The sequence below is a fragment of the Polyodon spathula genome, chromosome 10 (assembly GCF_017654505.1).
Source record: "Polyodon spathula isolate WHYD16114869_AA chromosome 10, ASM1765450v1, whole genome shotgun sequence".
Taxonomy (NCBI): Eukaryota; Metazoa; Chordata; class Actinopteri; order Acipenseriformes; family Polyodontidae; genus Polyodon; species Polyodon spathula.
In genome coordinates this window covers 13574547-13646635 of record NC_054543.1, presented here as the reverse complement: position 1 = coordinate 13646635, position 72089 = coordinate 13574547, and the positions used below count along the sequence as shown (strand labels likewise).

At 35.2% G+C, this 72089-nt stretch overlaps 3 protein-coding genes across 4 annotated transcripts; 1 reads left to right on the top strand and 2 right to left on the bottom strand.

The window, feature by feature from the left end:
• Positions 1-24606: 24606 nt before the first annotated feature.
• On the bottom strand, positions 24607-53138 carry LOC121321463 (kinesin-like protein KIF20B). Of its 2 annotated transcripts, XM_041260426.1 has the most exons (34): positions 53087-53138; positions 48510-48627; positions 47100-47186; positions 46874-46993; positions 45500-45638; positions 45039-45223; positions 44713-44767; positions 44184-44405; positions 43835-43946; positions 43673-43744; positions 43053-43199; positions 42496-42658; positions 41440-41763; positions 40998-41137; positions 40450-40576; positions 40118-40319; positions 39859-39923; positions 39648-39767; positions 38979-39147; positions 36506-37736; positions 34649-34787; positions 32888-33010; positions 32738-32798; positions 32416-32541; positions 32207-32337; positions 31618-31773; positions 31234-31410; positions 30491-30637; positions 30194-30364; positions 28916-29122; positions 27002-27091; positions 25683-25827; positions 25205-25347; positions 24607-24982 (listed from the first exon to the last, which is right to left on the bottom strand). In XM_041260426.1, coding segments are annotated over exons 1-34 (5700 nt in total). In that variant the 5' UTR covers positions 53089-53138; the 3' UTR covers positions 24607-24898. The 2 variants fall into 2 exon arrangements, with proteins under 2 accessions (XP_041116360.1, XP_041116361.1); XM_041260427.1 differs by lacking the exon at positions 39648-39767.
• Positions 53139-53575: 437 nt separating this feature from the next.
• Positions 53576-63442, top strand: rpp30 (ribonuclease P/MRP 30 subunit). Its single transcript, XM_041260482.1, has 11 exons — positions 53576-53698; positions 54266-54321; positions 54925-54981; positions 55289-55363; positions 55470-55541; positions 55768-55857; positions 57806-57922; positions 58193-58222; positions 61681-61718; positions 62246-62325; positions 62678-63442. The coding sequence occupies exons 1-11, from the start codon at positions 53617-53619 to the stop codon at positions 62785-62787; spliced, it is 807 nt and encodes a 268-aa protein (XP_041116416.1). The 5' UTR covers positions 53576-53616; the 3' UTR covers positions 62788-63442.
• A 232-nt stretch (positions 63443-63674) lies between these two features.
• On the bottom strand, positions 63675-69128 carry LOC121321429 (ankyrin repeat domain-containing protein 1-like). Its single transcript, XM_041260372.1, has 9 exons — positions 69027-69128; positions 67358-67525; positions 67060-67188; positions 66486-66593; positions 66283-66381; positions 65788-65886; positions 65529-65627; positions 65128-65226; positions 63675-64659 (listed from the first exon to the last, which is right to left on the bottom strand). The coding sequence occupies exons 1-9, from the start codon at positions 69051-69053 to the stop codon at positions 64561-64563; spliced, it is 927 nt and encodes a 308-aa protein (XP_041116306.1). The 5' UTR covers positions 69054-69128; the 3' UTR covers positions 63675-64560.
• Between the last annotated feature and the right edge of the window lie 2961 nt (positions 69129-72089).

Sequence of the window (72089 nt, the reverse complement as noted above, 5' to 3'; positions counted from 1 at the left end):
CTTAATAATGCGGTACTTGCGGTACCTGGAATCTTGGCACAGGTAGGAGAACATTATTACATGGTAATAAAACACTCTGTGTTGGTAATAGAACATGCTTGCATTCTTCGTGTTCATACATAGGTACAGTACAAGCAAAAATGTATTTCTGTAAAAGATGCCTTCCTACGTCAGAACACATTCCTAAAGCTTTTATTAAGCATGAACATTTTTTTTTTTTTTTGTCTGTGGAATTACATGGAAGTGCAACCATGAATACCATGAATAGAAGAGTTCAGTGAAAAATAAAGCACAAGACAACAAAGTGCTGACATAAACCTTACAAAGCATGTGCTAGTTTGTTAATGCTGTATCTGCCCATGTCATGAATATCATGTGTCATGGTTTTTCATGACATACCCTCTCTTTTTGTTTAGTGGAAGAAACAATGTGAGGAGACTGCTGTTTGTCCAGTTTAAGAAACTTAGAATATATAAAATGACATATGGGTTAAAAATATTATCACCACAATAATACATTAATACCTTATTCTGCACAATGTATATTATTTCACATAGTTATTGTGATAATAATATATTTTTTTATTAGATCAGAGATCTATGTAACCAGAATAAGGCAGTCTTTTATTAAAAACTCCATAAATACTTTGAGATATCACTTATTTTTAAAGAAAAAGAAAACCCTGCCTTATATACTCTTTAGAAACACATTATACACTAAAAGAAACTAAATACTGTATAAATATTATGATCGTTAAATATCCCCATATTATTTGTGATAAGAATCTGGATAATTGAAATCAGATTACAATGTTCCAGTAACTTTGCCAGTAACAGCATAGAAGTAAATAATCTGCAAAAAGTGGCAAGACTGTGATCTAAATAAGTATACAACCTTGAAGGTCTGCTTTTTTTCAAGGGGAAGTGTAGGGGGGAAATAGCCTTATATAAGAACTTGCAAGTGATTTTTACAGAGGGAAGAAAATGTATTAATTTAGTAATTTATTTTACCTTGTTTGGCAGTTAGCATATGATTGAACAAAATCTCTGAAGAAATTGTTATTAAAAAATAAATTAAATAGACCTACCGCCACAGGGTAACCTTCAGTAATGCTGCTGAAACTGAAAGATTAGTAGATTATTTCCGTGTTTGAAAAGGGCATTTGTATTGAAAATGGGGAAAATAAAAACATAAGTACTGTATTAATCCTTCATTCTGATCTGTATACTTTGCATCTCTAGTCTCATATAGCATTAGTGTATTATTATATAGTTAATTGATGGACTTTTACATGTCAGTTTTTGGCTTTTTTAACATCTTTGTTGTGTTTTATAAAAGCAGCAACATTGACATAACTGCACAATTAAGTGGAAGCTAAAGACCTACTGTATGTCTTTATGATAAATTATGTTTTTGATTTCCCTGCATTAACTTTAATAATGGAGAAGTAACCGGCGTCTGGCAGATGACATTGACTGCAGTTTAAATAACTTTGGTCTGGCTTTTTGTGAACCTATTTAATGACTTGTGTACTAGAAACACTGAATCAGTTTTAAGGAGACGTCTAATTAAATGTGTCACAGGTATCAAATAAAGATGATGGAAGAGAGGAGCCATTTATAGCAGATGGGGCAAGCTTTTATAAATGTAATATTTGTCAGAAGTAATTAATTTGATAAAATACAATTAACCGCTTTGATGCATTCAATTATATTATTGTACAAGTTATGCTGAACCATAACATACATTATACATAATTAAAATAAAAATGTAAAATCAAATAGTTTACCCTCCTAATTTTTGCGGCTTTGTAGAACGCTAAGCTTAGTGTGTTATTAATCTTAATAATTACATTAATAATCCTTTACTTGCACCCTATCCTGCATAGACAGCTTTCTACATACAGCATATTTAAGGACTGCATTTTTCTCTCACACAAATACTAAAGATTGAATACATCTAACGTGAGAATACTTTTTTTGTATAAAATGAATATGTTTACATAAAAACTCTCTCTAATCTGAACCAGTTTCACCTGTGCCCAGTTCACACTAGTGATTTGTTAGAGGTACTGATTGTAATATGTATTATGTGTTATAGGGTCGGAGGCTGTGAGCAACTTAACCACTATACAAGAGAGCCAGGCTCCTCTCCTCTCCTCTTACACAACACTGTTACACACATACTAATAACAACAGTTTGCAAAACTAGAAGCAGTCATTTTCAGACTTCAGCCTTGTTATTGAATATTATATTATTGATCTTTCTGCAGCACGATGCAAAAAACGTGTACACTGTTTTAGTAATATCTTGTTTTAAGAAAAATTACAGGTGCAGGAATTCAATATTGATTGCTGGATAGGATTGCAGAAAAAGTAGGAGATGGCTAGTTTTGCTTTCAGTTTCAGAAACAGCACTGTCAATATTATATACAGTAACAAATTGTAGAAAAGATTTGTCTTTAAAGACCACACTACTTTTTTGGTGTCAACACAATGAACCATGTTGACTGATTCTAAGCAAACAGGATACATTTAACATTGAAGCCAAAATAAAACTATTTCAAATGCTATATACTATGTTTGAAAGTGTATGAAACCAGCAAAAAAGCAGACCTGCCAGATTGTGATAGTAACAGTTTTTGATTCTATGAGCCTTTTGTATATTTTGTATATGTAACAACCCTGCAGAGAATCCAACGACGATAGCAAAGTTCCAAAAGTGTCACAATAGGATTGTTGAATCACTGGCCTTTTCTTGAAGAAACTCATACACACACATACACATAAATCAAACTTAAAAGTCTGAAAGTATTCCAAGTTTATTATCTTCTTTGATTGATTATTGCTTTGCAAAGTCTCAAACAGTTTTATCAGTTTCTTTATCCACACATTCAGAAAGGCAGTTAATTATTCCATCCTGCAAGCACACAGAATTACTTGGAATTAAATCCAGCAGGAACCAAACATAACTCAGGTATCACACAACATTCCTGATTGGCAAAGATTTCTCCTTCTATGAAGTAGATGGCATTTTCAGGAAAACAATAAAACAGTAGGTTTGAACAACAGATCTCAAGTCAAAAAGATATCTCTCCCTCTCTCCAATTCAGCCTCACCTTTCTCCAACACACTTCTGTGTTTTTTTCCTTTGTTCCACTGCCCCACCCCAAACACAAATTCTAAATCCCAATTAGCCAGTTACTACAAGGGATAATAGTTGAATTTTCCAATTAACACATACCTCGCATTACTCATACAATTACTGACGTACTCCATTTGGAATCATTGTGTGGAACTAAAACAAAATAATTAATTTCCCTTTATTTATACCCTTATAAAACACATGGGCTACCTATATTTTAACCCCCACTTTTCCCAAAGGACCAAGCAGTAATGATTGACAAATGGTCACTTTCCCACCAGAAAAAATTACCTTGCATTAGACAGTAAACACAAATCAGGTCAACTTGAAAGTGGGACCTTGAACACAATGTTCCAGCTCTTTGTATTGTTCAAGTACCTGTGGCAGATTAAAGCATACAGTACCCATGCAGGGGACTTTCATCTTTACAGGTGGAAACATTTCTATTTCTGTAAGCCTGCTCATTGATTCATACCACATACCATCTGATATTGTGAGCAAAGTGTGTGTATCCATCACTTTCAGGTGGCTAATTTAATATTCTCCATTTTGGTAGCAGTACAGATTGTCAAAGAGAGGGTCTTGCTCTATTCTCCTTGATCTGAACCGAAGCTGATATTGGTAGTGATACATTTTACATTTGGATGAGCACAAAGTGCATTTATCAGATTTTTACAGAGCATTACCCAAATTGTTACAACAAATGGATTTGCCCTTATTTAATACCTGGCAAGTCCCCAAATGTAATAATGTTAATGGATTTAACTTAATTAAAAAAATGATATGAATATATTTTACCAGCACCTCCAATGGGCTATGTGTTTTATTGCAATGCTGTGTTCTCTTGTGTTCCCCAAAGATAAGCCACAGCAAGTGTGGATATATCCTTTACCAACAGTACACAGGATTCTTCAGCATGGTAGGGTATGACAGGATGACATCACTGGCCTGGCTGTTGTAATCAGGAAGAGAAACTCAGCAGGCAGAGAATGCAGGTATGTGTTGAAAACGCTGTTGAACATGTTAAATTATAAACAAACAAAAATAACATGGACAGAAACTCTAAACAAAACACATTCAATAAAATAAATGGCATAAGGGCCAAAACAAATGATTATTCAAAGCACGCACAAACATAAGCAAACACGGAAATAAGTACAGCACAGCAGAGCACATCACAGCACAACCCAACCCAACCATACCTACCTACCTTCACCAACATTAACACTCACCATCATTAATCCTTTCTTAACCATAATCACCCTATCTATAGACATGTGGCTGGAGCCTTAATTAATCATTTAATTACTTCTTCAATTCACTGCTCCAGCCACATTCCCACCTGTTTTTACAAGGAGGATTTTAACTGCCTCCTTGTCACCACTACTACACACAAACAAACCCACATGCCCGTGCTCACATACCAATATACATTAACTCCCCTGTGATACATAACCCAACCGATACAAAATAAAGCAAAAAATACACCCAGGGGCAGGGGTACTCCATTACATAGGGTAGACAGGCACCTACAATTTACAGTTTTTTTCAGATTGACTGTAATACACAATCATGTTAATGTACAATGTATTGTAATGTTAATGTATCTATTTATTGTGTTTAAAACAGCATGTCAATGATATGCCTTACGGTTGTACTTTAAAGACAATATTGAAGTAAAGGACATGTTTTGACAAATATAGTAATATATCTTTTTTTCTATTTTAAGCAGTACTTTATACCTCTGTGCCAATTACATTTACGAGCTACAGTATATTATGCATGTTTTGTTTCTAGCTATATTGTTTTTTGTTCCCCCTTTCTAAATTGGTTTTGCGTTCCCTTGATATAATGTTTATATAAAGAAAATCCAATTTTGCAGGAAAAAGCATCAATCATTAGTGCACTCTATTCCCAGATTCCCTTTGCAGAAGCAAGATAAAAAAATTTAAAAAAGCAGTGCAATAGAAAATCACATATCAGACAAAATGTAAACAAAAGTTGAGAATCAGCAAATTAGCATGGTTATTTTCAGTAAATAATGGTCTTTTCATGTATAAAGGATCATTGCTCTGAAGTAGATATGTGTAGCAACCAAATTTAAAATCAATTAAACTGATATATTCACAAACTTTATTTAAAGACTTAAGATAAATGAAGGGTACTCCAATAAAGATCATGGGGTTCTGTAGCTATCACACAAGTGAGAGCAGATCTAACGGGTTGTTAACGGATATCCTCATGAGTGAAATAAACACAGCACTCATGTTTAATCCCAAATTAAAATCAAGAGCCACATATGCAACACAGATTTATCTGGAGCAGTGTGATCTCAATGAATGCAAGATTCCCAAACGTTATCTGGTTAAAAAAAGTTTTCACTCTCTAGTATTGAATTCAAAACAAATCAACTTGCTTAATAAACGTTCATGGAGTACCACAGATATTCCACGAATGAGCCTAATAACCCACGAACCTCGATCCGGAGTGGGTGAGGTTCTTATTCTTGGCCATCCTCATGAGTGAAATAAACACAGCACTCCATGAATGTATATTTATACCTAAATAAAACAGCTAAATTTAGAGAATTACTTTCTTTGGATCTGCTTTGCAACACATTATCATTTGAAACAGTTCAAATTGCCCAGTCATTCTCTTTATGGATTTGATGAAGGCAAGATCAATTCTAAAGCAAGATCCATAAACTCTTTTAAACACCACATAAGCAAGTAGAGCCCAGTGTTTTACTTTGAGGAGAATTCACTATTCAGTATAAACATTTCAGCTGTATTAGTTATAAACAGGAAAGACACCTACATAAGTGTATTCATTTTACAGATTAATTGAACTGGGTGTAATAAAGAGCAATTTAACAGTTTGCTTTGTTATAGCTACACTTGAGTGTGAAGAGGTTTTGCTGCTGCAGGTTCCTAGTTTACCTCAACAATAGTGCGAGTAAGCTTCCTTTCAAACTAGAAAGGCAAAATATCTGTACACATTAAGAATGCATTTCTGTGTAATCCAGGGAATCTGTTTTATAGAATTGAACATGAATGTGTGAAACAGTTAAAAATGTAATGTTATGTACCTTACATACAGTGCCAAGAAAAAGTTTGTGAACCCCTTAGGATTTTCACATATTTCAAACCTAAAATGTTATTAGATCTTAACCTAAGTCCTAATAATAGATAAAGATAACCTGATTAAACAAATGACACAAAAACATGATACTTTTTCAACATTTATTTATCCACAAATGATTCAACATTCAATATCCATGCGTGAAAAAGTATGTGAACCTTTAGATTCAGTAACTGATGGCAACCCTTTGAGTAGCAATGACTTCAACTAAGCATTTCCTATAACTGTTGGTCAGTAACTCACATCGGTTTTGAGGAATTTTGGCCCATTCCTCATTACAGAACTGCTTCAGAACTGTGACATTTGAGGGCTTCCTTGCGTGGAGAGCTCGCTTCAGGTCCTGCCACAACATTTCAATGGGGTTTAGGTCCGGACTTTAACTAGGCAATTCTAAAATGCAAAATTTCTTCTTCTGCAGCCATTCTTTTGTAGATCTGCTTGTATGTTTAGGATCATTGTCTTGCTGCATGACCCACTTTCGGTTCAGCTTCAGCTCACAGACTGATCGCCTGACATTCTCTAGAATCTTCTGATACAATGCAGAATTCATGCTTGTGTCAATGATGGCAAGCCGTCGAGGTCCTGAGGCAGCAAAGCAGCCCAAAACCATCACACTCCCACCACCATGCTTAACAGTTGGGATGAAGTTCTTCTGTTCGAATGCAGTGTTTGGTTTTCGCCAAACATAATGTTTCTCATTGAGGCCAAAAAGTTCTACCTTTGACTCGTCTGTCCAAAGAACACTGTTTCAGAAGTCTGTGGATCATCTATGTGTTCTTTGGCAAACTTCAGATGGGCAGCAATGTTCTTTTTAGAGAGCAGTGGTTTCCTCCTGGCTATCCTTCCATGAACACCATTCTTGTTCAGTCTTTTTCTGATAGTTGAGTCATGAACACTCACATTAGCCAAGACGAGAGTTGCCTGTAGATCCTAAGATGTTACTCTCGGGTTCTTTGTGACTTCCTTGATGATTTTCCAGTTTGTTCTTGGATTGATTTTGGTCTGACAACCGCTCCTGGGTAGAGTGACTGTGGTCTTAAACTTTCTCCATCTGCCTGACAGTGGATTGGTGGAGCCCCAAATCCTTAGAAATGGTTTTGTAACCCTTTCTAGACTGATGAGCATCAATAACTGTTTTTTTTTCTGAGGTCCTCAGAGATTTCTTTTGATCGTTACATGAAGTGTTTCCACACACCTGTATGGTGAAGACCAAACTCACAAAGTTTCTGATCTTTATATAGGGTGGAGCCTCCCAAACTCACCCCTGAAGATGTACCTAAATATTTAAACACCTGATTCTATTAATGCCCTTAACTGAGCTGATAAAACCAGGGGTTCACTTACTTTTTCACATACCCTGAATCCTAATTACTCATTGTTTGTCTAATTTATGCATCATTTTGTTTCAAAAGACATGGAATTGGTTAACATAAACCCTATTGGATATTTAAGAAAAGACTGGTTTTGATTCAAGAAGTCTATTCTGGTAACAACATGGAATTTCCATAATTATCATTGGGGTTCACAAACTTTTTCTCAGCACTGTACCACTGCTGCCTTTAAGAAGAGCAATGGCTATATACATAAGTGTGTCATAGCTGTGCAACTGGTGAGGGACATAGGAAATAGTGTTATCAATTATCAAAAGACATTATTGAGGTCTGTAAGAACGAACCAGCATTAGGGTATATAAAGATATAAATGGGGACGATTACACCAGTGGGATTAATAAACAGTATAGTATAGTTTAAGAACCACGACTGTCCAAATAATTAAAATTGCTGTCAGTGAGGTTTGAGTGAATCAGCATTTTCTGTAATGAGTTCTAATTTGAAGTAGATGTACAGGTTTTTTTTCAGAAAAACAAAAACAATTTTAAAGCTAGAAATAACAAGAAACCTACCCAGAAGAATAATTTAATCCACCTACTATTTCTTGCTAATTGTATGCTATACTGCATGATTAATAATAATAATAAAAAATACCAACCAGTATTGTATTCTAGCTTATTTTATTAAATCATGTTTTTGACACAATAATAAAGCTGAATGGAAAGAAATAAAAAAGAAGGCAAATAATCCATAATTATGAACTTCACACTTTATTTAGGTCTTTTCATTCCCCTCTGACCTCTCCTCACACTCTGTTAACACCTTTGAATTTCACACTGTCCAACTAACCTCTCCTTGTCAACTGCCAATTGTACTGTACCATCCCCCTGGACCTCTCACACACTTTCTCAATGAACTCGACTCCCGATCACCACGCGCATCCAGTTCAAGACTCTTGTACTTGTCTATCGATGCCTTTACCAGACTGCACCCAACTACCTCCAGACCCTCATCTCTCCCTACACTCCAACCCACCCTCTCCACTCCACCTGCACTAGAAGACTGGCTGTATCTCCTCTACGCTCCGCTGCCTCTGGAGCCTGCTCCTTCTCCACCCTCGCCCTGCAGTGGTGGAATGACCTTCCCACGGATGTCAGGACTGCCGTCCCCCACCACCTTCTGGCGCCTCATCAAGACACACCTCTTCAGACAACACCTGTAAAATTCAACTTTCTTCAACCTTCTGGACAATATAGCACTCTGCCTTTAATGCAAACTTTAACTTGCACTTATCTGTTCTCTATTTTACTGTATTTAATCCTGCACTTAAACCAATCTGTAGTATTTTGTATTTCACCTGCACTCATATCTAACCCTGATGTAACTACTAACACTGTTATCTGCTCTTGAACTGCCCTGATACTGTGTTTTGTATTTGCTCTTATTAGGATTGAAGTAAATGTATTTTGTATCTTGCTCTTAATTGTACTGTAATTCTTGATATGTATTTTTTGTATACACTGTAAGTTGCCCTAAGTGAGGGCGCCTGCTAAGAAATAAATAAATAAATAAATAAATAAATAATAATAGGTTGTTCTGGCCATTTTTCTCTTTCCAGCCACTTCAATGGTACTCTGGTAGGGAAAAACTGTAATAAATGAGTGATCTCATGAAACTGTGCACCTTGCAGTGTACCAGCTGTTTGTGAAATGCATGATTAAGCGCATAATTTTTTCACTTAACCTAGCTCTTGTGACCTTGATTCAATCTACAAAATGATTACTTTTTGCAGTGATCATGCAGAACACTGTAGTGGAGCTAGAGGAGGTCTAGCGTCGTATTGACCGAGGTCACCAAACTCCTATAAGCTTTTTACAACACATGATAACAATGTTCCACGTTACAGAAGGTTAAAGGTTATATCAAGTGTTTAGAGCCATATAAAGTGAATGCCAACATACTACAGTGCTTACCACTCACCTCTTCTCATTATTTCTCCAACTTGATGTTCTTGCTATTAACCTGTCAGAATTGCACATACTCTTTATATATATATATATATATATATATATATATATATATATATATATATATATATATATATATATATATATATATATATATATATATATATATATATATAAAATGTTCTGAGCAGACTCAAACTCAGGGGAGACGTTTAAGAAGGACAGGGATGTTTTAAACTCCTGTAAGTGGTTTTGTTCATACACTGGGTGTGCTATATTTCCAGACAACTTTTCAATAATCAAGAAAATCACACAGGCTCATTTAATTTGAAGTTTTAACGAATCAGAGCAGTAGTAGTGCTCTTTTTGTTTTACTAAATGCTTTAAAAATTGGATTGCTTAGTTGCGCAGACCACCATAAGTCCCAAGTAATAAACAATCTGAACAATCCAGTGCCTTTACAGGTTTAACAGCATTAATATGGTTATTATATGTTTATCCTTCAGGCTAGCCATGAAAAACACTACAGTACCCACAGCTACGTTCTAGAACATTCAATATATCACTCTCTTAAGACTAAAGCATAATTTCTATAAAAGAGATATAAATTAAAATATATGCTTACCTTCTAGTATATGGAAGTGTAGTGTAGGATAGATCAAAATAAGTCTTCAAAAGAGAACATGGCCCATGTCAGCTTGTAAGATCAAGTTCAATGGTATTGAATGGGGTCTTGCTCTGGGCTTATATAGGATACAGGAGTCCCAGTTAAAGCTGATCATCAATCTGCTTTGAAAGTTCTTATTTTTGAGTGAATTATATATTCTAGAATAATCTGGTCAACTCCTTTTTAAAACTAATTGAAGTTCTATAAAAACATTAAAAATGAATTGGATATAAATCCTTTCCAAAATATTGGAACATGATCTCATGGTTCTCATTTTCAACCCCTCCTTTCCCTAAAATTTAGGTGAAACAAAGATCACAGGATCCTTGCTACAATACAATACAATATGAGTTTATGTGTGTATTTAAAGAGATGCTGTTTTACATATAACATCAACTTTTTTGTGTGATAATAATAATATTAACCTAGGTCTAGAATATATTCCCTCTGAGCAGCATACCACATCACCTTTTCAGATTAGTTTACTTTCATATACAAATGTGTGTTAAAAAAATATTGGACAAAGACTGTAGGGTTTATCATAGGTCTTTGAATAAAACCACTAAGCATACAGTGGTTAGTTCAATTATTTTCATTTAACTTTAGGCTATAATGAACATGTAAATATAACAGCCTTATATTAACTGTAACATGCTTGGACTAAGCCTGACCTCTCTGTTTCAAAAAATTCGCCTGCACAAGCAGGTTTTAGACACCCTGTTACTTGCCAAGGCTAGTGTTTTAATTAATATGAAACTCCGCTGTAAGCGCATTTCCAAATTCACCACATTAAGTCATTTTTGGCTCACAAACATCACCCCAATTAACCACTTCAATACAATGCTGTATGCACATACATCAAATGAAAACCCACTTACAGTACAATACCATACACGCGTACATCAAGTTTCCCATTGTATTCTGTGAGCTGTTTCTCAGTCTACGTTTCAGGTTTCATTCTCTAAGGCAGCGCTAGCACTGTGGAATGTGCAATGAAAGTCAGGGGAGGGTCAGGTGACATTTGTATCCAATTGCGTGTTGTGTAGAGATTCCAATCTACCTGTGGGTGTTTAGAAGACTGATATATATTATGGGAAGCCATTAAACTTTTACAAATATATTTACTGTGTGTATATATATAGTGTTTTATATTATTATTTTTTGTTTTATTATTAGTTTTACTTATTTAGTTGTAGTTTATATAGTTTTTAGCAAAAGCTAAACATGGCAACGTACGTGGAGAGCAACAAAGGGAGTGATGAGTGATTTCGGAGGATTTCGATACCATAGACAGAAATGCTAACTTATCACTCAGCCATGATGATGAAGAGGATATGGAGCCAAGAACAGAAGGGGACTGGGTGTTTATTACTGATCCCTACGATGATGCTACTCCTCCATCATTTCATTTTGCACCTGTTTACACAGATGTGCACCTGCCGCAGAACTTGAGAGTTTGCAGTCTCCATTGGAGTACTTTTTGGCTTTTGTTCCCGAAAAGCTAATCACTTACCTTTGTGACTGTACAAAACAAAAGAACATGCAGCTACTTTACAGGTAAGCCAGCTGCAAACTGGAAGCTGTTTGGTTTGAAATGGCAGTACAGTGATGAAATACTATCAAAACACAGTACTGGTTACAAGGCAATAAAGCACGTGTCTGCAGCAGCCAGATCCATCACAATGCCTGGGCAAAGTAGCCCTGTACACGCATTTGTGGCTATCCCTCCAACACAAGGGAAGCAGGGTCTGCTACGAAAATGAAAACAAAAGAAAGGACAGAAGAAAAATGTGCAGTGGTTGCGAAGGCAACCCTGGGTTCTGTTGTATTGAACATTCGATAATGGCACACATTTTGATGTTGTTTGATTTTTATTTGATAATTACTGCTTACTGATTATTATTGATATTAGCGTTATTAGCAAAGTTTTTGTTTTCATTGTTCAAACCAAAAATAAAAAATAAAAAAACGTGTTTTTATCTCTATATTGAACATGGGTATGTGTAGTACACAGGAGCATAAAGGGTTAATGAAAACACACAGTTTAGGTCATTTATTTGTGTTTTATTCTAAGTTTGAAAACATTATTATTATTATTATTTTCAAAATCTGGTACTGGGAAGGGGATTTCATTTTTACAGCTGGAGTTGAAGTAGTTAAAGTTGTTACCTTTCTGATAAGATTTGATACTGTAGACAACTTTTGTGATTTAAATGAAATGCTTGCTTCAGCTACCAGTTTTCAAAGGCCTTGGATTCAAAACAGCTAATGACCAGTGAACTACAAAAAAGAATTTCTTCATGCCCAGCACCGCTCTGCTACAAGCAGGTAAAAGGTAAGGATAGCAATTTATTTATTTTTCTTTAGTAAGTCTATTGTGTACTAAAGTTATTAAAAACAGTTTACACTTTATTGCCTTATATTCAAATTTAACAGTTCCTGTTTTTTTATTGCAGTAAAGCCTTTATATAAACAAAACATTTTATATTCTTTAGTTTAATTGATATTGTAATATCTAAAATACTTTTTGTTTAGTTGGAGACAGAAACTGAACTAATTCTTAAATTGATTAAATTAAATGAACATTATCTCAAATGTGTCTTAATGTGTTTACAACATTGTTAATGTCAAGCATCTGTTATAATAAACGTTTAATATGTTCTTTCAACAGCTGAACTTTAAATGACTTTATAACATGTATTTCCAATTCAGATACTTCAATCATTTTATTTTACTCCGTTGATCTGTTATGAAGTCATTTAAGCTTTCAATGGAACGTCCTGTTATTTTCATCTAAATTCAGGCTACTGTTAACATATTAGAGTGTACTAGTTTTACAGTGACTGAAGTAAGTCTGACCTCTTCCTCTGTTCATACAAAATCCAGCTGAAGCAAGTTTTAAGACGACCTACCCTCTTCCCAATTTTAGTGTTATATATGAAACACTACCGTAAGCATTTTCTAATACTCATTATTTTAAATCAAAGTTTAGCTTAACTCAGTAAACCGTCCTGTGCTTTCTGCCCTCATCTCGTCTTGTCAGGTTCTAAGTTAATACCTGTGATATATAGAAAAATGTTTATTTTAATATGAACTCCTACCTTCTGTTATCCGAAAGGTATTTGGTTTGTTAATATTAATGAGATTGCTCATTATAGAGAAGATCTTGGCTTTAAATTGCTGACCATCCAAAAATCTGTGCTTCATCAGCCAAAACAAATGAGATCTCCAACATTACTTTTACTAAAAGCAGGTAAGGATGAGGCTACAAAATGTTTGTTTTCCTTCAATCGGTTCACTTTATATTTAACGTTACAGTTTATACTATTTTGTCTTATTATCTTGCTTCTTCAAATATAATATTCTAATAGCTGTATTATTTCAGTCTTTATATAATATTTACTTTTAACTGAGGGGTTCCTTTTAGATCAAGTCTTAATACTTATTCCAAATAAGAAATATGACTGCTAATCAATTTAAATTATACATTTGTTTAACTCTACGAAATATAGGAGCAATTTTAAGACTTAGGTTGTTGACTTAAATATTCTGTTTCCATCATTTTAGAATACTTGCTTTTAAATTAAAGACTGTCTTTAAATCAAGTTTACTTCTTTTTTAAATATGACTGCGAGTCTGTTCTTGAACTACACTGAACAAAAATATAAACGCAACATGTAAAGTGTTGGTCTCATGTTTCATGAGCTGAAATAAAACATCCCAGAAATTTTCTATATGCACAAAATGCTTATTTCTCTCAAATTTTGTGCACAAATTTGTTTACCTCCCTGTTAGTGAGCATTTCTCATTTACCAAGATAATCCATCCACCTGACAGATGTGGCATATCAAAAAGCTGATTAAACAGCATGATCATTACATAGGTGCACCTTGTGCTTGGGACAATAAAAGGCCACTCTAAAATGTGCAGTTTTGTCACACAACACAATGCCACAGATGTTTCAAGTTTTGATGGGGCATGCAATTGGCATGCTCACTGCAGGAATGTCCACCAGAGCTGTTGCCAGAGAATTGAATGTTCATTTCCCTACCATAAGCCTCCTCCAACGTCGTTTTAGAGAATTTGGCAGAACGACCAACTGGCCTCACAACCGCAGACCATGTGTAACCATGCCAGCCCAGGATCTCCACATCCGGCTTCTTCACCTGTGGGATCGTCTGAGACCAGCCACTCGGACAGCTGATGAAACTGTGGGGTTGCACAACCAAATAATTTCTGCACAAACTGTCAGAAACCGTCTCAGGGAAGCTCATCTGCATGCTCGTCGTCCTCACCAGGGTCTTGATTTGACCGCAGTTCGGCGTCGTAACCGACTTCAGTGGGCAAGTGCTCACCTTCGATGGCCACTGTACCAAAAATACAAAATTAAAAAAGGTTTCCATAGGAACAGCATAAAATGGCCAACTATACCTGGGCAGATGGCAGTCAGTGTGTATGGCGTCGTGTGGGCGAGCGTTTTGCTGATGTCAACGTTGTGAACAGAGTGCCCCATGGTGGTGGTGGGTTTATGGTATGGGCAGGCATAAGGTACGGACAATGAACACAATTGCATTTTATCGATCGCAATTTGAATGCACAGAGATACCGTGACGAGATTCTGAGGCCCATTGTCATGCCATTCATCCACCACCATCACCTCATGTTTCAGCATGATAATGCACGGCCTCATATTGCAAGGATCTGTACACAATTCCTGGAAGCTGAAAATGTCCCAGTTCTTCCGTGGCCTGCATACTCACCAGACATGTCACCCATTGAGCATGTTTGAGATGCTGTGGATCGCTGTGTACGACAGTGTGTTCAAATTCCCACCAATATTAAGCAACTTCGCACAGCCATTGAATAGGAGTGGGACAACATTCCACAGATCACAATCAACAGCCCGATCAATGCAAAGGAGATGTGTCGCGCTGCATGAGGCAAATGGTGGTCACACCAGATACTGACTGGTTTTCTGATCCACGCCCCTACCTTTCTTTTTAAGGTATCTGTGACCAACAGATGCATATCTGTATTCCCAGTGATGTGGAATCCACAGATTAGGGCCTAATGAATTTATTTCACTTGACTGATTTCCTTATATGAACTGTAACTCAGTAAAATCTTTGAAATTGTTGCATGTTACATTTATATTTTTGTTCAGTGAGGTTGAAACTGTATACTGGTTTTCTAAGTCTCTTTAGTTTCCTTATTATAAGACTTATATTCTTTTATTATTTTAAAAATCTACTTTTAGTAAAACACATATTTGTTTCAAATTACATTATCGTTTTTTCACTCAGCTCAGCAACTCTCTCCAGAAAGCTGGCTACCTTTTCTCATCAAACTGGAATGTGCTAACAAGGTTTGGCACTTGATTCAAAGAGTTGCCTTCATCTGATAAGAGCCTGGCAGGAGCAAGTCAGCTCGACCTCTTCCAGCAGGTTCCTTCATACAAGCTGCACAGCTGTTTTTCCTATGAGAAGAAAGACATTTAAATAGTTAAGTGAGACCAGTAACTCAAAACATTAATACTAGAAGAAAATAATACCATAATACATTAATAAAGTGGTGAATGAAGACTCTTTTTGACGTCTATCAATATTTTTGAACATCAGTTAGTATAAATGAATGCTTAATTACTTGTGTGCAAGTAATTTTCTGATACCAGTTTTATCAGGGTTACTAAAGTCCTAAGGAAATTATATACAAAACACACACTGTCGGTATATGAGAAGCCAGGGGGAATAAACTTTAAAAATCAATAAGAAATGAAATACGTTTTCTTAAGCTTTAAGCAGTACAACCTTTTTTAATCAGTATAAGCCTGTACAAAGGGTTAATCCCATTACTGTGATCATTTATTGACTGTCTGTATCTCAGCATTGTTCACCTCTGTCTGCCACTAAACTCTCTCTCTCTTGTACAAAAGATGCTGACCAAAACAAAAAAAGGTGAGCACGTTTCCCCAGTGTTAGCTGCCCTCCACTGGCTCACGGTGCTATCCAGGATTGACTTTAAGGTCTTTCTTATAGCCTATAAAGCCCTACTTGAAGGATCTTTTAGTCCCGTATGCCCCTGGCAGGCCACTCTGATCCCAAGATGCAGAGCTGCTATCTGTCCCAAGGATTTTAAAGCAAAGGACAGGTGAGCATTCAGTCATAGGGCGCCTGAACTCTGGAATGCTCTACCATGCACAGTGAGAGATGTACCTACATTGGCAATTTTTGAAAATAAATTAAAAACATACTTTTATAATAGGGCTTTTATATCTTTATAATATTTCTTTTTTATATAGTTTTATTCCTATTTATTTGACTTGAGTTCCTCATATGTGGCTTTTATTTGCTTTAATTTTAAAGTGTTCTTTTCTCTTGCTGTTTTTATTGTTTATATTGGGTTTTTAGCACCTTGGATGGCTTGCCACGAAAGGTGTTTATAAATAAAATTTGATTTGATTTGATTAATGAAGTGCTCCCTGTGGGCCCCCAGCCAAGATCAGAAACTCTGCACAGCCAGGTTTTGAACCAGCAAGCTCTTGATTGGATTACTCACCCTGTAATGCATGTGCCACTGTCTTTACCAAACGGTCAGATAAGTATAGGAGTGTGCACAGCCACAATAAAAGCAGAGGACAAGCAAAAGTGGAGTTAAGATATAAGATAAAATATGCTTTTTGCATTCACTACCAGAGAATATATCAAATGTATCATTTTCCAGGGCTTCGTAAAAACAGGCATATTAGTTAACACCAGCTATGCAAATTACAGACAGCATCGTTCACAAGTCAGCATCGCAGGTTATAAAGCACTGAAGGGCACCGAAGCAGAATAAAACAATCCAGATCTAGTTACATTGGTGAATTGAAGGTGTGGTTGAGGACTCCGTCAACAAAAAATATTAACTATTAACTAAACAAGGAATAAAACCTAGTGAGTCCCCAATCTCACCCCTAATGGCTTTCAGATATCGAGCATTGGGCACGTATTCTATTGGCTAAATAATCCCATTCTCACAGCTATCAATGAAACAAACTGTATTTTCTATTTACAGGCTAAACAATCATATTGGAGCCACATTATATTTCAGGACAATAAAATGTATTATCCAGCTTATTTTCAGGTGTGGTAACTGGAAGTGCTATGAAACAGAGCCAGTTCACAGAGACTGTGTTACATTAATTTTAATAAATAAATAAATACATACTAAAAATAATAATGAATGAATTTAGCTCATCATAAACACCTTGTGTTTTACCAGAGGCATTGCTACACGACTATACAAATAAGTGCTAGTATTCCTGCACCATGATTTTTCTGTTGACATCCCAATAGTATGTATTTTCTCATCTAACTCGTGGTACTGGGGGAAATGTAAAGAGTTGGGCACCAGACAAACCCAATTCTGGTACCTATAGAGTGGACACACAACAAAGTCATGGTGTTACCTTGTTAGTCCTTTTTGTGTTGTCTTTCTTGACCCCAATTCCCCAAAGTCTTTAACCACATTTCTAATGAGTGGTACCATAGATCCATAAAAGGCTGTCGACCTAAATTATATAAAAAGGACTGTACCACTGCTAAAGATTTGCAAGGATCAATATCTCCAATAAATTAAATAAATTTATTGTAAAAAAAAAAAAAATTACATATTTTGACTACTTTTGTCAATGTTATCCAGTAAAGAAAGAGCACATGATCAATCATATAAAAATACAAGTGTCTATTGCTATCCCTTGACAATAATTTGGTAGCTAGAAATAACACCATTCTGGAATGGTGCTACAGCAATATTCTTATCAGCTTTTATAGAATTAGACCTGACATTCCTGATTTCCACTGACACAGAGGCCATTAAATGAGAGACAGTCACATCGTATTATTGTAAGTAATGAATCCTGATAACCTTCTTATGGCCTACACCTGTTCATTATCTATTGCAGTTCTTCTCACATTGACCTGTTCCTATAGACACAGCAGTGTCTACACCGCTTTCACCCATCAGGTCTTTGAACAGGCCTCTGAGGATGGTATGGGATCTCGGAACAGGCTCAGCTTCCTGTTCCAGGGCAGCAACCCCTCTCAGAATCTTGAACCTTTACCTTGGACATGTCCTAGGAAAAGTGATGTATAAAGATGATTAAAAAAAAACAAAACCTTTTGGGACTGAACTGAATTCCGTAGTCTGGTTTAATATGCCCTTCCACTTTATTTTATTATGGTTGGCTAATTTAGTGTATCTTCTTTGTCATTGGAATGCAATGAACTACTAAAAGAAACAAGACATCCTTCAGCATACTGTACTGTAAGAAGTGAAAATCTTTTGGAAGCCATGATATAGTATTCATTTTTGTTGGCATATCATAACTTGATTGGAACAGGCCCAACTTCCCGCCTCTGGACAGGGTCCACTTGTAAAAATTTATCATGGTAATACCATAATAACCACGGTACAACTGTGGTAGTACCTTAGTTACCATGGTAATGCTGTAGTATTCAATTGCAGACGTCATTGTTTTGGTATTTCTACGGTATTATCGTGAGAGTACCATAAATGCAAAGGAACTGCTGTGGTGGTACTATTTTTTTTTTCTGTTTCCCTAAAAGAGAATAGATTTAGTTCCCTTCCCAATTTCAAGCCCTCTTGTATGAAATAACCATGAGAAAACATTGTGGTTTTGTAGCAGTAAACACATCCATATATGACAGTATTTACCACAATACCACATGGTAGTGAATGATATTAGCTATTCTAAACTTGATGCACATTTTAAATTAGCTGAAATATTGTTTTGGTTTTTAAACTAGTAAAATACACTATTAGAAAATGATTCTGTACCATCAGCCAATCAGCTTACAGTTCTAGCGGGCTCTAATTAAGCGATAGAGCCCTTCGATGCGGGCTCTACCATGTGATAGACAGCGAATGGAGTTATGCGTCCTGAGCCATAGACGAGGGCACTAACGAAAGTCAAGGTCATCTACCACACGGTAGAGCCTGCATCGAGGGGGCTCTGTCGCTCTTAAAAAAACAACAACTTTAAAACCTATATTTACCTTGAACTTCTGATATTTCGCCAGGTAACATTCTGCTGAGGAAAATAGTCCCTAACATAATTAGAATAGAAAAACGACACACGTAGAGGAAATGTTATAATATTATTAAAATTAATATTATTGCTAACATATTTATTTATCGGGGTCTTACTTTTTCTTATTATAATTTATCTGAACATGTACAATTGTTCAATAGTTTGTGTAGTACTGAGTCTGACTTGAAACTTGTTGTTGGAGGTGGGGCATCATTCAAGCAGGCAGGGAGTGGATTGGCTAGTGCGGAAAGAACTGAAACAGGGTTGGAGGTTTGACTAGCTGGTTTTGAGGGAGGGTGTTGTTTGGATCCAGCCAATGACAGAATTGTGGATCTGTCATGTCTTCCCTATAGATTTGCTGTCCAGTGGCTGCGAATTGAGCCTTCATTACAGTGTCCTGTCACAGATATGATTTCCCTTGTCTCTAAACCAGCGTTAGAAAGTATGTTTAAGTAGCTTTTCATGTTATCAGATTAGTTGTTGATTAGAATGTTAAGTGAAAAAGCTGGTGTTTATGTGCGGATTGATTTTAAAATGTAATTCAGTTAAGCACTTCAATGTTCCAGTGGGAATCTATGCAAAAAAGAAGCCTGCTAGATCTGGAAGCTGATTGGTTATTCGCACTCAATCGTTTTCTGATTGAGTGTTTTCATGTGACATCACATTTTCTCCCGCCGCCATATTGGCGGTCAAAAAACACTGCATATCAATGTGTCAGTGGCAAATTATTATTATTATTATTATTATTATTAGACTCATTAATAATAATAATAATAATAATAATAATAATAATAATAAGTTTAACATGCTTAATTACACAGATTATACACAGAATAATATAAATAGATTTAAATTAATTAATTGTATTGAAATATTTCATACAGATATATTAATACAGCAAAAAAGTAATGTATTTTAAGTGTGAAACGCTAATAATAATAATAATAATTTGTGATTTGAATCAGCACAGTCATTAATTATTAGCTATACTGGTCTATGTTTTTAGTAGTGTAGTTTTGAATTTCTCAATTTACTTGTTTTGTTACAGTAAGTGTTCTGTACTGGGGTGAAAAGACCTGGGATCACAGTCTGTTTATCATTGTAAGTTGCTGAGTTTTCATAGCTGAATATCTGCATTGTGAAATATTAATCTGTACTTAAATGCTAAAAGAAAAATGAGTAAATGGAACAACTGTACTTGCTGTCTGTTTTCATCTTTTTACAGGTAAAAGTCGTGTTTTGTGGTGTTGTTTGAGTTAGCGATACATTCTTGTTCCTAACATTAACATTCCCTACCTTGGCCTTGATAACATAAAATAACTTATTATCTAATTGCCAGACAGTCAGGTTGTTTACCCATCCTGAGATGAAGTACTTATAAATGCTGGTACTTTTATATTCCTTCATATGGGAAGCTGTACTGGGAGAGGGGTTCTCAACTAAATAAATCCAGATATCTCCTTAGTCGAGGTCAGGGAGTTCATAGCTCTCTAAATGCTGTAAAAAGCACTGGCTATACACAATAGGGATCACTAACTCAGAATCTTTTCAATTCCTGACATTGGAGGTGTGACGTGTGTTCTGTTGTGTGGAAGACATCAAATTTGTATTAGCTGCCATCGCTGTTTTGACGGCCAGTATGGCGCTGGGGTCACGTGTGTGAAAAACCCTCAGACAATACATTAGATGACTGCTGGAACATCTCGAGACAAGGACAGTTCAGTAATATTGCTCCATTCATATATAGATTCAGGAGAGAAAGGCTTTGGCTGAAGGTAGAAACATGGTGAGTTAGGAGCATTTTAGAGTAGTATTTGATGAGATTGTATTGGTAATTCAGACTCCATCATACAGAGATTTTTCAGTAATTGCTCTGTTCTTCTTCAGGCAATGTCCTGATTATAAATAGGGATTTTAAACCCTAACAAGTTAATACAAAATAAAAAATTGATTATCCTTGACTAGATAATTGCCTCTTAAAATCAATACGCAACAGGTTTTAATGAGCCAGATATTTCACAAATGTAGTGGTACCCTTATTACCCATTTAAAGAAGAGTCAGTTATCTTCAGAGATACCAAGATATTTTTTAAGAAAAGGACAAATGGGCAATAAAAAGACCACCCTCAATTAATCTTTGGTACAAGAAACTAACATTGCTAGTCACAAACATACAAAGAGGAAGGAAGGCCAACTTTCTCAAAGTTAACAAACAGTACAACAGTAGCTGACTGTGTTAGGAACTCTAGTAAAGTCTTAGCCTAAAAACCTTTTTAGAAAACACATCAACACATTTTTTTAAGACTTTTTTTTTTTTTAAGGATGGATTGGCTGTGAGAAACAATTTTGTCAACATAATACATTTCCTCAATTGGTTATGAGCAAAACAAATAAACAAATAATAAAAAAAAAAATATGCAGAGACTTCATTTTGTGAAATTCAATGGTCTGTGTAAAATTACATTTTGTTCACACTGCATTTCACAACCCTGTTTAAATATCTCATTAACTGCCGGTTAAACAGAGTGTCCTTTTTTTAAAATTCACAAACACGTAAAATATCTACAAGATTGAAATTTGGACAAATGTGTCAACTAAACAATTCAACAACTGACATTTTATAATGCAGCAAAGCTCTTCAAGGAGAAATTAATTGTCATGAATGCAGTTTCATCATCCCGTTAAGGACTCCTTGACTTATTTGGCCTCCTACCCTCCACTGCCATAAATCATTGGGGCTATTTGTTGATGGTGCCTCTAAAGCTCTTTCGGATGTTGTACCAACTTATCTTTTCCAAAATAAGGGCATTCTTTGACTGTCCACTAGCTTTCTCTACCTGCTTACCTTGGTTACTGTTGTAAAGGCACAAAACAAGGCTGTGCATGGCCAACTGGAATGGATGCAGTTATAAAATCAGTATTTAGTTTGCTGTAGGATAATTGGTGGGTTGTGGTGATATAAAGACTGTTGGTACAAGTTAGAATGAAAAAAAAAAAAAACTAACACTAAAAATTAAAAGCATGCATGTATTTGCTCATACAGCAGCATTTACTGTACGTTATATAAACTACCCTTCAAGTATCAGGGCAGCTCGCCTCACAAAACTTTATGAAGGATAGTAATGTTGTTTTAGATCATTTTAATTCATAATGAACCAATATGTCAATATGAAAAGTATCTACTGTATAGAAGTCTATGCATGTTTGTGTACTTGATGAGATTTATTAATATGAACAATAGCATGAAAACACAGAAAGTTGCAAGAGGTTTAGTGTTCGGCAGTTTAATTACTGCAGAAGTTTATTTTAATCTTTTTTCTTTCTTTTAAATTCAGCAATTAACCAGTGAAATTAATAGGCATGTCAGTGAGGAGTCTGCAAAGCATAACTACATGAAAACAGGCCTGTACCTATGGCGATAGCACTCCAACTGCATTATAAGGCTAAAATGTCCTAATTGATTTCCAGATTCACTGTCCAGCAGTAAATTAAACTGCATTTGAAGTGTTTGTTGTTCATTGTTACAATACGCTGTTTTTTGAGCTTTGAATTTGAAAACAGATGGTCAAGGGAACCGCAATGGATTTTTTTCAGCAATCTACTTCAGAAAACATTGATAACAGCAAGCAGCCTATAATCCATATAAATGTCTACAACACAATTTAGAAATCTGCTTTCTTTCATTCATTTGTTACATGTTTTTGTAAGCCATTGGGATTTGATAGCACTGTTTTGGAAAGTTATGAAAAACACATTCATCAACTCTTCAGCAAGCTCAGGTTTCTGCATACCATCAAAGTTTTTCTCCTCAATTACATAAATAAATACCATGTATGCCTTTTCAAACCACAGAAGAACCCAGTGCTAGCTTTTGTAAATATCAGTATTTAGCTAAAACTGTACAAAATTGTAGCATTCAAATATTAACGCTTTTCAATTATTTACTTACATAATCTTCAGCAGCTCAAGTACTGTCATTCAAGATAATTGCATTCATGTCATTAGCTAAGGCATATGGTTTTGGTTAATTAGAACACAGTTTATTCATTATAGTGTATAATTATGAATTACACACTGCACTTTTACTATTGCTGTGGAATGATTCTAGTTTCCTTATAAAAACCCAGCGTGGTGAAATAGTGGATTGGTTCACCAGCATTCTGTCCCAATGAACCGATTTACCCACGTTTTCATGACTCATGACATTAGACATCTTGACTGAGACCAACCCGCCCCCGCCCCCCACTCCAATAAACCCGTGGAAATGTGAAATTGAATGTATAACAGCATGTACCTTTAGCATGGCAGTTAAATGAGTCCGAGTATACTGTATTTACAGTATAATCGTAAATCTCGAAAAACTACTCACTTATAAACCTTTTGTAGTCATTTTTGTATTACTTTAGTATAAATACATGTTAATATGGATTCATATGTTGTTTATTTCTGACAATGTGAACGAAAAGACACACATTTTCCCATTTTCCCATTGGAAATAGTGATATTTTAAAATATCACTGTCCTGGTCACAAAAGCAAAGTTTGTGGGGAATAATAGCCATTTTCTATACTTTTGAGGCATAAGCAATTAGGAAATAACACTTACTACCCAGGAACAAAAATTGTGTTACATAGTGTAATGGATGGAAATAGAGTAAATGCCAGTTCTTGCCAATATATCCCCTCAATCAGAATTGTGCCTTGAGCTTTACAGAAGCTCTTAGTTTTTTCTAAAGAAATTCCCTGGCCTCAAGGAGACATGTCACTCAATAACCACACTAGAGAATGTCCTTAGCAAGTTTCATCATAACTGGATAGATCTCTCCAGATACATCTTTTAGGCATAAAAATAGTAAATGAATGGAGTAAACTGGATATAAAATGAAATGGACTACCGATTTGAGAAAATATTGGTTTTAAAACAAATACTATTGACCCCTAATCAAACAAGCAAGATCGCCAACGTTTTGATACGATTAACACACCCAGTGCAAACGAGAGTTCATCTCTTAGCACTGGAAGATAGACCACCTGGTTTCTACCTTATTAGTCTCATATTCTGTTTGAGATTGAAAATGAATCAATTTTACACATAGTTGAACTTAAAAATTCCACATAAACTTGCCCCTAAGGATGTTCAGTATTTCACAAAAAATAACTGCCCACTGAATCTGCCAACAATGTATTTGTTTAGCTGGCTACATGTTTAGTAATTGACTTATGTTTCTACATTATAAACCTTGGGGTTTACGTAGCATCCCACCCCTGTTGTGGGAATTAAATTATCATATCACACATGCATTCATCTCCATTTTATTCCTAAAATTAAGTAATACAAAAATTTACTAAAAATCACTCAACTAAATACAGTACATTATATTCTAGAAATTCTTTATATACATAGTTATGAGAAATCCATATAAGAAATAAAGACATTTGCTCATACACCGATGCACAACTATAGTTTGCAACATAAATAAAGATTACAAAAAGTAAAAGATTATAGGCAACAGATTTCTGTTAACGTAGGAGTAACTGAATATACTTTGATCATCACATCATCTCTTTGCTATTCTTGTTCGTAATCTTCTTTTAATAATAAGATGATCACTTTCTTTCTCGTCTTGATCCAGTCCAACAATCTGTTGAAAATTGCAATATTTTATGTATTACAAGATGATGTTGCAAATCGGGGTCAAAAACCAAGAAATTAGGATTATTAAATTAGGTACATACATGCACATTTTATTGATATTTGCCATGGAGTGATTAGGAGAATCAAAGCAATAATTTGGCCTTATTTACTTTGTATTCTACAAGTTACAATGATCAACACCAAATGAAGGTTAATTTTATATACTTACTGGATGTGAAGGAATATCCAAGGGGGAAGATATTTCTGTTTTGTACAGCTTTCTTTTTGACTTCCTAGGTTTATACTCCATTCCTTTGCAAACATCAGTTTCTGGAGATTTAGCTGTACTCCGTGATCCAATTAGTTTTTTAGCTTTAAAAAAAAAGAAAAAAGAAAAAAAAGAACTATTTTGTTTCTTCAAAATGTGCATGAAGATGAACGCACACAATCTAATTGCAAGCATTTTTTTTAAACCAAATAGCCTATTACATTTCAAAACATGTTTTTCAATACTAGCAAACTTTTATCATACAGAAATACCAATATGCAAGACTGCATTTTTTTTTTTTTAAAGCCAAAATCTGATTAAGTAATTAAAACTAGAGAAGGCAGTCTAAAAGTTCCACAAATTATGTTTCTAGCTTGCAGACAATGTATGAATCTTTTACTTTGACAGAGCAACCTAAAGCTTATTATGGTTTACTAACCTTTACTGTGCAAGAGTGTAGGAGAACTCTGAAAGAAATCTCCAATTTTCTGAAGAGCTCCATCTTTTTTGGTGACAGACCTTAAACTTGAGTAAGAGGTTTGTCTTGAAGGGGATGGTCTTTTAGCTTGTGCAGTCGGCGATACCTTTTATATATAAATAAATAAATAAAATGGATAAATTAGTAGAACTGAGGCAGATCCTGGTGTTTAAATGATCAGATAATGATAGGACGTAAATGACAAAATCAGCAGGAGCTTGTTCAGCTAGATAGCCCATCACCTAAAATCAAGAGATTTATTTTTTATGTGGATGAAACATACATTGTAACAAAAACTAGAGCTCTGGCACTGGGGATTAGAGCCAATAAAAGTAACAATAACCTGTAATAAGTTTGGAGATGTCAGGGAAGTGGTTGTTGAGGTAAGCAACCGTATATCTATCCTGCTTTGTGAATACAACATGCAAATTGGTGTATAGCTGCATGCCAAGTGAGCCAGATGTACATATTCCCAACAGTGAATCTCTATAGTGCAAGTCAATCAATCAAACTAAGAATCATCATCTTTAAAAAAACAAAAAACTATTTTAACCAATTTTTTTTTTTTTTTTTTTTTTTTTTTTTTTATCTATGTGGATCCATTGCAACAAATTGAAAGAGGCACAGCCTTACTATGGACGATCATTTGGCTAGTCCCAATAGCAAGCCATTGGCTAGTATTCAACTTGGTACAGAACTATGGACCTAATTTAGAAGTTTGTTGCAGCTGTCCTTGTACGTTTTACTGTAAATCAATTTGGAAATATCATTTGTTCTACTTAAATTTTTTTAAGTGCACAATTATTTTACCCCAGACTTTCTCCCCAATTTACAATGTACAATTATGTTCCCTCACCACATCAATTTTCCACATAGTTTAGAATAACTGGTTCAGTGGATGTCCTCCGATCCCATGACAAAGCGAAGTTCCTCTTTTACACCCAGGAACTCGAGAGCGGATGTCAGCGAACTACCGGCCTCTAGAGAACAAAGGCTAGCCCTGCAAGTGTCTGCATGACCTGACAAGACGCCTGGACTGTACGGTCCGCTTTAGTGTGATGAGGAGAAACAGTCACTAGCGGTGTTGCTTCTCTAACCCGTAGGAGCACCAGAGCCAATGTGACGCTCCTCCCCAGAACCCCCAGTAAAGATCTGCGACTTCGCTCATTCAAGACACAAGCCTGCACTCCCCTGACTGACAAACCCTGTGCTTTTACCAGGTAAGCCACTCTGGGACCCAACAACTTGAAAATTTTAATCTGAAAGCCTGAAGGACCAACCTCTTTCCCATTGTTGGCAGTTTTGATGGGCTGTGAAGATGCGATTACTCTACTGTTAGTGTTTTTCTTATTCTCAGCCTCCACGGGATCCTGAGAAGATAAGACATACTGAGCTGCCACTGGAGCTTGATGAAGAGCAACAGCAATGAAGGTGATATGAACTCAGGTGACCGATTTACAACAGACAGTAATCACTATCAAAATCAGCAGCAGTACATTTTTATTTAAAGATGAAATGAACACAAATGAAGCAAGTAGTAATAGGAAATTAAAAAGACAATGAGAAGTCATAGCGATTGTAAAACATTTAGTTTTTGGAACAAATTTCTTCTACGGCGATTTCTAATCTAAGTGGTTGGTGGGGTAAATAAATAAAAAAAACACTGGGGGGGTTGTCAGGTATCGATAACAACAAAAATAAAAAATAAAATGTGTTAATCAAAAGACGATTATGTATTTTCTAAACAAAATGCTTTCATGTTCAAGCACCTTTTAAGTGATTGGCTCTTGAATCACAGAACATAAGAATTAAGGTGACAGCGAGTGAAACAGATTCATTATTGCACACATCTTAGTTAAGTCTTACAAATTATTAGAAAATAAAACAAAAAGGATTTTATATCAAGTGGGTGATGTGTTTCACAATTCACAGGTTTGTCCGTTTTTAAAATTAGTACCCAACTGAAAGCATTAAAAAAAAAAAAAAAAAAAAATCAAACCACTACATTGAGATTAAAAATAAATCCTCAGATCAAACAAACACTGAAGTTCAAACTTTTACATCAAGTTATACCACCTACCTTAATAAAAAAAAGTGTATGTATTGTTTAATACAAATTGTCCTCTTTGCAGTGTACTGACATATCACAAATGTGAGCTAGCTAGCCATGAAGTTGGCAAAAAAAAAATAAAAAACACAACATGCACACAGAATCTCCTCTTGACATACTACGGAACATGAGAGACAAGCAAACAGGAAATGCTACCTTCTTACAACAAGAACAGACCAACTAGGGTTTGAATCTTGTAGTGTTTTATTTAATCCCCACACTAAACAATTAAAATATCAGCTACAATACTTAATCCTAGATTTATATTTTGATCAAAAAAATATTTTAAAAACAGGGATGTTTAAATGTATGACCAAGTGTATTTGAAACAACCATGTTGCGCATGTTAAACACCCAAGGAAAAAACGCAAATGCTTCATATCTTCTAGACAGTTCAATGTCATTATGTAAGGACTGTTAAGAATTACAATTTGCAGCTCCACAACAGTGCAATGTGAACATAGGTGCTAATTTTAAAACGACAATACTATAAATTCAATTTTTAGAATTAATATTTATACTTTAGAAAAAACCCACAAGTCAAGCACTTTTTCCACTGCCCTAAAAGGAGTGGCTTAGATGGGTTATAAGGATGCACAGCTGGAGTGTCTTAATGTGCACCCCAGCTTATGCACTGTAAACTTTAATGTATAAAACAAGCAATTAAATAAAACACCATAGATTAATCAAAAGTCAAACAAAAACTAGCCAACTACATGGATTGATGGGGGGTGATGGGCAAGGTCTAGGGATACCTGGGAGCTTAATACCTGAGAAACACTTGTAGATGTGGCTTTCAGTTTGGATTTGTTTTTCCAGCAGCCTGAAAGCAATGTCTTGAAGGGAAAAGTAAGAGGTTACTCAGGTTACTAAGTTTGGGAATTTTTGTATTTAAAAAGAAATGATGAATAAAAGCAGGAGTTCCAGCAACAAAAAGCTGCCAATTCTTTATTCATGGAAACAAGATGGTCAGGGAACATGAATAGTCTCATAGAAATGCCAGTCAACAGTAGCATGCAAGTTTTGCAGCTAGTTAGCATTATAAGCATGCAAAAAAAAAAAAAGAGCCGTGTTCATCTCTTACCTTTTCCATTGCATTACTCTTCCTTTTTTTTGCCGTTCTGGTTATTTTGACAGTAACAGGCGAATCCCCACCTTGCCTTGTAACAGTCATTTTATTAGGCCGAAGGGGTGTGAACTGTATGTCAAGCTCCGATTTTGGGAACCTGCTAGTTCTTCCATTTTCTGTGGAAACCTCGGAGGAGTCTAGTACAGATTGGTTGAGAACAACCTGCGTGAAATATAAAAGGTACAAGTTAGAAAATAGTCCTACGCAGTTCAAGGTAAATTAGTAGGATTACATTACTAAAATGAGTTGGTAATATTAGTCATATAGAAAAACTTCAGTAGAATTATACCAATTAATGCTACTTTTCTGCCTTAATTCCTTAAGGTTATAATAAAGCATGTAAAATGTAAAACAAATTGAACATACTATAGTAAAATATGTATAAAAAAACATTAAATGGTATGAAATGAGCAATGAATTGCTCAGAACAGTTAACTGTTAAGAAGTTTTATTCAATTAGAATTTGTCTCTTGAAAAATGGAAGCAAAAGTATATCTACATATAACAAATAGTTAAAAGGGAAAGTAAAGGTTTGAAAAATGTAGCAGTGAATATGCAGCAATTCCTTGAATACAAGACGTAATCCATAAGTCATACTAATGCAAAAGGATACTCTCTGTAATTAACTATTTTTAATTCAACTCCTTTCTAATTTATCTAACTGAATGATGTTTCCTCAGACCATTTGATCTCACACTACACAGCAGGAAGTGGCTTTTCTTTAGAAATTAACTTCTTACAAAGCCTTATAATCCAATTTCAGTTCACAAACACAATGGGTACGAGAAAAAAAAAAAGTATTTCTCTGGAAGAGAGAGATTAGAACACACTTCATTCACATAGAGGTACAAATGGTTTTTGATTATAAAATAAAAGTACCCACAGATAATCCATACTCAGTTACTTACAGCAATTAGTGGAAATTTAGTAGTGCTGGAACGAACACAGGATTTTCACTCAATTTTTTTGTTTTCAAAAAGTAATAAAAACCATAACATTGCACAGAATGCAGGCCTGTATTGGCAGCTATGGTGATTATGCTCCATGTTGACAAATGCAGGGTGTACAATTGGGTAGCCCCTTTCTCAGAAAAGAATGCGATATCAGATATTTGCCATCATCTTTTTTGCATTAATCAACCTAATGTTTTTTCAGCATTATTTCAACAGGCTTGTTATACCTTAATTGAGCAATGTATAAATACCCTCTTGAATAGCAGTTAAATTTACACACCTCATTTTCTTCTTCATGAAGGGTAATTTCTGAAGAGCTCCTTGGTAAGGCAGCAATCTTAGTCTTGGGCTCATCACTATCAGTCTTTATACTGCTTGTCAGTTTGCTATGTTCATCTTGCAATTGCTGAGCAAGCTTTGTATTGGCCATTCCTGTGCTCTCTGCTTCCAGCTATAGAAATAAACAAATTAAAACCAGAACCCATAACATAAATCAAATATTGGTAGAATAGTTCCACCAAATACAGTTAAATAAATGTGTTGGAATCAAAACACGTTTAAATACTGTTGCTTGTACCTTATTCTCCACAGAAGCAGCTCCACTTGCTATGACTGTAGCTTTGTGTTTTACCTTGGAATCTGCATTGTTGGATACATACTCCTTCAGCTCAGCAATCTCTGCTTCTTTCCTCGCAAGTGTGAGTTGAAGTTCATTGTTATTGACCTGTTATTTAATTCAGTAAAGTTAGCATACCGATCAGAATACATATTCCATGAATCCTCCATATTTCTAAGTCTTGTAACACTGATTGTAGCAACAATTCCAATATTGCATATCTGCACAACCCCTTGGTAACCTTTCACATTTCAGTCCACATATGCCCCTTTATAATGTATAACGATAACCCTTCATGTATTGTCATTACAGTACTATTACATTTCTTCATCTAGAAAAGTAGGTTAATATTTTTACAGCAAACAATTTAGATTAACACCCCCAGGGTTCAAGTAGCATGAAGAGGCTTTTATACCAATGATATTTAAAAAATTTTTTTACATATATCATATATATACATAATATATATAAATATTATATATATATATATATGTATATATATATATATTATATATATAGATATATATATATAAATATATATAGATGTATATTATATATATATATATATATATATATATATATATATATATATATATTATATATATAATATATATATATATATAATTGATTAATGGAAATCCCTCATTCAATGAAATTGTCCTTACTTGTAGAATGATGCTTTAAAAAGGAAAACCAATACTGACCTCATGTGGCCGAGCACTTGCTGCTACTTGCAGCTTTTTCAACTCCTGATCTTTTTGAAGATTACTAGCAAAAAGATTTTTAAGCTGGACTTCAAGAGCTGCCACCAATTCATCCCTCTCTTGCCTCCACTTCTGCAGCTGAACTTCCTTTTCAGAGAGCTGTTTAGTTTGACTGTCCTGTAAACACATTTTCTTTGTTTAAGTTGTGGATGATTGATCCCAGGTCTGGTGTGAAAAGCTATAAACCCTCATCCGTAAACCCACACTAAACACAATGATTACAACTAGTTGGAAACTTTGAATAATGTGGATATTAACCACAGAGGGGATTACAGTGAAAAAACAGACCGTTGCTCATAAACAATTAGTTAGATAGGTACCTACCACTTCAGTCTGCAATTTGATATACCGCTCACGGTCTTCCATATGTTTCTTCATTTCTTGGTTTCGTCGATCCTCTGCTTCCTTTGCTTGTTTAATTAACAACATTTTCTCATCCAGCCATTTTCTTCTGTCAGCTTGGTGCTTCTCTTCAGATTGCTGTCAAAACAAAAATGGGAAAGCACTGTGAAGAGACAGGCTTTAAATTCTCCAATTCAATGACATTGTGCTTTAATGTGTATTCTGTAATTTGTTGGTCAGCAACGTTACCACTCAGTTTGGAAAAGCAGATTTGTTAAGTGACAAATGTGATGCCAATTAAGCAAAACTGCATAATATGTTTACACTTGAACAAGATAGAGGATTTTCCCCTCCCCTTTAAACATCTTAACCACAACCACTGACTTTGCGTACACATCCTCTATATAACAAGAGCACCCAGGAATCAATTAAATCCATTTATCATGCAACATGTTCCCTGTAACATTTCATTTAATTCATTACTCTCAATACACTAAAACGAGCAATTGTTTCAAAATCAATCAAGTTACTAACAGATAAGCCACTGGTATTCCCAGTGCAAGTCACTTGCCTTCAAGCTTTCTTGCAAGTCATTGGCTTGTTTTCTTGCATTTTCGGATTCGGTGTTCCTGCATTCATTTTTTAGGTTTTGATTGTTAACTTTCTCATGAAAGAAGCATTTCCGTTTCCAGTCTTCAAGTTCTACAAAAGGGGAAGAGAGATCTCTGTAGTTCTGAAAATAAAACACATTTTAAAATAAACAAAATATAAAACACTTACCTGCAGCTAAACATTCAATCTCTTTAAGTTTAGCTTCAAGAACTTTGTCTTGCTCTTCCTGTGTCTCCTCTTGCTCAGTGAGTGCCAGTCGCATGTCTTCAATAATTTGTTCTTTTGCTTTCAGATCTGACAATCAAAAAGGATGTTTAACACATGCACTTATAATAAACTGTATTAACCCAAAATATGAACAGAAATGGCACTTAATGTATTAATACCAAAATGAGTCAAAACACACCAATTTATATTACAATGTTCAAACAAAGATTAACCATCAGTCATAAAGGCAGTCTAGCCTAAACAAAAACAGTGAAGTTTCTACCTTTGCAAGCTGCCTGATATAACTGTAGTATTTCCTCTGTCTTTGTACTGTTGGACATCTCCTAAAATAGACAAAACATTTAAAATACAGCAACAAAAAAAATAGGTCGGTCAATCTAACCAAGCAGCAAATTGAGACGAACATACTTACATTCTTTAATTGGAGGACTGTTCGGTCTCTGCTAGCAAGGTCCCTAGTTACTTGATTCTTAATCCTGTCAGACTCATTAAGCTTTAGTCTCAAGAATTTCTCATTTTCACGCATTGATGAAATCTAAGGGCCCAAAATAAAAAAAAATAAAAAAACACAATCAACACAAATCAATTACCTTTAAAAACAAATTGGAGTAGACAATTGAGAATGCAAAAGATTCAAATTGCAATTGTTTAGTCCTTTTGTCTTTATTAATTTACATACAACAATACTGCGCGAGTATTCTTCAGAGTACAAGTAGTACTTTATTTATATTGTTATTCTGCAGTTAATTGAAAACAATATATATATATATATATCTATATATATATATATATATATATATATATATATATACACCAAAAACTTAGTGGTTTTTTTATCGGATAAAAAATGACTTGTAAAAATTTGTATTATTTATTTGTTTATGTTACTGACAAACATTATTGTAACATAGAAAAAGTTAATGACTTTTGAACAGAAAAACACCACAAGATATTCTTAATACAGCTGAGTTCTTACCTGTAAGCAGAAACACGTTTAAAGTCTGTAACTCGCAGCTAGCTTGGTGTTATTTACATTATCATACACACACATTACACACACATATTATATATATATATATATATATATATACACACACACACACACACACACACACACACTGCAGTTTGAGGTTGAAGCTACATTCCATCTTCAGTGGATGGAGCTGAAAGTAGTATTTTAATAGCAACGCTGTATTTATCTTGCATCTTTAAACTGTGGTAAAACCTCAATGTTTCTAGAAATATATTAAGGGCAATTCTCATACCTCCCATTTAACTTTGCACTACACCACACTTGCTGTAGCGTAGAGTGCATTTTAAACATGCCAATTGGAAGGTCTCAAACCACCGCTGGTAAAAGTAGAGTTTGGGATGAGATTGCTGTAGCTCTTCTTCATATGCACACTAATTGATAGATATACATTTAGAATGATTTTTAGGATTTAAGTAAACAATTAGCAATTCCTTAAATTCAGTAAGTAGTGATTAAAACCGGTATTGGTTAGTGATTGATATGCACATGTCTGGGATTTGTTTGTGTATTAGGGCAACTGAATGAAATAATTCCAGTGCATATTTTTGCTAACCTCCCACCCCCAAAAAATAAACCAATCAAAACAAAAGCTTTAGAAAACATGGACTCTATTTAGAATTGGTTATGTATTTTGACACGTAGATATTTGGCTCGTTTAGCAACGTGTGTTTAAAAATTGTACCAAACCTATGTTTTTTCTTTTTAATAAAAATTAATATTACAATAGGCCTAATCTGCAAAGGGCATGATGCAAACATAAAACAGTAAATCTCATTTTGCCAATCACGAAACACACGCTATTGTGTTAGTCTACAAATATCTTCTTTTTAAACATTAGATAAAGCTCTGATCTGACTCTTATCCTTAAGAATTGAAATAGAATCAGATTTTGAGTCAAATCTGAGCTCAGGCTCCACACTGATCTGTTTAATACAACACAATATGTCACTGGCAGGATCGGAGCCTGAATCCAGGATCGGATCCCTTTAGTACAACCGGCCCCAGATATGCATTTATATTCTCTAAATTGAACTACCTTTTCTATGCAAGGATCTTGTTGTTGTCGTCCCCTAACCCACATGCTAAAAATGCCCAACAAAAGCCGATGTTGGATAAAAGGGCTATTTAGACACCACTGACCTCCTTTTGCACTTGTTGTATTTGTTTCTTGGCATCAGCCAGCTTCTCTCTTAAGTCTGAGGCATCCTCATCTTTCCTCTGTAGATCAAGGTTCAGACTCTTGATTTTTATGTCACTTTCAGCAATCTCATTCTTTAATCTACAAAAAAAAAAGATATATAATTATGTGTCAATGAAATCTTCAAACATTCAAAATGAGTTTTCCATATACAGTGCCATGAAAAAGTATTTGCCCCCTGTCTGATTTTCTGCATTTTTGCACATTTTCCACATTGAATTTGGTCAGATCTTTTTGTGGGTTGTAGTAGTATATAGAGGGAGTCAGAGAAAAAATAACACCAAAGTTTACTGCTTCTTTCATTTGTTTGGTGTGCAAGGTAATCAAACATGCAATCTTCCGGTGTCAAAAAGTTATTGCCCCCCCCCCCCCCCCCCCCAGTTAACTCAACCCAATTAAAGGGATAAATAACAAGCAGGCCTGATTTGGGCCAGCCCTGCCCAATTAAAATCTGACTAACTTTGGCCCTTAATATCAGAGTGAAATTATCAGCACAGGTTCTAGAGGCACATCATGCCACGATCAACAGAAATTCCTGAAGACCTCTAGGGAAAAAAAGTTGTTGATGCCTATCAGTCTAAAAAGGGTTACAAAGCCATTTCTAAGGCTCTGGGGCTCCATCAAACCACAGTCAGAGCCATATTGTCCAAATGGAGAAAGTTTGGGACAATAGTGAATCTTCCCAGTAGTAGCCGTCCTGCCAAAATCTCTCCAAGAGCAAGGCGTAAAATCGTCCAGGGAGTCACAAAGAACCCTAGAACAACATCCAAGGATCTGCAGGCCTCTCTGGCCTTGGCTAAGGACAGTGTTCATGACTCCACCATCAGAAAGACACCGGGCAAAAATGGGATTCATGGCAGGGTAGTAAGGCGGAAACCACTGCTCATTAAGAAGAACATGAATGCTCGTCTCAAGTTTGCCAAAAAGCACCTGGATGATCCTCAAGAGTCTTGGAACAATGTTCTATGGACAGATGAGTCAAAAGTGGAATTTTTTGGCCAACACGGACCCCGTTGTTTGGTGAAAACTGCATTCCACAGTAAGCACCTCATACCAACGGCAAACATGGTGGTGGTAGTGTCATGATTTGGGGATGCTTTGCTGCATCAGGACCTGGACGACTTGCCATAATTTAAGGAACCATGAATTCAGAGAATTGTACAGAAAGTCAGGCTATCCGTCCGAGAGCTGAAGTGCAGCAAGACAATGATCCGAAACACACAAGCAAGTCTACATCAGAATGGTTGAAGAACAAGAAATCTAAAGTTTTTGAATGGCCTAGTCAAAGTCCAGACCTAACCCCTATTAAGATGTTGTGGCAGGATCTGAAACGAGCAGTTTATGCTCGAAAACCCAAAATGTCACCGAGTTGAAGCAGTTCTGTATGAAGGAGGGAGCCAAAATTCCTCCACGACGCTGTGATAGACTGATCAATAACTACAGGAAGCATTTGGTTGCAGTTATTGCTGCTAAAGGTGGTGTAACCAGTTATTGAGTCTAAAGGGACAATTACTTTTTTCACACGGGGGCATTGGGTGTTGCATAACTATTTAACAAATAAATGAAATAAGTATCAATATTTTGTGTTATTTGTTCACTTAAGGTCCCTTTTATCTAATCTTAGATTTTGGTTGAAGATCTGATAACATTCAGTGTCAAAAATATGCAGAAATGCAGAAAATCAGACAGGGGTCAAATACTTTCACAGTACTGTAAAGTGATATCCAAACTCTCCAGGACATCTGAAAGTGGTGCCTTTTTATAGGAAACTACAAACTAGCTTGGCATTTCTTACTTACTTTAATAATTTCTTTTCCTGCTCCGCTTCCTTTTCAGCAAGAGCCTCATTGGCCAACTTGATGTCTACTTGACTTTGCTGAACTACATCTTGAAGTTTGGTTTGTTGAAGACTGTATTGTGAGACTGCATCCTCAAGTTTGACTTGTGCGTCTTTTAAACTGCTTTGCAAAGAAGTCATCAAGGAGTCTTTCTCTGCAAGTTGTTCCTCCATCTTTGCTACTTTATCAGCATGGACCTTTGAGGTCTGTAAGAGGTCCTCCAGTTGTTTTATTGTTCCTTTGAGAGAAATGATGTCCTGTTCAAGCTCAGAATTCCTTTTTTTCATTTCATTGGCATCCAGCCTTTCAGACTCAAAATTCAGAATAGTTTCTTCTAATTTGGCTTTTAGCTGGTCCACGAGAGCCTCTTTTTCCTTCAGTTCATTACAGGTTACAGTTAATTCATGCAACTGTTGTCTCAGCTGCTCCTTTTGACCAGTAACCTGCAGCTTCAAGCTTTCGGCTTGTTGTTCCAGCTCTTGTATCTGCTGGCTCTTTTCAGAAGACAGCTTTACTATCTGCTCACACTCTTTGCGCAGAGCTTCGATTGTGGCATGGAAATGGCTGCCGTCTCCCTTTGCAGCTGTGGTTCTGGTATTTTCTAGTTCCAGACCAAGGACTACCAGCTGGTTTTGTAATGCCTCCATCTTTGACGATTTCTCCTGGGACTCCTGTTCAATTTTCACCAATAAATCCTTGGTGCTTTGTAAATCTGCAGCATTAGCCTTTGCCACCTCTTCCATGCCACAGAGCTGTTCATTTTTTTCCTGCAGCATTTGGATTTGTTCTGCCTTTTCCACTGCCTCTGTTCTGAGGAGTTCTATCTCTTTTTCAAACTGTTCTACTTTGTTGGTCTGCTGTTTGTTCGCATCTCTCTGTGCTTGCAGATCAGACATTACAATTTCATAAGAATTAGCCTGCTGCTTAATATTGTCCTTTAACTCACTGAAGTTCATTTTGGAGGAAGACAGTTCCTCTTTTAGTTTATTAATCTGCTCACATAGCCCCTGTTTTACATTTCTCTCAGTTTGGATGAACTCTCGAACTGAAGCTAACTGCTGCTCCAGTGTATCTACTTTCTCCTTTAATTCCATCACCTCTGCCTCTTTTGTTGAGAGGTCCTTTGTTAAGCCTTCAATTCTGTGCTCCTGGCAGATTACAATGGAGCAAAGACATTCCCCTTTAACTGGTCCTAAAAACAACATTTTAAAAAAGTGAAATTATAGTGGTCAAAATCAAACAAGAAAATCCATAAACTACCATAATCAAGTTATGGTTATATAAATAAAACAACAAATACATGGAAAGTTAAATCTAAGAGGATTTGCACTATATTTTGTCATACCAGAAACGTTTTTGTTTTCTTCAAACAATTAAAATAAGAGGAGTTGGGAATTTCAAAAACTAGACTGAGGCAAGTGTCTATCAGGACAGTGCAAACAGATGTAAAAAAGCAACAAGCTCAAAACATTAAAAAAGTGACTGATCTGATTTTTACAGGCAATTTGTCATCAATTAACTAACCAGTACACAACCACTTGTGCAAAGTAGCATTAGACTATTATGACTAAGACTAGCCATAGTAAAACACATTACTAAAATAGACAGAAGTTGTATGACAAACTAAAAATTTATAGTGTAAAAATGTTTATTTGGTTAGAAAGAGGAATGCAGAAGAGATGCATTGAAATACCTACAACAAGCTCTCAATACTACTTTATTATAGGATTAAACAGAAATATGTATTGGCTGTTATTTACTGAAATTTTGTTAGCTCTATGTCCTTCAAGATGAGGATTTAAGATTGAAGATTTAATTGGCCATTACATGTATAACTTTCTTCAATATTTTACACCATTGCATGGGTTTGTACAGTACAGGACCTTTTTTAAGGTGCGTTAGTTTGAAATATTTCTGAAAGGGCTCAATTATTGTTAGATACACCCATGGTGGGTGGGACAACCTTTGCACAGTATTTAATAAAAAAACAAAACTTAGCAATTACCATCTCTTAGGTTATATTACTGAGCAGTAACTGCCTCCTCATGAAGTCTGTAGTGTTAAAACTGAGAGCAAATTTTAAGTTGGCCTGCATGGCTTTTAAGGCAACCCCTTTTAAAAGCAAACATACACCAGCAAGCAAAGGGAAAGACATTTTATTTACTCTTAATCACAATTATAAAATCTTGCCAACCACATATAAACATGATGTTTGAAAATATTACATACAAGAGACAAACATTTAAAAGCAACACACACAACATATAACGTATGGGCAGAAAAGGGGAGGGGTAGAGTCAAAGGTTATTTCAATACTTTTTTTACGATTATCTGACCACCGATAACCTTTTCTTCAACCGAAGGATTTTGCGCCCTGTGATGGCTGTCTTCTTTTGCCCTGGTCTAAGCCCCACAATTGAGGCAGAATTGGTACCTTTCTTTAGAGGCGGCTGTCCCACAGGGTCCTGTTGATCATAAACTCGCTTTCTGCTACCAGTCTGAACAAGTTGATCCTTTTCCAACTGCGCACCATTTTCACTCATGCATGTACATTTCATTTGGAAGTTCAAGATTTCTCCTTTAATAGTTTCTACAGTCTTCTCCTAAACCCCAAAATAAGACATTCAAAATTAATCTTCCTATATACTATTTGGAATTGTACAAGCTAAAAGTAATCTTTATTGAACACGTTTATCAATGGCTTTTCTTATCAGAGCATTTAAGTAAACAAGACAATCGACAAATTGCTATCAACAAATTACATTTGCCTGTTGAGATTTACTACCTTGTTGAAAATGGTTACACTTAATTTATTTTAAATCAATCTCCAGGATCTCAGGAGACATTACCAACTTGAAAAAAAATAAAATAAAAATACAACACTGAAGAAAACAAATCAAATACTGATGAATACTGAATATCGATAACCTTCTTTAAATGCCATTCATTTGAGACAGTTTTATGATGTCTTATCAATTCAACAGCATTTTGAAACATTACAAATGATGCCACCTAATGAATGTGTTGGAAGAATATTCAAATCCCAATTGATGTGGAAGGCAATTTTAAATACTTTACGCAATTTGATCATAGTGGGACTTACAGAGCTTTTAGCAGACTCCTCCCAGCGGTCCAACACATCTTGTAGATTACTTATGACTTCATCTTTTTCATGACACATCTCTATAAGACGCTGTAATTTCTCATTCTGCGCTTCAATTTTCTTTAAAAAAAAGTTGTAACTAATTAGTCAAGTTTCAAACTGTTTTCACTAAACTCTGCCTTTATATTAAGGAAGGTTAACAAAGACTTACCTTTTCTGCTTCTTTTAGATGGTCATTGGGAGCTTGTATTTGACTACCAGTTAAGGCTTCTACTTCTGTAATTAAAACACACATCTAAAAATTAGACAATGTTAAGCATTGTTCATGTGATAGTAAGTAATGCTGCAGGACCATATTAAATTTAGACTGGAAATCCATGCATATAAAAATATAAACACTACAAACACCAATACTATACATTAATAGTTTATATACTGTAATTGAGCATTTAATGTATTATGCAACTTGCCTTTTGCTTTCATCCAAAGCTCTTTCTGTGTTTCGGTTAGTTTTTCAGAAACTGTGGCAAGCTGGGTTTGAAGAGTGGCAATATCTTGTGTTTCAGGCAAGGTTACAAGACACGTTTGTGCTGCTTCTGCTTGTTTTTTTATATCAGCAAGGTCATCTTGCATGGACCCCATCATTCCCTCCAGAATAGTCTCGGTCTCCTCCTGTAGTATAGAAATACTACTGAGATCAACAGTAATACACCAGGTTGACAGTTTCTACAGAAGTTGCCTTTCATGTCACACATACAAATGTATTTAACACTGTTTAAAAAGGCCTGGAAAGGCCAATTACCTTTGATTCGCAATGATTTGGTTCTATTTTGGGACTACCACGTTGTTTGACCACCAGAGTCTTTAAAATGTTAAGTCGCTCTTCAGCTCTCTCCTCAATTATCTCTTTTTCTTTCTCGAGACGTTCACTTGGTAGAGAGAAAAAACAGTTAGGGGAAAAAAAAAAAACACAATATGCTAACAATAAAAATACTGTGAAATGACTTTTATATAAAATCTTAACCGTGACCAATTATTAAATAGACTGAACTACAAAACAAAATCACGCATCTAATTATATTCAGTAGCATACGCAGGCAAGTGTCTTTGTATTTACAGAAAATAGACATAAAATCGACTAAAATGGTTTAATGTCAATATGTTAGTATACGTGAACCAGAATACGTTTACAGTAGGTATGCATCTTGTTCACATGAGTGCACATTCCTTAAACCCGACTTAGACAACGTAAAATGTAAATTGTGTAACTGAACTAAATAAAACTTCCATCCAGACCCTAAAGTAGTAAATTCATTTAACATGTTAAACCTTGACTTAAAAGCTTACTACCTGAAATCACATTCCCTTTGTTCGAACAGCTGCATGAATTCCTGGGAAACCTCTTCTCGAATCCTGCTCTCCATAATTAGTTTATCTGTTTTTTCTTGAACTAATTTGTTCTGCAGTTCTGTTATTTGAGCAAGCATTTTCTGTAAAATTAAAAAAATATATATTTTTATATATTTTTTTATATATATATATATTTATATATATATATATATATATATATATATATATATATATATATATATATATATATATATATATATATATATATATATATTCTGTTTAACAGTCATTTAAAGAGCAATTATATTGATGTTTTTGTCAACATTAAAGTTTTAAATCTAGCAATACATCATTTGAGAAATGTTAAAGAATATTGGAATATTTTATTAATTCACTCATCTAATTTAAACATTTGTGAACAGTTAATTGTAACTAGACATACCTCGTACGATTCCTTGTCAATTGTGATTTCATTGTCATCTCCTTCACCCTCACTGTGAATAGTCTCTTCCATACTTTCCTCTTCAGAACTTCCCTCCTCATTCTGAATAGTCTCTTCCACATTTTCCTCTTCAGAACCTTCTTCCTCATCGGCACCATCACTGGTTTCTGGCACATCTTGCAAACTCATATCCCAGTTAACAAAGGAGCTTTTTCTTGACCGCCAGTATTTCTTTCTGTCTGCATTATTAATAAGAAAGGACACCTCCCTAGCTGATTTCTTGGGGATAAATGGAAGAGGTTTTACTGTATTGAGAACCACCACCTGCAAGAAAATAAGTCAGAACTTGAATATGAAGTTAGGTTGCACAAAACAGGCAGTAACTTACCAAATTTAAAAGGTTCTACCTTTAAGTTATCATTTCAATAAAACCATATCAAGGTATATCAAATGCAAGTCTTTTGATAAGAAAGATGGTGAACTACACACATTGGCAACTAAACTCAAAACAGAGACTCCACCTAGTGAAGAATATCCAATCTGTGATTGACATAAAAAGACAGGATTTAAACAAACAGGAGTCAGCCTTCATACAATGCCTTTTCTATTTATCAAGCTATGTAACAGCAAGTTTATTTCAAGATTACACAAAGTCAAAAACTTCCAAAAGCTTGACGAAGCTTGGTGTAAAAAAACAGTTCAGTTGCGGTTGTTAAAATAGTTATTACTGGTCCCCCTTTTATCTTTTGAAATTTGATGCTACTTCCCAGTACAATAAAACCTTCCTGTACAGTAGTTCAGTTTTTCCTCTAATTGCCAAGCTGGTTTGTGAAGATAAACTAAATCAGCTCCATCAGAGCCAGTTCTAGAAAACAACGAATGGGTCAGATTCGTGATGCAAGCATTGAGCTTAAGCGATTGAAAGCTTACCCTGTGAAAGGTTTACAGCAGGTGTACCAAGCATCTGCTGGGACCGCACAAAATCATTCTGGTTGCCACAACTGCGGAATTGCATGATTGGTACCATATATATTCAAGAAGTTAAATGTGCCTCACCTTCTGAGCAACTGCCGAGAACTTTAACACATTAAGGGTCTCATCAAACATGGAGGCACACTGGTTAATATTCACAATCATACAAGCTTTTCCTCTGCCACAAAAGAAATCTTTAAAATACTGTGTCAGCTTGCTCTCTCTAAATGGCACGTGTTGTTGCAGCCTACAAGATAAAAAAGATTATGTGTTAGTAAGATTATGAACTATGTTTTATATTCAGGTAGTGTTTATGCATTTACTGTGCTGAACAAGAAAGGTTAACTCAAAATAAGCCAATAGGAGTTGTGGTTTGAAAATTAAAAAAAAAAAAAAAAAAAGGTTTCTCTATAATACTGTCACCCTCTTGTGGTTTACAGTTTACATTGCAAGTAAAATTTTAAAGATTAGAGGCATGTGGATGCACAAAAGGAGTCAAGCATATTTAACTGCTCAAGCATACTTCCAAAGCTGGATCGGAACAGGCTAAAAGTATTAGTCCAAAAGCTTAACATTTATTAGATACCAGCAAGCAAAAGCTGCCTAAAGTAGGTCTTGAACAGTATTAAAAGCAAACTTGCTTTGACTGCTGGTTGTGTCTCAAAGCATTGATACATTTTCCTAGAGTCATCAATGAGGTATTGATGTTTCCAGCTTCTTTTAAGCGATCTCCCTTATTCTGAGTCTTGGCACACCTCTCTGATCCAGCAAGATCACACAATGAGAACCTTAGAAATAGATAAAATGTGCATTTTAAAATTGGTTAAAGCAATACAGTCCCTTTCAAAAAAAAAAAAAAACTCTATATTAAATACTATGTTCAATGTTAAACAAACAATAACACAGTTAAAAAAATATGAAATTTAAAACAATTGCCTGATTGACCATCGCAATAAAACCCTGACTGTGCATTTACCCTGAACATTTCAAATTACCTTCTTCCCTTCTGACGCAGCAAACTAGAAGTAATGCCTTCTTATCAGGGCTCTATTGCAAGAGACGTCTTTACTACAGTCTATGTAGTTTCAGACAGCCTTGTTGTTAGTCCTATTGGTTTACATTCAGGAATATTTTTGCTATAGGAATGTAAACATGAATGCCACTAAAGCATACAAGTTGCAGCACTAAGATGTGTTTTTATATATTAAAAAAAAATCAGCGCAAAGTTTAAGACTACTGTGAAGTTACATTGAATACTTACTCACTGACTTTTAGCACACGGGGTACTCCAATGTCTTCAATCTGTAAAATCCGAATACTGAAAATACTATGACTGTGGGGGGGGGGGGGGTTTAAAAAAAAAAAAAGTCATTTACAAAATTGTCTTTGTGAAATAAATTAAAAGTAAAGGACACAGTTTTACCTCCTGCTTGAAAGGTTGTTGAGCTTGGTGCAGGAAATCGTTTGATGTTTCTTCCCAAGCTTCAGAATTGCATATGCTTCTTCCGGGCTAGACACTTGAACCCACTTAAGATCTAAAAAAAAAAAAAAAAAAAGATATCCAACAAACCAATGTATTTCAGGGAATTAGCCAAACTAGCTACAGTACAGATTTCGCAAGCCTTTATTTTTATCTGCAAGGTTTAAAATATTATATAAATAAAACACTGCATTAAGGTTTCAATTTTGTTACACGTTGCACCAAGTGTATAGTAGCAAAAGGATTAAAATAAAATGGTTCTTCTAAATATTGCCTAGATAAGTTAATTTACCTTTTACAAAGGTGTTGCCTTTGACATCCTGTGCAAGTCGAAGTGTATTTCTCTTCAGTGCGCTGTTTGACACCGGGTCGAGTAAATCAAAAATGTTCTCATTATAAATTTCACAGAAAGACACCCAGAGTGAAAATGTTAGATTAGTGCCAACATTTAAACTAAACCGTTCTGAAGAATCAAGCTGTTCTTCAAAGTCTCCAAGAACATCGATGGAGGAACCTGTTGACAAGTTTATAGCACATACTGTAAAATTAGCTGAAATTGTTTTGTGAACCAATCCAATTTAACTATGCAGAACACCAATCTTGCTCTTAAAGTTCAATATACAAACATTTGGGTCTACTGTGATCTAAAGAGAGGCAGGATTTGAAGGGGGTGATATTTTCTCTAGATTCACTGAGACTATACTGCAAATTTAAAAAGCTTAACAATTATAAGACAGCTGATCTAAAGGTAGCTTTTTATCTATTCCGAGTACTGTATATCTACACATTAGGTCCACTTATTCAAAGGGAACACTGATTACCTTCTGATCTGGATGAAAACTTGTTGCTTGAATTTAGATGGTTTTGTGAATCCACCTACAAAATAAAACGAAGATTTTTTTTTAAGAAAGGGAAATGACAAACAGTTCTTTGGTACAAATTTGTATTCCTTTGAGAAAGGCAGTTTTGTGAAATATTCCATATTAGATGACCAAGTAAAATATTTCAAACATATTTAAAAAATATAGCAAACATTAGATTATATTAGTTATTCTCCAATTTCCCAAAGCAGTTAAAATAAGGATACTAAAAGGCTGCCTTTTTCCCCACAAAAAAATGAAATGTAGCTGAAGAGCCAAACCTTTACCTCTTTCATTAAGCGAAGAATACCATTTTTATTTGCAATTTCTTCCAACTGCTGTTCTTTGGTAAGTCGTATGTGTTCTCTACACCTTTGTGGTTTCAGATCCATATTCTCATACAGTCTGTCATCAATGCTTTTAAACAGCATATTCAAAGACCTTGGAAGAATCCCAATGTCATGTTCAGGGCCTATTATATATATATGTTTTAAAAAAAATAAATAAAGCAGATTATAAAAATTACAAGACCACAAACATTTACTTTCTTTCAGGTGTGATGTTTAAGCAGCAAGTAACGAATTAAAATCATTTTGATGTGTGGTCGCCCGATTTAACATTATATGCAATACGGCCTATGATGCCTCACTTACGTGACATCTTGCATTTGATCTAAAACAGATAAGCCATTAAAGTAAAATACATGTTATACTTTTAAATTACTGTATATAAAGATGATGGTTCACACCTAAAAAAGTGAAGGTTTTCCCAGCATTGGACACTCCATATGTAAAAACCAGAGAATTCGCCCCATCAAGAAAGTCTTTAACCATAGATTTGACAGTGCCGTTAAAGATCTCCTCCTGTGTGGTTTCAGGACCATAAACCTACAAAATAGAAACAGAGTAAATATATGAAATATAACCAGTTTGTTTTTCAAAATAAGCCGTCGACCGGCGCGATCCACCACCCCCAAAAAATATTCATTTTTGGGTATTATCAATCAGTCCATTTTTGCCATATCGTACTGTAAGGCGATATATAGTACATAATAGCTATACATATGCACACAAACACAAAAAACATTCCTTTTGTTGCGATATCTGGGGTTTGTGTATAGAGGCTGTTCATCTAAAAAGAAAGGCATGATGGGATATCACCTGAAACATTATTAGCTGATATACAAATGCTTAAGTACAGAGAGGTGTTGTATATATTATTAACACCTCCAGAAGTTTCATGCAACAGGTGTGATGGTGAACAAACATGTGCGAGTACCGTTGTGAAAAAAAAAAACGCTTAAGTTACATTTAAGAAATTTAGAATAGTGGAAAAAAAACCCCAAACACAGGTTTGTAACAAAACACACACAAAAAATAATTAATAGGTTATAATGCAGCAAAAGCTCAATAATTAAACAAAAAAGAAAGTGAAAAGGTTACCAAACCAACTTTATCTTTCGCCAGTCAAATCGTAGCGCGTCTAAATAAAGTTTTGAGTCCCACAAACAGATTTTTTTCGTCTTGCATCTATAGCAGTCACAACATTGTCAAGAGTTTAGGATGATTTAATCGCGCAGCGGATTCCCTAGTTTGATGATGAGTTGAAAATCTCTTCAGTCAAAAATGTAAGCACAGTAAATTTAAGACATTCTTATAATAAAAAACAATAGTAATGTAGCACAAGTTTCCCATGTTACAACTGTACACAATTAAAGGTGCAGTCACCCATTCCACTGATTTTCAGCCAGTCTTGTTCTGCATGCTCCAAAATTAAAATTTTCTTGTTAATTTTGCCTTGCTGCAAGTAGTGCTGAAATAAAACTTCTTCATTGCACTAACGGAGTACTTTCAGACACAAGCAGACCACTACTAGTCTAGCACATACTTAAACCACCCAAAATTGCGCAAAAATGCACATGTTAATCCCTTTCAAAAATGGGGGGCATCCTATTACTTTGTAAGTGTCACATACCTTAAAACAAATTGAAAACCCTGCACAACAAAGAAAATATCTCAACTAACATGCAACCAGCATGGGCAGCTGGTTTTACAACTACATAGAACGCCCATCCGAGATATTTTTTACAACACTTAAATCAGAATACTTTTACTTTACTCACATGTGAAAAATGGAAGCGTTGAGCCATCTGCGGGAGGGATTTATCACTGAGTCTACATGTTAAGGAGTGTCTTGGAGCTTTTAGGATCACACTGTTCGAGTTCTCAGTTTCAACACATTCCTACAAATTAAAATATATATTAAAATATGCATTAAACCACTGCATTACCAGTTGTGTGGAATCCTGGCTGATATTTTCTGAGTTTCAATTGCTATGAATCACTTACCTGTGATTCATCCTTATCTATTTCAGATTGCCTAAAAGGCCTTATGCGAAGGTAAACTTGCAGATGTTCCTTTTCCAGTAAACTATCCTGAGAAAAAAAAAAAAAAAAAAAATATTAATTTCATCTCTGGGTAGAGGAGGGGAAAAAAAGATCAAAATAAATGCCACGAACTATATTATAAACATAAAATTAGGCTAATTCAATCACATTGTATAAACATGTTGATCAAAATACCAGTATGCATTTAAATATTTCATTTGTGGAGGCAAACTAATTTACAGTACCTCCACTAAAAATAGTTACAGAACATCTAAACTAGGGGTTCACAACTGTGCTCAGGCATGCACTCCTATTTATCTCTTTGCATTAAACCACACCCTCCATCAGCCTTCACCAATTCCGGGTTTGCCAGTCAGACCAGGATTGGTGAACCCGACAGACTGGCATGTGACATTAATAGTATAACTTAAGAGATCATCCCTTCTACTTTTGAGCTAATAACTGCTGTGTCCTCTGTATACATATTTCCAAAAGCTCTTTAGAATTAGAAATAAGTTATAAAACTAAAAGGTTTCTACCTCAACCACCGTGTCGTTTACTTGCGTTGAGCGGGTAAGGAAATAAAGGATTATAACTAAATAAATTAATACATAAATGCAAGTTGTTTTTTATTTATTTATTTATTATTTAAATCAGGGGGTTGACAACATTTTCTTCAGGTAGTTTTCACTTTTCTGTATATACAACTCCAAAATTATTCTACAGAATAGAACTCACAAAACAGCTAGTTACTCCACACACACACACAGCGCCGCCTCAGTGTAACGCCCAAAAAACCACCTGTTTTCTCGTTAACCAGTGATCCAAATAAACATACAAAAACCTTTAGCACAAGTGTCGTCGGTGGGCTTCTGGGTAGTGTGGTTTTCAAAGCAATCCATTATATTTTTTATAGGAGAATAACAGCGGTAAAAGACTGTTTGTGAAGTTTTGTTTTTTGGTTTTTTTTGGGGTGCAGTTGCAAGCAGAATTCCATTCCCAAAATGCCAATTCCGTTCCCAATGCCCAATTCTGCGATTGTGGAAAATCAGTAGTCCTACAAAACCCATAAATTAAACTAAAAGCTAAGACATCCCCTATTTATAAACTGCAGAGCTTTTAGAAATCGCCAGAAAGTCAAAAAAAAGTTTTTTTCTGTCAGTTTGGCACCCCCTCCCCCCCGATCTAAATGCTAGAAAACAAAATTAGGGTCACTGGAGTCAATCTTAGTGTTTGAAACATTTTAAAAAGAACAGAATAGTACAATACATGTCACCAGCACAGAATGGATTTCACGAACAGTTTAGTATCAAAAAACATGTTATGTAAACCTGACAAAAGCATTATGCCACAATGCTCATTGTAGTTTACCTGTGACAGCACAGAAGTTGAAGACACAGAAGAAAATTCTTCAAAAAGATCTTTTCTCAAGTCCTCCACGCTCATGGGTTCTGTTCGGTCAGGCTTTCCATTAAGACATGTCTCCATCCTGTGGAAAGTGAAATATAGGCATGTCCTGGAGTTTATGGACTAACATGTTACCTTCTCAAGCTATAATGAACACTCTGTTTGTGAGGACTGCCATACAAGTTTGCTATCCTTGTATGACTGATTTTTAAACTTTTTTTTTTTTTTTTTTTTTTTTGAGATTTCACTTTTATCTTTACATGTCCTTTTACAGGTTTCAATGTCCCTTAATGTATCTATGATCTTTATGTTTAATGTGGACTAAAATGTCACCCAAATTTGCATCACTTCTAAAAGCTACAATCTGTGCTTTCGGAAATATTTTTTCTGAATTACGAAGAATACATAAGTACTTCCAAACAATTTTTGAAATGCTGGGTAATAATTTAGAATATGTAATTATTAATGGTACTTTATTAACCCTCGCTTCCCTTTTTGTATAGTCAAGTAGTTCATGCCTATCGAGTTTGTCAACTTTTCTCAATAATTTGTTCTAATCATTTCTTGTCTAGTTTATTCAATAAGATTGCCTCCCATTTACCCATAAATGTGCTTCCAAAATGCACACCTAGTTTTGAGCCTATTGCTGTGCCATCATTCTGTTTGTAACTTCTATTTCCAAATGTAAAATAACAATTTTCTAAAACTATCTTGATCATATTTAATATTTTTTCTATAGGTATCATGTTCTTATGTACTCTATTTGCCAGAGCCTCTTCACATGCTTCTAAAGTATCATCCCTGGGAACACTGGGGTACAGGGATTTTACAGCCATGCTAAATAAAATGGTATTCTCTGGAAGTTTAAGCTTTATATTATTAATCCTTTTCAGAAAACGTGTTGAATCTTTAACATAGCTAGGTAAGCTTTCAACATGTGGCTGTAGCTGCTTTTCAGCTATTTCCACATAACATATGTTGGGTTATCAATTCAATTGTGCCAATCATTCGCATTGGGTGTTTTTCTTTATTTTTGGGTTACCTCTACCCAAACCTTTACTTGGATTTTACGGAAGCATGTAATTTACTTATTTTAATACAAACCCATTGTTATATAACCTACAAAAATTCACACTTCTTTCATGCCATTATTATTGGTTTTTACATTTATATTTTGCAAGTCAGTCTGTATTGCTTTTATTCATCTTTTTACATTACTACCATCCCAGAACCTTTATACATTGGTCTTATAATCATACTATCATCGTTTAGTAATTCCTTTAGCACTTCTTCATTTGTAGTTAAATTTAGTTTACCTTTACTTCTTAGGCCTGTTACTATTTAATTTCTAACTACTTTAAATATACATGTATAGCCATTTACTTCTTGCCTCTGGAGGAGTTCAATGGTGCTTTCTTTTCATTTCTATTCCATGTTCACACACATTGATTCTATGTGTGTTTCATCATAAAAGTATTCCACTAGCCTCATCCATTTTTCTCCATTCTTTTAATTTTGTTACTAACATATCCTTATCTATGTACCTCCTTGCCAGAACAAACTTGAGCCCCATGAATGTAATGCTTTTTGCCCACAAGTAAATAATGCAGCCACTGAAACATACTGTAAATTGGTTCAAAGAAATGTTGACACTGCTATTAACAAAACTAAAATACTTAACTGCAGTCATGATGAGCTTGATGCACTGAAGAACTTTAAATGTAATTATAATGTGAATGTTAAACCAGCAGATTAGGGGGGTGACCTTGTCTTATTGTCTAAAGATTCCTATATCACAGAAGTAAAACGCAAGGTCCATAAATCATTGGACAATCCATCAGACCGCCCTATTGTCTCTGGTATTGGTTCTCTTATTGAACCGCTCTCTAATTACATTGATTCCTTTCTGAGACCCTTGGTTATTGAATTGCCTTCATATCCTAGGAACACAATTGACTTTAAGTCAATTATCAAATTTAAGATTACCTAATAAAAATATAATTCTTGGTACACTTGGTGTTGTAAGTCTATATACCAATATTCCACATAGTGATGGTCTAAATGCGCTTAAATTTTATCTTGATAACAGAAATGACATCCAGACACCTACTGTATTACTACTTGAAATTTCTGCAACTTTAACGTATTTGCTTTAAAGTTGACGATTTTGACCTTTAAGCTGGTAATAATATATATCTGCAATATTTATATAGGAACTACCCAAGTGATTGGTTAGATAATGCTCTCTTTAAAGTTCACAACCTAGATACAAATCCTTACGTGTAGAAGAATAAAGAATTCTCTTCAATTTGTTGCACAACTTTTTCAACACACAGTTATGAGATTAAAAACATTTAGAAAACATTGGCACATTCTATCAACTGATACTATTGGCAGTAAAAATATTTCACGATATGCCCTTCTTTACACATTATAGCGGTAGAAATATGCGGGATATTTTAGTTCATGTGGATTCATTAAAAATACAGCTAAAAATTAACTGGGGTACAGTAATTAATATATTCTTTCCATGTCGGAAATGCGCAGCTTGCGAGAATGCTATTAAAACCAAAACCTTCACATGTCATGTTACTAACAAAGAATATATGATTTCTCAAGTTACTATAATTCTGATTTTGTTATTTATTTAAGCTCTTTCCTTGCAATTAACAATATGTCAGCAAAAACAAGACTACGAGTTCGCATTAAACAACATAAAAGTGACATCCGTAGAAATCACTCCATTTCAGATTTAAAATTGTGTGGTATACAAAGATTTAAGAGTCAACCTCGTAGAGGGGGTGGTCTAAACCAAAAATTACTTTAATGTGAAGCAAAATGGATTCTCTCAAAAACAGTACAACCTGAAGGAATTAATGAAGAATTAGGTTTATCATGTTATCTTTAGAATAAATATATCATCTTTATTAAATCATCTCTAATACGAACGCCAATGCTATGTAATTGTGTTAATTTGATTCCACATTTATATGAATTGCTATTATCTGGATAATTGTTTGTTTAAACGCATCAGTCTATCAATATGCTACATTTTTACATGATAGTTTCCTGTCAATGTAATTATTTAATAGAGTATATATTATATGTTCTTTGATGTCTATGTTCTAATGTTAATTGGTCTGTATATCTGTTTTTAATTGAACACCCAGGTGTTTCTAACTTGTTTAGCACAGCACTGAAGATGGTCAAACGACCGAAACGTCTGCACTGAGCTCTTTATTTGCTTGTTCTTTGATGTAATAAAAAATGTTTTTTCGCTTATTTTGATTATGTAGTGGTTTCCTTGTCGCCACTCTTGATCAGTGTGCGGAGACTTTTTGACTTCTGTTACTATATGTAATTGGGGATCTACGCACCTCGTTTCGTTTGTTTGGACTTCGTTTTTAAGGCGCAGTAAGAATTTTATACAAGACTTATTTCTGGAAATGGCTGCACCTGTCTGGAGATATTTATAAACAACAACAAAAAAAGCCAAACAAATTGTATATAGCTACAAGGCAGAGCCTAATTTTCTCTGTCAGTATTGAAGAGCTCCCAGGTTGGCAATCAAAGAAGTTTGATCACAGCTCCTGGACTAAGAGTAAAACCTTTGAAAATAAAAACATTTAATCAGTCTAAGGCGGTTTAAATTAGTTTGAAATTGCATCGGGTCACTATGACCCAAAACATGATAGATGTACCTAAAATCTGAACATAATAGGAGTGTTAAGAGGTGCTGGAATTCAAAGACTATGAAACACGTTTTCAGTTCTTCGAAGAATAAACTATGCTGCCTGAACATGACAGTATAATGGGCCAGCAGTAGCAGAGAATAATTCTTATTAACGTGACTAACTTTTGGAAATTTGTTTTAAAGCAACATTAGTCGTCCATAAAGTAAATAGCTTCCAAAATCAGCCTGAATAATAAACAGCCAGAAGCGACATCACTGCATCAACTTCCTATCTACGGCTTGCACATTTCAATTGTAAAATTACATTATACATCATGTATGAATGTTATCTGACAGTACATACCAGGAACAGTACAACATGGCTGTCACACGATTCTGTCAGGGGTGCAATAAATACTGAATACAGTAAATAAAGCCCACACAATTCATTCATCGAAATCCACATTACTAATTTACACATACATTTACACATTGCAGAACTGTTAGTAAACAAGCTCCATATTTATTACAGGACTAAGACTAAAAACACCTCAAGTATGCACTCTTACAGCTGTAGTATATATCGATTTTCATTTATATTTGAAAATTATGCCATCTATGTTTTATAACTGTCATCAGCTCTATATTACGTATTTATTTTTTATTTTAATAATACACAAATAAACCACCACTAGTCTTCTGTCTGATTTGGAATCGTAATGCAAGTTCCTATACGGGTTGCCCAAGGCTTTCAGACAGTGTTTGCAGAAACATTTATTTATAGTCCATACCGAAGATAATGCTTTCTACTGATTGATAACATGTATTATTGCAGACACTAAAGTAATACAAATATAAGAAAACTTACATGACTGATGAAGACAGTAGCACTAGTTTACCTACGTTTTATCCACTCCCAAACTGTCGCGGTTTAATTTAAATCCAACCAATCGCTATACCGTAACAACGCACGGAATCATGGGAGAATACAGACAGGCGACAAATACGCTTTTTATGCTAACATAAACATATGTCTATTGTAGGTATGTAATACCATTGACTAATAAACGATTTAAATACAAAAAATAAAAAAAATAAACATTACTCAATTTTGTTCAAGAAATTAATACCGTCACAGGCCGTGGTGTATGGTGGGAATTGTAGTTAGATAAGGAAACCAAATCAGACTGTTTTTATTTTATTTATTTTTTTATAAGCAAGAATACAATATTGAAAATTCTTGACATAAAATGTATGGGTACAACTAGCCCTGGGCTCTGATGTGCAGTGCGGTATGTGTTCAGCGGTGTCAGTGAACAGGGTGGTTAAATCTGGACTACATTCCCCAGTATACATTGAATTGATTGTGAGGCTATCGCCTTATTGCAGGGATTCCGCATGGCTCTTTTCGGAGATTTAAACATTGTCACTACAACAGATAAGAGAACTCTTAAAAATGTTATCGAAACAGCTGCTCATCGTGAGTATTGTTCGTAATAATAATAATAATAATAACTAGGACTGGTTTTTTTGTGGTGGTGGTATTTTTATGCTTAACTTTTTTGCTTCTTATATATACCGGTAACTGTGATCCTTGCGATCTTAGTCGTAGTCTATATTGCTATTGGAATTTAATTATATATATTACTTATATATATATATATATATATATATATATATATATATATATATATATATATATATATATATATATATATATATATATATATATATATAGTAGAGTAGATCGCCCTGGGGGGAAGTGCGCAGGAATAAATTACATGCTTGTATTCTTTCTACTGCCTGCAGGAATGCAATGAATAACGTATGTTGCTGCAGGTAAAATAACCGCTTGAGCTGAAGCACGCCTGTTCAGTTTAGTACTAGTCAGGTAGAAGGCTTGTTCAGAGCAGGATTGTACAATGTATTAAGATAATGCGAATAAACAAAAGAGAGACACATGTCTGAGATAGTGTTCATAAGGGTAAACGAGAGAGAAGTGAATGCAACAATTATGGACGATTCTGATACTTTTTTTTTTTTACAGTTGGATATTCAACAGTTGCTATTAACCATGTAGTTAACCTCCAAGAAAAGAAACAGGTAACACATTTTTGTATGAAGATTTTTATAAAGTGTTCTAGTACAGTTAAACCTATATACAGTACTTTATTATAGGCTGTGGTAGGGCAAACGTAAATAAGTGTAAGGTTGCCCCTGCCAATAGTCACAGTTATGACCATTCCCAATTAGATATAAAAGGGAGGAGAAATCCTCTGTGGGGGAGTTGGGGTGTGGGTGGCAGTGGCAGCGTAGTAGTGAAGGTGAATGCCCACCCTATATTTGCTTGTTTTGTTTGAATCTTATTTTGGCCATTGTGCCTGTTTTATTTCTTCCTGTGTGTTTTTGTGTATTAAATAAATGTGCGCTCCAGCACTTCAACTGCAGCTTCTGTCTCTGAGTCTTAAATTCCTGCCGGTAACATCTTGGGCACAGCGCCAGCCTATCACTTATGCCCATAGAACAACTGTGGGGAGGAAAGAAAAAAAAAAAAAATCTGTATAACATTGCATTTCCATGTTTGTGTGTTAAAGAATTAAACAAAGGGTTGTTACTTAAAAGCACATTTAGCATTAATGTAAATAAGTAATATGTTGATGAACACGTGCTGGTCAGATATCCTAAAATTACATTTGGGTTTTACAGGAAATTGGCAAACCTACTTGTGTGGCAGAACTTTTCGCCTGTCCTCCCATTGTACAGGTATTACATTTTGAAACTAAATTATTGCATATTTACTTATATTCACTAGAATTAAACTTCAATGTCTTATAGCCACAAACACATATTTGTTATTCTTTTAAATAGTATGCTATGAAATCTTACTATGCTCAGACAGTTTGATATTTAAGATTTGATTCTTTATTTGTATTAAGATATTACGGTTAAGCAATGCCATTCATATTTAAAACTAAATAAGTAAAGGAGATAATGACCCTATATTTCACAAAGTTAATAATGTTAGCCAATATAAATGTTCCTGCTAAAAGTACATTTATTATTTTTGCAGGGGAAATCAAAGCCAATTAAAATAATCACCAGACTGACTGTAGTGGTTTCTGAAGCATCACATTGCAATGAATTGGTAAGTAAGAGTTTTGACTAGTAAAAGATAACTGTATTTGTATTAGTAAACAATCTTTAATGTTCTATTTCTTTTTTTTCCCCCACCCCCCCCCCCCTCCCCCCAGAGAACAACGTCCTCCCGCACCAGGTTGTATGACCTTGTGGCTGTGCATCCCAAAACAGAGAAGCTATTTCATGTTCGTATGTTTGCTTCTAGGAATTACCTTTAAGCACAACATGTGCTTGAGTAATGCTTCATTTGTTGTGTAGTTACCCATCCACCTGCCAAGGGCATTTGATTTCCATTTTGATACCAATTAGAATTGCCTTAATCATAATTTGTTAAATCTATTTATATAGCTTTTTGTCCTTTTAAGATGCAGATGAACACTTATCCTGTGCTTTTTTTTTATTTTTCAACAGACCGCTTGTATGACATTAGATGTGGACATAATTGAAATTGTTATGACAGAAAAGCAACAGTTTCATTTAAGACGTCCCCCGGTGAATGTGGCAAGTATTTGCATAGTAACAAAATATGTAAATAGTCATTGATAACACTTGAGTCAACAGTCATGGGGTTTCAGTGCGGGACAATTTACTTGTGAAATGGCGATGCACATTTGGGAGAATTACTGGGGTAAATCAGGTTTGTGGCTGACAAAAACGGCCAATGAGAGGGATAGAGTATATCTCATTTACTTGTGTAAATGACAAAACACACAGAAAAATCCACGCCCAGTTTCACGTGGAAATTCATATTTCATGTGTAAATGTTAATTAGTGTGTTTATCCTTAACTATAAATACTGCAAGGGAGCAGGTTAGTTCTTACTGTGGATTCCAACACAGCAGAAAGTAGTGGTAGATGGGCGATTTTATGGTTAGCAGTGGTGTAGTTCAAGTTAATGATAATGCGGGCAGCTTTTTTATTTATTTATTTATTTGCTGTGTCTGCTCTGTCATATTTTATATCACTTGTGGGTTTACAGTTCTGTGTTAAACCACTTACCATGAGCTGTGTTATGCCCTTGTTGTAGTATTAAAGCAGCTGTTTGAGAATACCCTTGCTGCTTAAATGTCTAGCTGAATTAATTCCCGTCCTTTTTTTGATCCCAGCTATGTCCAATGACAACGCGTGTCTGCCCTCCACGTTAGTAAATATAGTTGAACTGGATGTCGACCAAAACAGCGCAACAACATCCAACAGATTGTTGATGCCCTCTCAGAACTGACCAAATAAAATTACAAATGACTCTCTTATTTGTTTGCATCATTATTATTTAACACAACAGTAAGTCCAACACAACTTAAAAGAAAGGAGAGAATCTCTGACAGCACGAGCCTCCTCAGATCACTGCTGCCCAATTGAAACTGGCGGCTGAGGTAACCTTCACAGTTGCCATTTCCGCTTATAATAAGAGGGATTGGGCTTGGTTATTTTAGACTCTTGGGTTGGAATTTGCATAAACACTCACTCTAACATGGGTTGTGCTTGTTTTGAAAGGCAGTGTCACTTTTTTTTCTCATGAGACTTGGCAACTGGTATTGCCTGAATAAAAACGGAAATATATATAAACTTCTCAGGCCGGTTTTCAGCCATGGTGATACCTGTTGGTCAGTTTCATTTCATACCTCAGAATTTATTTTTAATTATTGAGCTGCAAGATAAATTAGTTGAAACAGTATTCACTACTAACAACATAACAATGTGTTTTACTGCTCTTGCCCAAAACAATTTGGGCAAGAGCAGTAAACACATTGTTAACCAACAAGGCACAAGGTATTATGCTTTATTACAGCAGCTTAGATTCACTGAGGTACTAGTTCTCTGCGCATGGAAACCACATTTTCACAAAATTTCACTAGTAATCTTCAAAAACAGCACAAACACTTTACGCATAGCTAATTTACATATCAACCTCCACTTTTCCCATTCATTTGCATGACGTTGGATGAAAAACCCAGTTTACTTGAGTAAAATAAAGTGAGCGAACAGAAACCCCAAAAAATCAATTTAAACAAGACATTTTTCTCGAGTTAAAAAAAAAAAAAAAAAAAAAAAAAAAAAAAACTTGCATGGAAACCCCATGATTGACATAATGTTAAGGGGTTGTACAAATCAATGTTATGGCAAGAAACGCTTGCAGTCCTATAATGATGAACGGCACATTTTGTACATTCGCCCGGTGTCTTGTTTGTTTTTGTCCAACCTCTAATACATTTCTTGTGCTATTCAGTACATATAAGCATCCAATTTTATTTTAATGTTTTCTTCAATTCTCAAACTTTAACAGTAAAAAAAACTAAGAGTAGTGTGTGCATGCCATCAATTGCATTTTTATTTATGTAAATAAAGGTTAATATTTGTGTTTGTTTGTTTTAACCTGCATCATGTTTTACTGATTGTTTTCACTTTATATTTGTTTATTGTTTTTAAGACCTGTTTCGTTGTTTTCCAGGCAATTGATAGAGGAATTGTCTTTGAACTTGTTTATAGTCCTGCCATTAAAGATTCTACAATGAGAAGATATACTATTTCAAATTCACTCAGTCTGATGAATGCAGGTAAAGGAAAGGTATGTTATTTCATTTTTCATTTTTTTTTTTTTTTTTTTTTTAACTTTTATATTTTGACAACTGTCCATGTCCATTTTTTCTCACACTTGAAAAATTCTGAAGCCTAGTATTTATTTCTGTAGTGTAATTGCAGTTATAAATTAATCTGAAATAAGTGTTAAATGCTCTTATGTTGTTGCCTTAGAATAGATGGAGACATCTGCTTGCAATTCATTGTGTAAAAATATATGACTATTACCAGGAAAATAATACCATTTGTTTTTTTATAGAACATTATTATATCAAGTGGAGCAGAAAAGGTAAGTATGATCTGCATCAACAAGATGTCAATTTAAGCAATTTAATACACACCCTAGATAGATAGATAGATAGATAGATAGATAGATAATATATAGATATCTCTCTCTATCTAGCTATCTATCTAGAGAGAGAGATCCCACATATGGACTATTTCTAATATGAAGAATTGAGAAGAGCGGTAGTTCCTCGTACAAGTTAGAAAAACTTGTTTGAAACTACCGAGAGTCTCTGTACAGCTCCAAGAGTTTTGCTGTTTACCACGTTGCAGCGGCAAAACTAAATCACTTAGAATTACCATCTGTACTAGCACCAAAAGTCTGAAAATTTCTTACATCAAATCTGAAAAAAAACATAAGACAAAGTGCTCAGAGACGTTATCTAATTGAATTCGAAGACACGTTCTCGTTATTGTTTGGTTCTGAAAAAATGCGTGCATTTCAAACTTTGTATATGATTTGTATAAAATTACCTTTATACAGGGCATATTTGTATCTGAATATCTCATAAGGTACTCAAAGCAACCTATGAACACATATGAGTGAGTCGACGGGGCTGATGGATCACCCTTTAGAGTGCACAAAATATAAATCATGTTCACAGCACTGTATGCTGCATAACCATAGAACTGTATAAGAACAATAACCACAGACAAATGGACACACACACACACACGGATGATGTTTCTCACATTTTTATATGGCACAAATGCAGCTCCAAATCGGGGGAGGGGGGGTGTATATTTTTATAAGAGTTTAGATGTAAAACGTGAAATATGCCATTTGCACCAAAACAGCTAAAAGCAGGAGCATTCATCTCACAGTGCCTTCTTTCTGATATTCAATGTCTTTTGTCCTCAAAACACTATATACATTAAATACAACTCAAATGATCGTTTCTTTCCATAACGCGCTATACGCCAGGCTTCTAATTTAGCAAAATCCAGCATATCCACTGAGCCAGTCGGCATGCAGTATCATGGTCCTCTGACCCTATAGGCAGCAATGGTGAATAAGCATTCACAAATAATGCTTAGAAAACTGTCACTCGATCGGAACTGTGAAACCTCCCTTCATTTCTCTTGCAATGCCAACCCCATTTAATGGTGTTTTACGTTTGTGTTCTCCCTCTTTGCGGGATGCAAAGTTTATAGTTTTAATTTACTGAAACGTGTTGCTTCTTTAGAATTAAGTGCAAAGTCATTTTACAAAAATATGGAGATTTATACTTGGTTATGACCCTGACTAAAGATGTCATTAGCAAAGGGGGGCAGTTTTACTAATGAGGTCAAACAATAGGTCACGTTTTACTAAACATTTTAAAACTAATAAACAAACAATTACCATAATGAATCGTAGTATGTTGCTGAAAACATAATAACACAATATTCATAATAAAGTTGAGTTATTATCTGTAAACAGTAACACATTTAAAGTTTGGGACTCGCTGTCTCTAGGTTGGTGTTTTAAGTAATCATCAGCATATTTTAAGTGATTGAAAGCTGAAATTACTTTTTTAAAAACTGATAATAGGTGCACAGGCATTGATTCCATGATTGCTCCAGGGCTCAAGCACCAATGGGGAAAATAAGGTTCTGCACAGTACACATTAATCAGCTGTTCTGTCAAATTAGTGTAGCTGCTTCACAAGCAGAACTGTTATTGCAGCGTTTAAGTCTCCCAGCTTTCTTGAAAAGCTCTGCGGTTCCCTTGTTTTTCTTTTGTATTTGTTTTGATCTCATTAGTATCTATAGTAGATACATCAATCATATATATAAATTGTAATTAATAAAGTACCACGTCAATCATATTGATTATAAAAGAAACAAAAGTGTTTTTTTTTAATACAATTCTCAAGTCTGCAAAACATAAGTCCCTAATTGTGGTTTGAAACTGGAAAATGAGCGGTTACCATGCATAGGCATGATGGAAAATACTGTAAAGTGACTGCATCTGCATTTGTATTTGTCTTCTTGCTGTGGGTGCTACTGGAAAATGGTGCGTGCAAATGATGTACTCATTGAAGTCAAACCATGGCCAAGAAATGCAAAGGACATGGATATGACCTTTTTATGAAGAGATGAAATGCTTTATAAATGCCTTACATTGGCCTAAGTTCATAACACCTCTATAACAAGGAGAATAATGTGTTTTTTCCATCATTAAAGTGTGTTAGTATACTACCCTTTAGCATTGACATGCATATGTACCTTTTTAACCATTCATAACATTGTGGTATTAATATATCAATATATTAATACCACTGATGGATGTACAACTAAAAGAATACAATGTTTACACAATACTGTCCAAAAGTCCCTTCTACCATTATTTTACTTTCAAATCTTCTCATTTATCTTATTACTTATTACTCTCTTGTCTGTCTATTTACTTTACACATTCTCGAATATCTTTCCCTCACTTTATTCATTATTTGATGAAAAAAGAAGTGATACCTATAACAAAAATGTAAATGTAAAAACACAAGCTAGAAAAACACAACAGCTGTATAAAGCGGTGATATCAAACACAAAAGCCCAAGTTAGGAGAAGCAATTGGGGCAATCAAGCAAATAGGCACAATTGGAAAGGTGCTGGGGCCCAACATTCACACAATTGTTGCTTCTAACTTGGCTTCTTTTTTCCATCACTCCACTTTACGTTGATATGCTCTTTGTACAACTTCAAGGGGAGTGTGACCATTCCCTTATCGGCTCAAAAGTCACCTCTGCAACAAAAAACAATGACAATGCACAACCAAAAAAAAGGCTCCAACACCCCAGCCCTGGATCTGCAATGCCTGCCCCATCAACTGTCACTTGCAATACACTTACCTTGCATTCTCATTATCCCTTGCACTCATTGTCATTATTGGTCTTCTTCATCATCTTCATTGTTGGATATATATTGCTAGATGCTCTTTCAGGTATTCTTGTATGTATGGGCTAAATGTCTGTCCATGTGTGCCCTGATCTACGTGTGCCTTACCTGCCTGTTGTCCGTGTGTCTTCTCAAAGCATGCTTGTTTGCTCCTGTGATGACGCCTCTCCCATTCCCTGTCTGTCTTTCTCTCTCTAGAAGTGGTTGTAAGAATAACCAAGAACACTTCATTCTGTGTTGAGCACTTTCCCTAGCACATGTGTCTTAGCATCTTTATTCTGGTTAAACCCAGCTGATAAGGGAATGAGCATTTCAATGTAAAGTGGAGCGATCAAAAAAAGAAGCCAAGTTAGAAGCAACAATTGTGTGAATGTTGGGCCCCTGCACCTTTCCAGTTGTGCCTATTTGCATGATGCTTGACAAGGTTGCCTCAGTTGCTTCTCCTAACTTGGGCTTTTGTGTTTGATATCACCACTGTAAACAGCTGTTGCATTTATCTAACTATTTATTTTTACATTGACAATGTTGTTGTTGTAGATTCTAGATAATACACTAATCTCTGACCTATTTGTTTATTCACAGCCTTTAGAATTAAGAGGACCTTATGACATCGCTAACCTGTATCCTTGCAGTGTTTTTATTTATTTATAAAGACGTGTGCGTGTCCCCCCCTCCCCACCCTTGTCGTCTCTGGTGATTTTATAAAACTTGGTGTAGATGGTTCCTAAATGAGCAATAACCTAGGTTTGAGTAAAACATTACAAGGATTTCTTGCACATAGGTCATACATTTTATTAAAGTTTTTTTTTTTTTTTTTCTAAACAAAGGTTTTGTAAAGGTTTGAAATCAAATTGTAGTATATATATATAATTAGGGATAATATATAATATATATCTATTATATATATATATTATATTAGATATATATTATAGTATACGTATATATATGTATGTAGGATTATATAATTACTTTGTTAACTGCTTGAAAAACGTGCTTGCCATACACATGTAATCTTGGCTAATTGACCCCAGATCCTCTTTAAGGTGCTTTACATATGTAAGCAGCTGCTTTTGTAAGTTTCACTGCGTTTGATTTGATAAAGTTTAAGTGTATAAATTATATTGGCGATCCTTAATGAAGTTTGCAGAGGGTTACTGTTTGGCTTGTCGGAAGGGGATGCCAAAGCAGCAATCTCAACCAACTGCAGAAAAGCTGTTCTGCATGGAGGTAAACACTTTTCTCTGATAAGCCATTAACAATTCAAATCCTTTTACATTTCCCTCATTATTATCTTTGTTTATTCCATGAGTGTTTTATATTGTTAGCTTTGCAATAATTCAGATACCAATATTGCCCAGCAAAATTATATTTAGGACTCTCAATGCTAGATTCCCCAGCCTCGCAGTCCTGTCCTCTTGTATCAGTGAAAAGAAGGCCTTGGTCCACTATCCCTTCCTCTCAAACATTTTACTATCACTGTGGCATAACGGTGAGCAAACTGAATATTGAACTGTAAAATAACAAGGGAGCAATGCAGTAGTTTGTTTGCATGCTTTTATTGTATTTTTTTTATACACAGAAACAAGGAAGACTGCACAGGGTGTGGTGCACACCATGAAGAAAACTGAAGCCCCTGAAGATGAGGAGGAGGCCCCAGCCTCAAAAAGGGCAAGAATTGAAGCTCCTTAAGTAAAAATTTATGTCCCATCAAAATTACTATTGTGTTTGAAAAATTGGCTTTCTAGGCGTATAGTTTTTTGTATTATTATTTTCATAGTTCTGTTATAAAATCGTATTTGTTTTTACATCTCCCAGTCTCTGGTAGAGGTGCATGTCCTGTTCTAATGCTGTGCAATTGATTCAGCACGTAGCAGACAGCGCACTGTAAAGTTATTTATCAGTTATATACAGACACACGCACTAAAACTAGACACTGCCATGGGCAAAAATTATCTGAAATAGAGACGCTTAGAATCTTCTGGAAAATTCTTACTAAAAGGAATCCATTATTATACAATACAGGAGGTTTGTGTGAGTGTGTGTGAAATGTCCACAAGTCAGGATAGGATCCTGTATAATTGTCTTTAGGTACGAAGAAAAAATATAAATTTCTATATAATGAAGAAGAAAAGTAACTGAAAATTCACTTTTTTGGCTACAATGTTTCAGCCTCCACCTGCAGAGAGTAGAAATAGCTACGTAGATGTTGCTCATTAAATTGCTACTCATTAAAATAGTGATTTTTCAGTTTATCAGTTACTTTTCTTCAACAAGTATCTCTAGTGATTGAGTATCCTGATGGATCCTGATACTCCTTGGATGTAGAGCTGTTTTTGATTTGTGTGTGTGTTGATATATATATATATATATATATATAGATATATATATATATATATATATATATATATATATATATATATATATGCATGTACATATGATGTTTAAATTAAAAATCAGTGTCATAAAGTTTTGTTTTTTTTTTTTTTTTTTTTTTGGTAACCAAACTTTCTGGTGATTTCAGTTTTTTTTTTTAAGTGATGGTGTGTGTTGCTGTGTAAAAGAACAGAATGATTACGGAAATTGCAATGCATTTTTATTGGACATACAATAGCTAAAAGAATAGTTAAATATTTGCAAAATGTACATATATACTTTACATTAAGTATAAAAATTACAGTAAGTGCATTACAATCCAAGGCCTCCTGTACTGACAACATTGCCTCATAAAAATTGTTTGCTCTTTTTCCCCCAACAGCTACTCAGTCCTTCACTACATTCTCTGTCAGGTTAAATTCAACACTCTTGTATAATGTGGATCTGACACTAACTAATTACAGAATATTCCACAGGCATGTGTACACTGGTCATCCAAGTAGTACTTTATATATTATTACTGTGCAGCAGTAAAACATTGCTGAAAATCCTAATAGTACTCCTGGAGAGAATTATGTTTACTAAAATATTGAAAACAGCTGACGTGGAACGGAATTAGATGTGCTGCTGTTTAAATTTCCTCAACTTTAAAAGGGTAATGAATGTACTTTTGTCAGATCACATTAACCCAATAGGCATTTTCTTCAAATAAACTCTTAGTATTTTTTCAAAGATACTTTTTATCATCAACTTTCTTATAGTTTAATCATCTCTGCTAATTCCTTTGATTTGCTACCAGCCAAGTCAGTTAACTAAAATATATCCTGCTTTCAACACAATGACAACTAATCATTAAAAATAAAAGTATTTGCTGATCTTCCCCTGATCTTTCCTTTAAATAAATTATTAAATAACAAAATAAATAGCACATATTACAGATTAAGTTTCAGAAGCAAAGATCAATAAGTAAGTTAACACTTTTCAGCATAGCATGTTTGCTGAATGCAAGTTCATGACATGCTTTCTTCACAAAGTTGTACAACAACTGTAGTTAATTGTTGGTTGGCATTGTCACGTCTTCAAAGTGCTTTAATTTGTGGTCTTGCTTGGCTCTTCCACAAAGCTACTGAAGATGTTTTTTGCTCCACTCTGCCACTGAAGTACACTTTCCATTGGGGTCTTCCCATCCTGTACAATACAATAAGTATTTGTAAAAGTATGCAATATTTTATAAGCTTTTTGCTGTTTGTGGAGGTGGATGTGCATACTACCACTATGTGGCACACCCTTTTTAAATGGAGCACTACCATTAACTCCAGGGACTAAAGTTTGCCAGAGGACTACATTATAAGATACTTATCGGCGTGCAAAATGCAACACCCAGCCACACTACATACTGTTCACTTGTATATAAGAGATGTATCTCACTTAATTCAGGTGACCATTAATACCTGTTTTATATTGTATTGATTCAGAGTCTTGCATGCTTGTGATTGCCCAAATGAATGACTTGGACTGATGGTGTTTGTTAGGAAGACAAGAAAGTTAAGCATTTTAACAGAAGAAATTAAGAAGACGGTTGAGTTGTACTATGAAACATACTGCTTGGAAAATGATGATCATTAAGAACAAAACAGTCACTTGTTTTATACTTACAGAATTCTTAGTGGTCACGTTTGCTCCATACATAAGCAAAAGCCTGATGACTTTGAAACGGTTCAACCTCACAGCATCATGCAAGGAAGTGTCTCCTTCCTGAAAGCAAACAGAAATGCTGAATTATTTTCCCTGTGCGCAGCCAACAGTCAATTTTATGTAATCAGTCAGCATGTTGTATCTCACAAGACACAGATGCAAGGATGAGGGATATTTTCGTGATAGCTGTTTTATTATGTCCTCCGGTTTGCAAGGGTGGAAGTGCATTATACCACTAGGTGGCACATTGTTCCCTACTGGCTTTTTTTACAATTACAGCACTGTAAACTCAGGCAGGCATGGAAATGTGTCCAATTTTGATAGTGGTGAATTGCGCTGTATATTGGATATGATATCCTTACCAGGTCTTTTGCATTGATATCTGCTCCACAAGCAATGAGATGTTCAGCACATTCATAATGTCCAGTCCTGACAGCCACATGTAAAGGAGTACTACGCAACTGTTGAGATTAGAAAAAGAAATAAATAAGGAAATGAGATACACATCTTTATATATATAATCTCCTGAAATATCTTAAATAGTGCACTGATATTACTAAATTAGATAAAGCAGCAGATCTGAAGACAGAATTCTGAAACAATGGGAGTCAGGCATCATACCTTGTCTCTTGCATTGAAATTCCCCCCTTTGTTCAATAACAGCTCCAAAACAGGAAGGGATCCACCACGACACACCCAGTGGACAGCAGTGGAATGAAGCTATCAACAAATCGAGTAGAAGATGGTTTATAAACAAGTCAGTCGATCTCAAGAATATAATATACAAGTACTATATTAAAAGCTCTACAGAATCGAGATTCTACTAGATTCTAATGGAGTTCTACAGAATGGAAACTCATTAAAGGAACTGTGCCTATTCAGAATGCAGAACTTTTATTATTCCAAAAAACGCAGTAGTTTACCAAAGTAAGATAGCCCTTTTCCTATTTTCTTCATATGTACCATAATTTCACTAGGCTTTACTATATATTGATTTTATCACAATATACAACATGGAACTTTTATAAGGGAGGTATAATTTATACTGAGTCTTTAAAAGGTAATAGAAACCCACAAATACTCCTGAAAAAAAAAAAAAAACTCCAGGAAACATACCTTATCTTTGTTTTCAATCAAAGCCCCAGCTTCAAGTAATTTATTCACAATTTCCATATGACCTCCTGAGCATGCTCTGTGCAATGCTGTCCTTTGAAACTACAAGGTGAAAATTGTCTTAGTAATGTAAAGTAGGTATTAATGTTTTATTACTAAAAATAGTAACCATGCATAATGCATACGGTTTTGTTTTGAAAGCATACCTGATCACAAGCATTGGGATCACCACCATCTGCAAGGTACTTCTCAATCACAGGTAATTTATTCTCCAGTGCAGCTTTCAAGAATGTGGTGACATCCACTACCTCGGGCTGAAAAATGACAAGCAGACATACATTTTAGTTTACATCTACATTTAATTTTATATCAGTGCATCTACACTTTGTATCTGTGAATTTCTTAGTATGTGTCTTCTGTGTAATTATATTGTTCATGTTTAGAACATTATTTGCCATGCTTGCTAACAATTCCTGCTACTGAAGGATCCAGATTTTTTGAAGTGAGGTGGGGAAGCATTGAGATCACTGCACAACGCTCCACCGCAGTGCAACCTTATTGAGTTTAAACAAGTGAATGCAAATGTTCAGATTCACTGTTTTAAAAAATGATCTTTTATTTACCCTAGCCTGAAGATGAATTGTGGTGATGGACATCCTTCCTTTTATCATGGTAACAATGATTAATGAATATGACACATGACGCATTCCACATTAATTCACATTTACCCTTCCCCAACATCGATTCATTCATCGACACCTTTTCTAAAATGAAACTTACTATAACTTCTGGCTCTGGTTCTTTTTTTGCAGCTGGTATTCTCTTTGTTCTCTTCCTCTTCTTCAGATTCACAATACTTTGAAGATCATCCAGAGTATCAAGCTTAGACTTTGGTTCGACTTTTCTAACCTGCAAGGAGAGAATTATTACTCGAATTTTAAATGTGAATTTTTCAAGTTTCAGTATTCTTTAAAAAAAAAAAAATCTTTCTTTGTAGTTACTCCACAACCACTGCCATATAGATGTGTACAGTAAATGACAGTTCCACGTGACAGGAAAAAAAAAAATGCTCGTTTACCGTTGCTTCTTTCTGGTTGTTCTCATTTTGGAAGTTCTGTTTCAAAGGCAGGACCTCGTTGTGTGATTTCAGATCATCGTGCTTCTCTTTGGTAACTGCTGATTCATATTCTCCTCCTCTGAACTCCTGTTCTCCATTCTCTTTGTCCTCACACTTTTTGCCACTAACCTACGACAGGAATCAGAAATCAGTTAATCAGTGTCTTTCAGACATACACAGTGTGAAATGCAGATCTTATCAAGTTCTTCAGTCAGAACATTTATATCACTAGCCTATAGCTCCTCAGGTAGCAATATGTTGGGGATTTCTACCTCACATAATAATCAAATTCCACACCAATAGCTCTACGTTTTGCACAGGTTGCCAAACGTGTTTATTTAGCAACTAAGCAGTTATGAGATCCTTGATATCCATTTTATTATTTTTGCAGGGTCCAAAGATCCTATAATAAATCATTAAACTCCACTGTAATCTGTCACATTCAAAACATATTTTCATGTTATAGTACCGTTTAAAATGTAAAGGTTTTGCCAGCTGGGCTAACGGTATAGAACAATGAGATGCTGACTGTGTTGAGCAGGGATAGGCAACTTTGGTTCTGAAGGGCCATTTTATTCTATGTTTAATAGATACAATTTGAATGATTAAGTACCCTAAGACCTTGTCTAAGTTTCATTTTACCATTTAGGGACATAGATGAAGCAAAGACAGGGACTGTAAGGTCAATTTTGCATAATCTGGTGTAGAGGGATAAAGACAAGCTATACTATGTGTAGAATAGTGTAAAAAAAAATCCTTTTAAAGATGACAAGTAATCCTGCATGTATAAATTTCTTTTATGTACACCAGGGTATTAACATCTTTAGTAGGGAGCTGTGTATATCAGGCTCAGCTACAAATCCACTGTCTGACCTTTGCCAACCAGTTTTGACCTCTTTGTGTGGAGGGCGGGAAACACTTAATTAATATGAAACCCCTGTCAAAAAGATGTTATAGACAGGTAAAAAAGAAATGACTATCGACTGAAGTAAATAAAGCTAGATTAGAGCAAAAAATGCAAAACTCTTGAGCTCTGACATCTAACCAGTGCTAAGTTAGACAAGAAAGCTTTTTAAACATCTAAACCTAAAAAATCCAACCATGTCAGAAAATATAATCATTCTGCTGAGCCTAATTGTTAAATTAAAGATGGATTAGTACTACCAGTGTCAAACAGTTATTATACAAAAATTGTGCTATGTTCCTTAAAACGGTTTCCCATAGTAAAAGCATAACAAAATGTGATAAGGCATACTAAAAGCATAATGAAGTATAGTTAAGCACTGTAAAGCCCAGAGGAATGGTAAAGCATAATAAAAAACATGGCAAACCATGGTAGGCTATGGTAAATTCATAGTATAATAACTATGGGAAAACTGCAAAATAACTGCAAAACACCATGGTAAACTTTTATAAGGGATAGTAAGACTATGAACCCTAATAACATTGCCACAAACTGTAGAGTGTAACTCTGTAAACATGTTTTGTCCACCCCAGTGAGCATAAACAAAAGAACCATGCATTAATACCAAAGCTATTACATTCTTAATGTACAAAAGTATATCCCCCCAATACTGGTTAAGGGTTGCTAATATTAACAAGGAACAGTACAAATCAGTCTTAGACCTACCAGCTCTTCCACTCTTAACATCATCATGTTTGCAAAGGTCTGTAGTACTCCTTATTGCTGAACTCCCCAGGTGGCAATTTCAAATCTACTGAGACCCATCAAGCCATGGTGTTTTATATATGCAGAGGACTCCTACAGAATTAGGTCATGTTCCAACCCGGGAAGGACCCACCCCCAATTACCGACATAGGTGTCCTATCATTCTTAACATGCTGTCAGGCGCTATCTGATGTCACATAAAAATGGGGATGAAATGAGACCACAAACAGGCCTTCCTGCTTGTATGAATCAAGGTGAAACTGGAGACTTGGTGCCAATAGTCGTGACTACACAGTCCAGCAATGCCAACCCTCCTACCTCATGCTTACCAGAACAGCTGCCCGTCAGCGTTTGCACATGGGCCATGTGACTGCTCAGAGGGAAGCATGAAGAGGTCCATGAACGATGAGTAAAGTATGAGAGAAACTTGCAGCATCAGTTACACTATTAATAATAGAGTACTCTGGTGGACATCTGCTTCTGTCAGTGATCTATTTATAAGGAGCATATTTCCAGCTCTTACTGATTGTATTGTGTATAGTGAGTTTGTTTATTTCTTTTAATAACTTTCTGTCTTCACCTTGTTTCCATCAGTACCGAGAGCAATCATTTATTTTTAATAATGTCTGTGATTAGTCACATGCTTTAAAACACAGAACGTGTATGAATAGCATGAGCTGTTACCGACATATTATATCTTTGCTGACATATTGGCATATAAAAACTAGTATTACATCATTAGGGGTTACTCATAGAATCCTTTTCATATAAAAAAGTAAAGTTGGCCATGAAGTGGAGATCAGTATTGATGCCTAATAGGGTATAGTATAGTTACTGGTGATGTGGCAGGGCTAAGGCCCTGCATGTGTAAGTAAAGTATTTTGTTTGTTTATCTTTTTGTTTAAAAAAAAAAAAATAACAAGTATGTACTAAATGTGGCAGGGGTGGAGTTGGAATTCACTGCCTGATAAAACTGGTGTGGCATGTAGCCAGGTGTTAATTGAGATATTGATTATCAATTATCCCTGGCCACATGCCACAGGCCACAAAAGATTAATTCTCAAACTGAACGCTGTAGAAATTCAAGGGTACATGGATTAGTTAACATGTAGAAAACAGAAAGTACTGATTATTTGAGAAACCTCAGAATGGAGTGTGATAACCAGTGGAGTACCACAGGGATCAGTATTAGGTCCTCTGCTATTCCTAATCTACATTAATGATTTATATTCTGGTATTGTAAGCAAACTTGTTAAATCGCAGATGACACAAAAATAGGAGGAGTGGCAAACACTGTTGCAGCAGCAAAGGTCATTCAAAATGATCTAGACAAGATTCAGAACTGGCAGACACATGGCAAATGACATTTAATAGGGAAAAGTTTAAGGTACTGCACGCAGGAAATAAAAATGTGCATTATAAATATCATATGGGAGATACTGAAATTGAAGAAGGAATCTATGAAAAAGACCTAGGAGTTTTTGTTGACTCAGAAACGTCTTCATCTAGACAATGTGGGGAAGCTATAAAAAAAGGTCAACAAGATGCTCGGATACATTGTGAAAAGTGTTGAATTTAAATCAAGGGAAGTAATGTTAAAACGGTACAATGTAATAGTAAGACCTCATCTTGAATATTGTGTTCAGTTCTGGTCACCTCACTAGAAAAAGGATATTGCTGCTCTAGAAAGAGTGCAAAGAAGAGCAACCAGAATTATTCTGGGTTTAAAAGGCATGTCATACGCAGACAGGCTAAAATAATTGAATCTATTCAGTCTTGAACAAAGAAGACTACGCGGTGACCTAATTCAAGCATTCAAAATTCTAAAAGGTATAAAAAGGTTTGACAATGAGACACCAAGCGAGGAATGAACAAACTTGAACTTTTTTCTTTGTACTGGGTCAGTGTTTACCTACTAATTGTTCCCCGTAAGTGTTGTTTTTTGGTTGTTTTTTTTGGGGGGGTGTGGTTTTTGTTGTGTCTTTTGTTTTTTTGCTTTTTTTTTTGTTTGTTTTGGGACCCAAGGGACTTTTTTGACTTGAAAAAAGAAACAAGGACCACAGGGTCACAAATGGAGATTAGACAAAGGGGCATTCAGAACAGAAAATAGGAGGCACTTTTTTTACACAGAGAATCCTGAGGGTCTGGAATCAACTCCCCAGTAATGTTGTTGAAGCTGACACCCTGGGATCCTTCAAGAAGCTGCTTGATGAGATTCTGGGATCAATAAGCTGCTAATAACCAAACGAGCAAGATGGGCCAAATGGCCTCCTCTCATTTGTAAACTGTCTTTTGTTCTTAGGTCTTATGTTCTTATGCTATAAAAGAGGATCTGGAAAGCCAGTTCCTTTGTCATTAAAGCTGGGCGGGGGGCGGGGGGGGGGGGGGGTGTGGGGTCTATGTGTAACCAGGGCGATAGAACCAAGTATGTGAACTGTGTGTGCTAGCGTCCAGGGTGATGTGACACGTTAAAACAGCAGTTGGTTTAGGGGATTTTAAATGCCACACACCTTAATTGAGGGTGTGTTAGGGTTAGGGTTAGGGTTAGAGAAGGTTCCTGTAGTGCAATGGTATGGTAATCTTATTTTTTAGCTGCTTTTTACCCGCTGTTTTGTTTTTGCATTTTTGCATTTCTTTTGTTTACACTTGTGTGTGTCTGTGTGTGTGTGCGCGCGCACATGTGTGCGTGTGTGTCCTCCTGCCCTATGCCGTAGACACCATGGTGAAAGAACAACATTAATTGATATTACTTCAGAAACATATTATAAATCATTAGAGATTCCACAATGAAATAACTGCAGAGACATACATAACTGCTGGAGTTACACAAATCATAATAGTTTTTATGGCCAAATCAGTAAACAACTTTTAATTTTTACTTCTTATTCTGCAACTTCTCATACGCCTATTTATAATACATTTTACTTTTATTGTCAAAGATAGTTTTAAATTTTAAACTATATTTGCAATTCGAAAAAGGCAAACCAAGTGCATGGGATTTTTACATTTTACATTATTAATCAA

Excerpts from the sequence above, each read along its gene's own strand:
- LOC121321429 (XM_041260372.1), bottom strand. The coding sequence starts at position 69,053 with ATGATGATGTTAAGAGTGGAAGAGCTG. Across the intron at positions 66,594-67,059 it reads AACCAGAGCCAGAAGTTATA|CCCGAGGTAGTGGATGTCAC; the intron begins GTAAGTTTCATT and ends GTCATTTTTCAG. Across the intron at positions 65,628-65,787 it reads ATTTCAATGCAAGAGACAAG|TTGCGTAGTACTCCTTTACA; the intron begins GTATGATGCCTG and ends TAATCTCAACAG.
- LOC121321463 (XM_041260426.1), bottom strand. Across the intron at positions 47,187-48,509 it reads CAACTTCTGTGCTGTCACAG|GATAGTTTACTGGAAAAGGA; the intron begins GTAAACTACAAT and ends TTTTTTTCTCAG. Across the intron at positions 24,983-25,204 it reads TGGATATTCCTTCACATCCA|ATTGTTGGACTGGATCAAGA; the intron begins GTAAGTATATAA and ends AATTTTCAACAG.
- rpp30 (XM_041260482.1), top strand. The coding sequence starts at position 53,617 with ATGGCTCTTTTCGGAGATTTAAACATTGTCACTACAACAGATAAGAGA. Across the intron at positions 53,699-54,265 it reads TATCGAAACAGCTGCTCATC|TTGGATATTCAACAGTTGCT; the intron begins GTGAGTATTGTT and ends TTTTTTTTACAG. Across the intron at positions 58,223-61,680 it reads TATCAAGTGGAGCAGAAAAG|CCTTTAGAATTAAGAGGACC; the intron begins GTAAGTATGATC and ends GTTTATTCACAG.